The following is a 72,089-nucleotide window of genomic DNA, read 5'->3' as shown; positions in this document are numbered from 1 at the left end:
GCACTGTGTAATATATATATATATATATATATATATATATATATATATATATATATATATATATATATATATATATATATATATATATATACACACACTAATTTTGATGGCTGTAGGTGAAAATGGGGGTGCTACAGAGCCCATATACATGCCCATTTTCAACGGGGTGCTACAGAGCCCCCCCAAAACCCCCTGCCGCAACTTTGCCCAGCCCTAATGGCTGACGACTCTGATGTGTGTGCATAATTTCAAGAGTATTCACGCATGCTAAGTACACCAAAAGTACTGAACCTTGAAAAGAATAATAATAATAATAATAGTCCTTCAGAACAATAGGGCCTCTGCACTTTCAGTGCTTGGGCCCTTATAATAATTAATAATAATAAATATAGCCGCAAGCAGCGATGATGGGCCCAAGCACCATGGGTCCATTTCCACCTGGTGGCTTTCAGAAAACAATGCAAGATGGACACATGCATTTGGCATTTTACATTATACTAAACAATTTTTAAGCACTTTGGGTACATAAAAGAGGAATATTTTAAAGTCTGTTGTAAGAGCCACACTTCCTGCTGCCAGGTGGTGGCGCTATGACCGTGATCCAAAATAGTCACATCCATGTGATTAGGCCCCCAAGACTATACATAAATCTAAATCACACATTGCACACAGAAGATATGAGACACTTCCTCTTTCCCATTTTTTGCCATTAATTTAATGCATCGCCATGGCAACACCATTCGATATATCAAAAATCTGTTCACAATTAGCATCTTCATGTCTTGGCATAATGTTGTGACAGTCTCATGATTCCCTTAGGAGGAGAATGTAAAAGTTCAGAGACTGCAATATAAAAAAATCCAAATTGGCCAACTTCCTGTTGGGCGGAGCTAATACTATCATTATGAAAGTTGTCTGGCTTGATGAGAACAATATATGTACCAATTTTGGTGATTGTAGGTGAAAATGGGGGTGCTACAGAGGCCGTCTTACACACCCATTTTTAAGGGGGCGCTACAGAGCTACTGTGTTTTTGAGACTGCTCCTTGCAATTAATCCTCCACACAAAGATTCTACAGTTACTGTATATGTCAAACTTTCAAGGAAAATTTTATTTCTCATAATATGAACACTTTAAAAAAACCATAAGCATTTCTGTTTGAATCTGGCTCTTGAGTGTTATTTTACTGTAATTTGCTTGATCTGTTATTCTAATAAAAGGTGTTGAAATAATATAGTGTATACACAGTGGCATTTTATTTACAGTATTTAATAATTGAACATATACTCTACATTTGTATACTGGTTCATTTTTTATTAAAACAAATAATTAAACATGAAGCTTACATATGTTCATAAAGTCAAAAAGTTACAGCATTTCTTTTTTCGGTTTGCATTCTGAAAGTAGATAATGTACAGTGAGGCAAAATCATGTATAAAGATTACTGAGGGGGTTGTACTTGCTTGTTTTGATTATTGTGGGGGGGGGGGGGGTACCCCCATCCCACTGGAATCGATGCCCCTGCCTACACCCTTCCACCCTCTGAAGCTTGCACTCAGGAGGGTGAACCCTTCAAATGGATTAGGGCTGGTACAAGATTTCTTTCTCAAGTTACTTCAGAATTTAATGTAGTCAACACAGCTATCTGTGCTTTAGCGCCACCAGTTGCACTGGTTTTGGTAACTACAGCAGCTTCTGATAAAAAATAAGAAAAAGAGGGAAAAAAAATCGACACACATGGTATGTGTCCACTGGAGTGGAAAAAATCTGCATAACACTGCTCATAATTCTAGAGAGCTGTCACTTTGGGGCTTGTTTGTAATATGTAAAGTGAATGTGTATTATCTATCATTGCTTTCAGTACACAAGCAATAATTTCATTTTATATATATATATGCACGATTAAAGTTGGAAAGATGCCAGCTTAATTTCCGAATACCCAAAATACGTTGTATATGAGCAGTGTTGATTTATTATATTTTTGCATACTCAGCCACAGTATTGCCACAGTGAATGCATGCAGTCTTTATTAATTTGAAGTCTGTCTGAAGAAATAATCATAATAATATCGTTAAAGCACTGAATCCAGCAGAACATCAGCATTAGGTTGTAGATTGTCAAGCGCTTATGACAGATGTCACTGCTTTAAGCTAACAGTGATTGGCTGGCACCCTCTTCTCATTTGCATAACGTTGAGCATTTCTCGACTTTTGACGCTCTCAGTTACTTTTAACGCATTCTCCGCACCACTGTCCACCCTACAATCCCTCTCACAAGTGTGGCTCTCGACTCGCATAGGAATTCATTGAAAACGGCCACTCAGCTCTGCTTAAAACACAGTGGACACCTGCTCACGAAAAAATTCATAAATAATAATCATTTAAAAAAAAAAAAAAAAAAAAAAAACTTGCTTTGAATGGCTTCATAAGGTATTCATTGTTTCTATTCAAAATAATCATTGCAGCAAGAAATCCCAGCAAAAATTTGCATTTGGTGTGAAAATGCCTTTACATTAAAGTAATTGTGGCAGACTGCGAATAGTGAATTTCTACAAATGGCATCTGTAACTACAACTATTGATTTTGAATGATGATGCCCCCATGCTCCTAGCTGTCAGTGTAAATCCGCCTTTTACACCTTTAAAATTTAATTAATGAACCCTCTGGTTTCTCCAGGCTTCAGTTATTGTCGGGATACTCTTCAAGCTGGCAGCATTATCAAATTATATATTGTGATAAATATTTATATTGATCAGTATGGAAAGAAATATTGTGATTATATTTTTTGCCATATCGCACAGCCCTAATAAGAAAAATATATTTTTTCAGTGCAACATATTTACATGGTCTGTAATCAAAGTCCCATAGAGGTTTCTTGCTGGTGCACTACTAAAACTTGATAATAAATTTAATTAATATTCTTTTTATTACTAGTATAATGGGTAAGACATAATACTTTAACTAATAAATACATAAACTTATACGTAATAAACTGTTAAGTAGGGCTGAAACGATTAGTCGACGTTATCGACAACGTCAACAATAAAAAAATCTGCATTGTCCAATAGTTGTTTGATCTCATTTAACGAAACATGAGATCACATTAAAATCTAATGATGACGCGCGAGAGCATCACTGCAGCTCGCGCCTGACTGAGGAGAGAAAGAATTACACCGCTCACAGTCCAGATGCACTCTAAACTTCCCAAACAGCTTTAGGTGATGTAGACTGCAAAGTATTAAGGAATTATAATGCAAAAATACCAAATAAGTAAATAAAGAAGCACTCTCTTTGTGGAATAAGCAGAGACGGAGATCTTTAAAGGAAACATCCCGGCGTTACATCTTTAATGCAGTTATATTTAATGTGTTATAGCTTTATTAAAGTTCAAATAATAAGAAAGCAGATCATGTAAATAACTACGAACTCTGAAACTGGCATTTCTCTGTGCGGTCAGCGCCTCTTCTAGGAGTTCGATCTAAGGGGGGGAGATTGAAACTGCACCCGGCTGAGGCACACTCTGTCATGGGGACGCTAATCCCTCGAGCACGCACACTTAATGCAGCTGGAGTATAATGTGATGGCTCGCGACTTATTGAATCATTATATGTCACTGTGCATTTCTTATCATGAAGAAAATTGGCAGTATGAAGCTTTAAAAAAACTTATCTGAGAATGTTGAATATAATATTATAAATACAAATATTTTAAAATATCTCAAAATCATAAATAAAAAAAAAGATGCATTCATCTGAGAAGCAGCATATAAGATATTTAGACTTGCTTTTAGAGAATAGATCTTAAATACAAGTATATTTTGTCCTTACTGCAATTGCAGAAGTATAACCAAGTGAAAAAATATACTCATTTACAAAATGCACTTATATTCAAGATACATTCTCCGAAAGCAATTCTTAACATCTTATATGTTGCTTCTCAAGTAAATGTATCTTGCTTTAAGGATTTTTAGACCATTTTAAATGGAAAACAAGACAAAAACACTTGATAACAGTAGGATGTTTTGCAGTGAATTTCTTTACTGAATTAAACTTAATAAAAAGTATTTTTTTCCCTTTAAGTGAATGTCATTTATAGCTATATTTAAAAGATAAGTTTGTCCTTTTTATTGTTAGTAAGCACATTTAACACAACCTTTTAATTCGGGACACAAGCTGAATAATCGGTTAAGAGCTAATGATTAATCGTTGCAATAATAGCCGAATAATCATTCTAATAATTGTTAGATTAATCGATTATCAAAATAATCGTTAGTTGCAGCCCTACTGTTAAGCACTGTATAGCTAATATGAGTGTGGTAAAGTTCACGTTAACACATTGTCTTATATTATGATATACATAATTATGTTTGTTTGTTTCTTTCATTTTTTACGTCATGCCAGCTTCTATGGCTATATTCATGGCGGGAACCAGATTTAGTTATTTAAAATAGTTAAATAAGTTAAATGAGGTGTTTAAGATTCATTTTTCCAAAAACCTTAAAACTACATTTGGATTCACTTGATTAAAAACCTTTTCAAAAGAATCAACTGAATAATACAGGTTCCTCAGATGTGTAGAGGTATGACAAACCAGTAAAATATGTTTAATGGATAGTGGGTTCTGACAAGATGAGCACTTTGGTGAATTTTCTCCTGATAGTAAAAACTGGTGTGTGAGTCTTGTATGTCCTATCCAGCATCACGTATAAATGACTTGATCCCAGTGATTATTAAAAGGGAACACATATCTTGTTCCAACAAGATTTATTTCTCGTAATTTGTTGTTTAAACATTGATCCCACTCCGACTGCCATTTGTTTTTGATATATACATTCAGAGTTGGTTTCAGATTTGTGGAAGGTATAGGGCATTTTACTGGTTTAGTAGATCGTGCTTCTCTGGCAGCTCTGTCTGCTTGTTCATTACCGGAGATTCCTGAGTGTCCAGGTACCCAGCAGAAAATAATATTAAAACTCTTTGCTTCAAGAGATGACAGTTTGATTAAGATCTTCACGATTGTTGGGCGATCAGTTTTAGTACCTTCCAATGCTTCAAGACATGATTTTGAATCAGTTATTATAAAAATAAAAAAAAGTTGTGGAGCAGTCTCAATAAACTTCAGTGCCAGTAGTAGAGCGTTTGCCTCTGCAGTGAAAACCGAACTTTGGTCAGGGATGCGGATACCCTGACACAGTTGGTTTGTTGCAAAAGCTGCTGGCACTTTATTTCCAGATTTAGATCCATCTGTATATATTGGGATATGTTGTGGGTATACTGCTCTTATGTCCAGAAATTGTTGATGGAAATCGTTCGAATGCGTTTTGGATTTTTGGTTCCTTGTTAAATCCAGATGGCTTTTTGAGATCCCATGGAGGAATTTAGCAGAAATGTGTCTGTTCCACACTGTTTAGATCCACTTTCAGATTCTCCAGATGGGTTTTTATACGTAGGCCAAATGGACGAATGAAACTTTTTTTTTCATATATTGTTGAATGCTTAAGTAGGAAAACGGCTGAATAGGCTGGGTTTTCTTTATTTGTTTTAAGATTGGTTGCATATTGTAAGGCCAACTTTAGGCATCTGATTTCCAAGGAAGTTTCATTGGCTTCCGCATAAAGACTTTGGATTGGTGATGTTCTGTAGGCTCCCAAAGCTAGTCGTATACCTTGGTGGTGTACAGTGTCAAAAAGTTGTATGTATGACTTCCTAGCTAATCCATAAATGATACTTCCATAGTCCAGCTTTGAGCGTACCATGGTTCTGTACAAGTTCATGAGAGTTGTGCTGTCTGCTCCCCATTTGGTTTTGGATAAAACCTTTAAAACATTCATAGCTTTAAAACATTTATTTTTTAGTGATTTAATGTGAAGAATAAAAGACAGTTTGTTGTCAAAAGTGATACCAAGAAACCTGTTCTCTTTAACAACTTTAATGGATACTCCATCCATAAACAGCTCTGGTTCATTGTGTAGCGAACGAAGCTGACAGAAAGGCATACAGATGGTTTTTGTTTGTGAGAACTTGAAATCGTTCTGTGTTGACCAGGAGTGAATTTTGTTTATCTTTAATTGGATTTTTCGCTTGATAGTATTCATGTACTTGCTCTAGTAGCAAAAAAAAAAAAAAAAAATTTCTCTACATATAAACTACAGAGGACATCAGATCCAATGACTTTTGCAATGCTATTTATTTTAATACTGAATAGGGTTACTGATAGAATACTTCCTTGAGGTACTCCAAGTCCTAGTTTATGTAGGTTAGACAAGGTGTATGCTATTTTAACTCTTAAAAAGTCTGTTCGATAAAAAACTTTCAATGAAGATTGACAGTCGACCTCTAAAATTCATTTGGCACAAATCCTTTAAAATTCCATGTTTCCATGTCGTGTCATAGGCTCTCTCCAAATCAAAGAAGACAGCTACAACGTGTTCTTTTCTGGTAAAGGCGTCACGAATATAGCTTTCAAGACAAATAAGGTGATCTGTAGTGCTTCGACCTTTCCTGAAACCACATTGGGCATTACTTATGTGGTGTATAGATTCCAGTATCCAGACCAGGCGATCATTGACCATCCTCTCCATTGTTTTGCATAAATAACTGGTTAAAGCTATAGGGCGGTTGTTTATGGGGTCGTTATGGTCTTTTCCTGGCTTTGGAATAGGTATTATTTCTGCTTCATGCCAGGCAGATGGGATTTTTCCTGATATCCAGATGGAGTTAAAAATTCTAAGGAGCATTTTCAGGGAAAGGTGGGGTAAATTCTTTAAAAATTTATAGTGGATTTTATCCGGTCCAACAGCTGTGTTGTGGGATTTTTAATGGCTCACTGTAGTTCTTCCATAGAAAAAGGTTGGTTGTATGGCTCTGTGTTACTGGAGCCGACGTTAATCTTTTCTTTTTCTTACTGAGCAAGAAAAGTTCGAAAAGCAGGAAGGCTCAATAGATGAATTGTTTTCGAAATTTTTGGCTAGAATGTTTGCAATTTCTTGTTTTGAAGTCAAGAGTGTGCCGTGCTGATGTGACCGTTGTTTTTTCCATTCATTTTCTGTATCAGGTTCCATATTTTGTATGATGGAGTACTTGTTGTCATGTTGGAAACTAATCTTCTCCAGGTTTCCTTTTTTACTTCATTTATAATTCGTCTTTCTCGTGCTCTACTCATCTTGAGTTTGATAAGATTTTCAGTTGATGGATGTCTGAAGAACAGTCTTTCAGTTTTTTCCCCCTCTTTTATAGCTTCCTTACATGTATCATCAAACCATGGAAGTTGTCTATGTTTTATGTTTAAAGATGTTCTTGGGACTGTATCATTAGCTATAGATATGAGCGTATCAGTGAAATTTTGTATAGCATCTGGGCTGTCTTCTGGAAACCATGTCAGTTTCTCATGACAGAGGGTTTGAAATTGATACCAATTTTCTTTTTTAATTTGCCATCTTTGTACATTTGTTTCTTCCTCTCTGCCTTTGATGATTACAATGATTGGGAAATGAACACTTCCACAGAGGTCATGCCAAACTTTCCATGAGAGGTCTAAAAATAATTCAGGCTGACAAATTGTTAGGTCGATTGCAGAGTACGTTCCATGTCCTGGATGTAAACAGGTATTCAATCCATTATTTAAAAGACATAAGGTGTGGTTATCTATAAAATCTTCAGTCTTCTTTCCTTTTGTGTTAGTGATTACTGCCCCACAAAGTGTTATGACTATTAAAATCTCCCATAAGAATAAAAGGAGATGGGAGCTGAGCGATAAAGTGATCTAAGTCCATGTGTGTCAGTTTGGAGGAATGTAGATAGAGACGACTGTAATGGTTTTCTGCAAAGTCAGGCGTACTGCTGTTACCTGTAGGTTGCTATTAATATTTATATGACTATAGATCACATCTTTTCTAATTAAAATGGTTGTACCACCGGAAGCCCGCTTATCACTGGGACCGAAAGTGTTAAAACTTGTAAAATTTTTAAAAGAGAGAGTACCGTCTGGTGGTAATTGTGTTTCTTGAAGACATATGGCTAGAGGGTTAATAATTGCAGTTAAATGCTGCAGCTCCATAAAATTTGCCCTGATACCACGACAGTTCCATTGGATGATATAATTTTCCATTACCTATTAGGGAGAATAGGGACAGTTTTTTTGGTTCTGCTTTTAGGGGATGGACTTCTACTATGGTATTCATTCTCTTTCATTTCCACATCTTTTGTTTGTTTTGTCTTTGAGGCTTCACCTTGGGATACTTTTGATTGTGAAAAACTTGCCTTACCGTTGTTTTTATTTGCCTTTTAGTTTCCTGTTATTGAGCTCTGACTGGAGTGAATGTCATTTAGAAGAATTTCACTCTGGGTTCCTGTGTTCTTCATCTTTGGGGGAATATTACTATTGAATATAACAGTTTGGGGTTTGTCTTTATGCATCCAGGTGATATCTGTCTGGCAGTCTATTGTTCTCACAGCTTTTTTTTTGCAACAGAGGCAAAGGTTTTATTCAGCATAAAAACAGGGACGACATCCACCATCTTCTTTGCTTCGAGGTAACTGATTCAATTAGTACACCTGATCTTCTATATTTTCTTTTCTTTGATCCACATGGGACACTGTTTTGATGCAGCTGAATGGTCACCTGAGCAATTACAACATTTTGATGGTTTTTCACAGCTCCCTTTGTCGTGGCCTACCTCCCCACAGTTACAACAGGTATGTTTGTTGTTGCAGCCATTAGATCCATGGCCGTATTTTTGACAGTTGAAACACGCAGAGGGTTGGGTACAAATAAGTCCACTGGAACACTTTCTAAGTTTATCTGGGATTAGTGGTTTATTAAAGGTGAGGATGTATGTACCAGTTTTAATCGTTCGCTCTTCTCTCTTGATTATTATTCTTGTGACGTTCATTACTCCTTGGGTCTTGAGCTCATGCTTTATTCCTAGGGATGTGCGAGACTAGTCGACTAAACGGTTCTGATGCTGCTAGTCGACACTGGAATTACTAGTCGGTTAATATTTCCCCCCATTAAACTGATCATAATTTTTACACATTTACGTTTGGCTTTATATTTTTACAGAGGCTGCACTTAAATTACTGTAATATTAATGATACATATTTTAAATAGAATTAATAATACAAATATTATTTTAAAAAGAGTATTTCTGGAGCAGATACAGAGTTTAATTTCACCTCAGGCTGCGCGTGCTTCTTCCCTCCGTCTCGCGGCGTGCGCAGGAAAATGTCCTCTCGCTAGACAAGCAAACTCAGCAAAGTAGTTATGAAATCACTTTGGTGGTGCGGGAATCGGCTTTCCAAACGTCTGAAAGTCCCTATGGATGTTTTCACATTTGAGTCTTCTTTAAATCTGTGCATGCTTGTACGTTATTTTTCCACTGAGCGGGCTTTTTCAAGCGCAGGATAGACGCCTCAAGTGAGTCAAGTCCCGTCTTTCACTGGACTATGTCGACGGGTTAATTTTGCTCATCCAAAAAATTATGCTTTTGAGTAAGTAGCCTAGAAAATAACTGTTTTAGGCTAGGTATGCCATTTTTTATCTGCTGATTAAGAAGGCTATTTTAAACAAGATGCCGACTGCTGAATGGGTTAAACTATCTTTTATTTTGTGTGCACGTCATGTTTAGAATACATTAGGTTTATTGTAGGCTACATCACAGGCCTATTTTTTTCTATTTAGCTACTTTTTTTTTTTTTTTACATCGTAACTGTTATTTGTTGACATTCTTTACCGAACAGCTGTCATATTAGATCAATGGCTAATGCACGACTGCACGTCGTGAAATACGCGCAACGTTTCAGAGCATTTTTTTCTTTCTCATAGATTTGGCTTAGTCTACCTGTTGATTATTTTCTACAATGTCCTGAGTGTTTTAATATGTTAAGTAACTTTTACTTGGTGATTTCCATTTAGACAGGCTTTTAATGGTTGTTCCATTGATCCTGCACTATTCATTCAGTTGTTTTCAATAAATATGTGTTAAATATTCGCTAACCTTGTTTCAGTGAATGCGTGTCATGTTCTATATTTAATGTACAATGATCATAATTCAAGGCGAGCGCGTCGCAGATAAATGCCCCTTTTCAGTGGAATTTAGCATCGGATTTGGAATAGATTAAGTATTTTAAATGTGTCGCAAAAACACACTTTTTTAAACTGTTTTATGAAGGTTGGTTTCTCTTTAGGATAGTCGACTAGTCAGTTACAAAACTTCCGTTTAAACGAGTCAAATTAGTCGTAGCGCACATCCCTAGTTATTTCTTCTTCATCCACATCATCCAAATCTCTAGTTCGGATTACTCCTTTACTGTAGTTCAAAGTTGGATGAGGAGATGTCTTTATTTGAACTCCAGCTAACATGTAGTAGATTTTCAGCACTGGCCTTTTTACTGCATTCCACAAGAATCTGTCCAGATCGTAGTTTTTTCACTTCCTTTACTGTTCCCGCTATTCCTGCAATAACTATTTGTATAGTGAAAGGGGAAAGCTTAATGATTGGAGAATCTGGAGCAACAGCTTCAATGATGATGAATTTTGGCCAGTCATCATTACTCTGCACAAGAGCACGTCTATTTTCTGAGGTATTGTCGGTATCCAGGTCCAAGAATTATTTTTTTGAGGTGTGTTTTGTAGCCATGTTTTGGGGTTTTTTGGGGGGCTTGAGGGTTGTTCTCTCTTGCCCAAGGAGACGACCCTAGCACTACGGGAGGAAGGAGCGTGCCACTGTTCCTTTCACGGGCTACCATCATAAAGATGGGTCCCGAGCCTTACCCGGTACACATAATTAATGGTTAGAATTTTTTTTATATTTGTGTAGTATAATGTGCTTTTCTATGAATAGTGAAATTGTTTTCGTACTTAGAAATATACATTTAAATGATTTCATATCAAGCGAAAAAAAAGGCACCACTGACAGCAGTAAAAGGCAGAAAAACGGCATTTGATACAATTATGGGACAACTCAGTTAATTTGTCTAGCATCTGCGAAGAACATCAAAAACTAGCAGGGGTGCAGTGACAGTTTTTTCACAAAGTTTAATAGCATATTTTTACATACATAAATATTTTAATACATTTAAATGCATAAGATTAAAGATTGAAAAAAAATACAGGTCAAAATCCTACTCATTGTATGCTACTTCTCATAAATCATTTTAGGTGAGCATTTACAATATCCTTAGAAAGATAGTTGGGCAAACGATGCAAGCTTTCTGTATGCGATAAACTAAACTACTGTGATTACCGGGTCTGCTGCATGTTGCAGAACTTTAAAAGCAACATGTTAATACTCAAATAATCATTATTATTATTCACAATGTTGAAGTGCCATTCTTTACTGTGAAATTGTTTATTATTACAGAGCGAGGAGCAAAATTATTTAAGAAAAATGTCAAACCAGTGGATTTCTGTTCTCCACTCCAACTGTTCTCTCCATCACCTATAAAAATAGCCAACATAATTTGAATAAACTCTTGTGTAACAACAAACTACCATAGAATATTAGTTGACATTCTTGATTGAATGCTGCTGCTTCTTCAGTGGATTACTGGTGGGTTACAAACCAGCTATTTACAGCTGAAGTCAGTTTACATACACCTAAGCCAAATATATTTATACTCAGTTTTTCACAATTTCTTACATTTCTAAAAAATCCCTGTTTTAGGTCAGTTAGGATCACTATTTTAAGAATGTGAAATGTCAGAATAATAGTAGAGAGTATGATTTATTTCAGCTTTTATTTCTTTCATCACATTCCCAGTGGGTCAGAAGTTTACATACAATTTGTTAGTATTTGGTAGCATTGCCTTTAAATTGTTTAACTTGGGTCAAACTTTTTGGGTAGCCCTCCACATGCTTTTCACAATAAGTTGCTGGAATTTTGGCCCATTCATCCACACAGAACTGGTGTAACTGAGTCAGGTTTGTAGGCCTCCTTGCTCGCACATACTTTTTCAGTTCTGCCCTCAAATTTTCTATCAGATTGAGGTCAGGGCTTTGTGATGGCCACTCCAATACCTTGACTTTGTTGCCATTTTGCCACAACTTTGGAGGTATGCTTGGGGTCATTGTCCATTTGGAAGACCCATTTGCGACCGAGCTTTAACTTCCTGGCTGATGTCTTGAGATGTTGCTTCAATATATCCACATAATTTTCCTTCCTTACGATGCCATCTATTTTGTGAAATGCACCAGTCCCTCCTGCAGCAAAGCACCCCCACAACATGATGCTGCCACCCCCATTTTTCACGGTTGGGATGGTGTTCTTCGGCTTGCAAGCCTCACCATTTTTCCTCCAAACATAATGATGGTAATTATGCCAAAAAAGTTCCTTTTTTGTTTCATCAGACCAGAGGACATTTCTCCAAAAAGTAATATCTTTGTCCCCATGTGCACTTGCAAACTGTTGTCTGGCTTTTTTATGGTGATTTTTGAGCATTGGCTTCTTCCTTGCTGAACAGCCTTTTAGTTTATGTCAATATAGGACTTGTTTTACTCTGGATATAGATACTTGTCTACCTGTTTCCTCCAGCATCTTCACAAGGTCCTCTGCTGTTGTTCTGGGATTGATTTGCACTTTTCGCACTAAACTACGTTAATCTCTAGGAGACAGAATTGTTCCTGAGCGGTATGATGGCTGCGTGGTCCCATGCTGTTTATACTTGCGTACTGTTGTTTGTACAGATGAATGTGGTAGCTTCAGGCATTTGGGAATTGATCCCAAATATGAACCAGTCCAAATTTTTTTTTTCTGAGGTCTTGGCTGATTTCTTTAGATTTTCCCATGATGTCAATCAAAGAGGCACCGAGTTTGAAGGTATGCCTTAAAATACATCCACAGGTACACCTCAAATTCAGTACATCTCCTATCAGAAGCTAATTGGCTACTTGTCTAAAGGCTTGACATCATTTTCTGGAATTTTCCAAGCTGCTTAAAGGTACAGTTAACTTAGTGTACGTTAACTTCTGACCCACTGGAATTGTGATATAGTCAATTACAGAAAGTGAAACAATCTGTCTGTAAACAATTGTTGGAAAAATTACGACTTGCCAAAACTATAGTTTGCTAATATTAAATCTGTGGAGTGTTAAAAAATGAGTTTTAATGACTTCAACCTAAGTGTATGCAAACTTCTGACTTCAACTGTAGGTGCATACCGCCACTTCCTGTGCTGGAGTGTGAAGAGGCTTCAGTCTAGGCATGAACGGATTCTTATTGAATTTTATAATTGCCTTTATAATTTTACCAGTATCTTGTCTTGTATTTAATATGTTGGTAATTGTAAATTCATTACATCCTGTATTCTGCAGTTCTCTATGGAGCTCACTCCTTTCCTTTCTCGGACAAAATATCAGCACATGATCAACCGTCTCCTTTTCCTGACATAATTCACATAAACCTGTACCATGTTTTCCTATGAGGTGAAGTGTAGCATTAAGTTTTGTATGGCCCATCCTTAAGCATGTTAAAATGACCTGTTCTTCTCTACTTATGTTTTGTATGATTTTATTTTGTCTTATGCTGTTTTGCATATTATAATAATGTCATACTGTCTTATAACCATTCCAATATTCCTGCCATTTACAGTTAGAAGCTTCTAAAATTATGCTTTTTCCTTCTGCCCTACTTAATGTAACCGTTATAGATGGATTTTCCAGTTTAAGTGACTCTTTAGCCATTTTATCTGATTTTCTAGTACATTTTATCTGATGTGCTGGAACCCATAAAAAGTGAATTATAGTTCACTTATATGATCATTATTTCTATGAAAATATCATAATGACTGAAGTCTGAAATGTTTGGAGACTGAGAAGTGATGCAATTGAATCTGAACAAATCACAATTTTATTTGGCATCGTTTCTTCTACCCAACCAAGTGCCATTTTAATTGCAACCATTTCTGCAGTATACACTGATGTCCCATCTGTTAATCTCCCATAATTTCCCAGTTTAAATTCTGTAACATAAAATGCTGCTCCTACTCGACCTGACTCTGGAATTTTTGAGCCATCGGTGTACACCGGAAGAAATGCGTAGTGGGCATTTCTAATATATTCTAATGTGTAACTCTTGATATCAATTCCATTCTCCCCTTTTTGGATACTATTGTGTATTTGTAAATTAATTTCAGGTTGACTGAAGAACCAAGGAGGTATTGGGGATATTGTAACTGTTGGTGAAAATGTTTTGTTATCTAGTGACATCCCTGAAGCCCATACCTGTTCCCAATAAGTTTGTTGTCTCCCAACTCTCTTCTGTTACAGATCTTGCAGGGTGGTCTATTTTATGTCCTTGTAAATTGATCTAGTAAGCCATAGATAATTGTTGCCAACTTATATCCAACAGTGACTCTCCTATCTCAACCTGAATTGCTGCAATCAGAGATGTTTTAATGGCACCCTTAATACATCTCAGTGCTCAAGCTTGCATAACATCCAGACTCTTTAGCACCGTGAGAGATGCAGATCCATATACTGTACCTCCATAGTCTATAACAGACCGGAAGAGTGCACAGTATATTGTTATCATTGATTGTTTGTCTGTCCCCCATTCTCGTCCTGCTATACACCTCATTAAGTTTAGTACTTATTATAGCATTTCTGTTCGATATACAGTAGTTGACATGAACTTTCCATGTTAGTTTAGTATCAAACCATAGCCCCAAATATTTAAATTTGGTTACCCTTTCTAATGGTTGTTTATACATTTATAGTGGTATATAAAGCCCGACCGATATGGGAGTTTTGAGGCCGATACTGATTTTAGAGGAGGAAAATTCACAGATTACCGATATGGTGGCCGATATAGTTAATTTTTGAGCTGGAATAAAAACAGACCTTTTCTATGTGGATTGTTCACCAACTTTGCACCGATATGACTATGCAAAGGTACTCAGAAGACTGCTTTCTTAAACAAATATTTTTATCAAAGAATATTTGATATTATTTTTATACATTGTCAACAATTTCTAGAAATGAACACTGAGAAAATAAAGAATAAATAAAAATACAATAAATAGCTTAAAAAATATCAGTACTGTATGTTCAGTATCAGTCAGTTGCTGACCATTAAAATAAAGAATAAATTAAAATAAAATAAATAGCTAAATAAACATCAGTACTGTTTAGTATCAGTCAAATGCTTACCATTAAAATAAAGAATAAATACAAATAAAATGAATAGCTAAATAAACATCAGTACTGTATGTTTAATATCAGTCAAATGCTGACTATTTTAATACTGCCAGTCAGTTAGGGGCAGATTGTAAAACAAGAAGCATTTATACCTGCCGAGACAAGAGAAAAACAGCGGCAACGGTGTTACAACGTATTCTGCTAAACAAGTTCAGGGGAAACTTTCAACGGTGGAAAACCAGACTTTTAAATATTATGTTTTATAAATGCAACGACTGGAATTGTTCGGTTAAAGACAGTACCAAACTGTGAATCCTGAACAAAACAGTTTGATGAATACATGTTTACACATTAGCTTCCACTCAGCTGACAAGCAATGAAAGTAGCTACGTGGTTAGCTAGTTAGCTATAAGCTCGTTGTCACGGAGAGTGAAAGATGGACCAGCATTGCGTCTCACCAACTAGGTAACAGCGTAGCGTGAAATCAACACTCAACAGACACAATCCACAACTGCACCGTTATCTGCTGAGCTGCAAAAAGATGCTCTGATGTTTACCTTTCAATCTGCTACATTACTTAATGCACTGACAAAATATAGCTGGCTAAAAGCAAACAGACATGAGTGGCATGTTTGTCAGGGACAGGGTTAATGTTATATTAGTTATATTGAGAAGGGAAAATGATGGGGTCATTATTTATTAACTTTCCAGTATGTATATCACAAACTAGTTAGCAACTTAACGCGAAGACACCGCTCAACTCTGCACCGCTTAACACCGCCCTGTCTGCAGAGCAACTCAAAACTCACTTATAAAGTCTTCCCTCAATCCCTATCCTCTGCAATTTTAAAAACAGTCCTTCTCTCCACATCATATCATAGGCTTTTTCAGTATTGAAGTACACTGCTACCAGCACCTCTTTCATTGCTAAAGCCTTCTTTACATCTGTCTCTAGGCTTATAGGTGCATCCAGAGTTGACCGACCAGGGCGAAAACCATACTGATAGGGTGCTGTTAAGCCTCTGCATTCTAATAGATAGTATAGATGATTAATAATCATTTTTTCCATCAGTTTGCAGAGGTTAGAGATTAGGGCAATCAGTCTATAATTCCCTGCTATTGAAGGCTCTTACCCTGGTTTGGCAATAGGAATTATAACAGCTTGTTTCCAGGCCTTAGGCAACTGTCCTTCCTCCCAAACTTTATTAAAAAGATCCAATACTGCTTTAAGCACTTCTTCATCCACATGTATAAGCATAATATAACAAATTCTATCTTTTCCTGGAGCAGTATGCCCAATTTCAAAAGTGGCATCCAAAGCTGTCTGACTACCTGGTTTTTGGTGAAATATGTCTTGATGTTGTTCTAAAATGTATTTTCTACTTTTCCTATAGTTTTCATCAAAATTATTTGTGCTGTGTGCCTTTTGAAATGTGTAGGCTAACAATTCTGCTTTTTCCTCTTCTGTCACTGCTGTTCTTCCTTCTGTTAATACTGGAATACTGATGGATCTGTAAAGTCAAATCATCTGAGCTCTTTCAAAAATTCCACACTTCACCCAGCTGTGCTTCCCTTCCTATTGTAGAGCAAAATGTTTGCCAGTACTTCTTTTTAGCTTGTTTAATGACCTTCCTTGTCTGTGCTCTTTTCCTCTGATATAATAGTAAGGTTGCTGGTACTAATGTTCTTCTTAACACCCTAAATGCCTCATTCCTGTTTTTAACTGCTTTAGCACATTCATCATTCTACCAAAGAACAACCTTCCTTCTACCCTTGCCTATCGATTTAGGTATGGTTTCTTCAGATGCACTTATAATAACTGAATTTAATCTATCAGAACAAATGTCTATATCATCCTCAACATTAAAATTCAACATTCCCTCATATTTTGTTAAATTTGACCCAATCCACTTAATCAAATCTCCATTTAGACAGTATTGTTGAGATCTTTTTACATTTCCATTCCTATATAGCATATTATTGGGAAGTGATCACTCCCTATCGTTGAGTGATCTAGAACTTCCCATTGACATTTTAATGCTATAGATCCAGGAACTAATGTGAGATCTAAGCAAGACATTGATGAATCCCTCATATTAAATCTGGTTCCCTTCCAATCATTTATACACACCAAAGTATGTTCTTCCATAAAATTGTCTAGTACGATTCCATTCCCATCCATGCATAAGCTTCCCCAAAGAATGTTTTGTGCATTAAAATCCCCACACCATATCATACTACTTCCATAATTGATCCCTATTGTATTCAATTCATCTAGTGTTAACTGGTTGCAAGGATTATAAAAATTAACTCCTCTCACTTTCCCCACCTCTTCCACGACACACTCATTCTGTGCTTCTACTACTATCTCTCTAAAAGCTACACCATCTTTCACAAAGGTTCCACATCCCCCACCATTTGTTTCAATCCTATCCTTTCTCACCAACGAGCACCCAGGAATGACGAAATTCAATTGCGGATGAATCCTCTTGAACAATATAATATCAGGTAATACTGTTAACTCATATATAAAACATTTTTTAATTCTTGACCATTTGCAATTAAACTTCGAGCATTCAATTGTAGTATCATGAATTTCATTTCATAGTTTTACTTCTCTGACTTCCTGAAGGAACATACGATACGACTGACCCTTCAGATTGTCCAAGTAGCATCTGATTTTGTTCGACTTAAATTTCAGTAATATCCAGATGTCGAGCAGCGGCAGATATTATGATTTTCAGCCTTTCCGTTCTTTTAGATGTTTGAGCTGAAAATTAAAGAGAACACGATTGTTTGACAGACATCTTGCTGATTTAATATTGCCAAGTGATTTGTTTTGATTATTTTCGTAAACCCCAATGGATTACTGATGTTTTCAATTATCACAGAAAATGTTATCATAACCTTGTATTCAACTTATGAATTACCACCTGCTTCTGTTATGTTTTCATCCGAATCAGATTCCCTATTTTTCCGTTTGTTTGAGGTGCTGAAGACCTAAGACCACTCCTCACTATCTATTAATGAAGACTCATCTTCTCCATCCAAACTACCTGCATCCATCCTCTCCGGTCACAGCCCAGATGTCGCTAACCCACCAAAATCCCGCCAACATCCACATCCACATCCACGTCCACGTCCACGTCCCCGCCGGTCAGACTCACTGCTCCGAAAACTTCCACTCTCTACTGAACGCTGATAGTCGTCTGTAGTACTTGAGCGAGCTGACAAGTAAGTTTCTGAGCCTAGTCATGAAAGGACTTAAACCAAAGAATCATATTGGCTGAAGGGAAAGCGACTCGTTTTCTGATTGGCTTATTGCCTGCTCTGCGTTGACCCTGTGTCTTCCGTTCATCATGTTTGGTTGAGATGTGTGAGAGTTCATGACAGACTTGAAGAAGCGTGAAAAACTCGCGCCTTCACAGATTATGAGTGGTAAGTTACTTTAAACGTAATGTAATTTCAAATAACTCATTGTGTTTATCGGATATATGATTATTATGAAGATAAACTGCTGTCTTCCCAGCTGTATTTGATGGGTTTTAACGTGACATTAATCTTGTCAAACAACGTCATAGATTTTCTGCAGACTTGTTGTTCATGTTCTCCTGATGGCGATCATATATAACAATAATTCTTTTATAATCGCTCCATAAGTTATTTGGCTAAGATCTTAGTGAATTTAACTAATTTTTCTTAAGGAGATGAGAGAAAGCTTGATTTTGTTTGCTGAGTTGTGGAAGTTGTGTTGTTCTTTCCAACGACCTACATCGAGTCATATCACACAGCGATCATAGACAGCGCTTGTAAGCTCATAAAAGTCAAGCGAATTAGTGTTGGACATTATTATATTAATGAATATTAAAGCTTGTGAGTCGAAAAAAATATATAGCCACTGAACATGTGTTAGGACACTTCAGCCAATGTTTTTCAGCTGCTAAATTCATTTCATATGTGAACACACCAGATAAACACACATGCAAAAATAACACTTATTGAACGAGTTTATAGTAAGTTATGATACGTTAATGGGTTGTTTATTTTGATTGTATGTTAAGTTAAGTGTGTTTGTGTGTCAGATACACAGCAGTGTGAAATGGCCGCGCTGGTGGAAAACGACACGAACTTTATTCAGAAGAGAAACACCAGCACAACTCAAGTGAGTCTTTACTCTCTTATTTCACTCCATTTACAACTTAAATTGAACAAAACTTAAGTTAACTTTAGAGTTTGTGTTGTATTTGTGCATCACAAACTCGAGTGAATGAGACTACGTATGAGTGGTATCGTTCTTCAAATTTATCAATGTAACTATAGATGAGTTAAGGGTGTTTTTAAAACTAAAAAAAAAAAATCATATAGTTTGAGTTTTTGCACATGCAACTTTGGTTTGATTATAAAGAGCTCGAGTCACTGTGACTGTGTGTGTAACTTCCTGCTTTGAGCAGGTCCACAGTGGATTGTGGGAGGGAAATGGGTGGGTCAGCTATTAAAACCTATACTGTAAATAAAACACAACTAAAGGCCTTTGCACACCAAATGCGAATTTTCACAGTGATTTCTCTCCGCAATGAGGTATTTGAATAAAAACTATGGATTCTTATAAAGACATTTACATGCAGACAAAGCAAGGTTTTTATTTGTTATAATTTTTTTACATTTTTTTTGGTGAGCCTGTTTTATTTTTTATTTTTTTGCCCAGCAATGAAATTCCCTGACCATTTTAATGAGTTGTGTTGGACTTGAACTGTGCTTCGCCTTGCCTTGCTCTGAATTACCTCGCCTTGCCTTGCTTTAAAGGGTTAGTTCACCCAAAAATGAAAATTCTCTCATCATTTACATCCCCAATTCCGAAAAAGTTGGGACAGTTGAGTGTTTACCACTGTGAAACATCCCAATTTCTTCTAATAACACTTAAGTATTTAGGCACTGAAGACACAAGTTTAAGTTTAAAAAGTGGAATTTTCCCCCATTCATCCATTATGCAGGTCTTCAGCTGCACAATTATATGGGGTCTTCGTTGCCGTATTGTGCACTTCATATTGCACCACACATTCTCAATGGGAGATGGTCAGGACTGCAGGCAGGCCAATCTAGCACCCGCACCCTCTGCTTATTCGGCCAGTGTGTGGTTTGAAGCTGTCCTGCTGAAAATGCCATGACGTGTCTGGAAAAGACAGTGCTGGATGGCAGTATATGCTGCTCCAAAATTTTTACATATCTGTCTGCATTAATGGTGCCTTCACAGATGTGAGTTAATCATGCCATGGACACTGACACACCCCTGGCCCACACAGACATTGGCTTTTGGACGTGACGCTGATAACAGCTTGGATGGTCCTTTTCCTCTTTGGCCCGGAGAACACAACGGCTCTATTTTTAAAAAACTATTTGAAATGTAGACTCATCAGGCCAAAAAAAAAAAAAAAAAACGGTTCCACTGGTCTAATTTCCATCTAAGATGAGACCGAGCCAGGAGAAGTTGGGAGCGCTTCTGGACAGTGTTGATGTAGGGCTTCTGCTTTTCATAGTAAAGTCTTAACTTGCATCTGTGGATGCAGTGGCGAATGGTGTTGACAAAGGTTTACTAAAGTAATCCCAAGCTCATGTTCATGATATCCATTACAGATGAATGATGTTTTTTTTAAGACAGTGATGTCTGAGGGATCAGAGATCATGCACATTCAGGAGTGGTTTTTGTCTTGACCTTTATGCACTGAGATTTGAGCAGATTCCTTGAATCTTTTAACTATATTGTGCACTGTAGAGGGTGAAATGCCCAAAATCGTTCCAAATTGTCTTTGGGGAACATTGTCCTCAAAGTGCTGGATTATTTGGAACGTGTTGCAATCATCTGATGTGAAGTTACTGTGCATTTTAAAAAACAAACAATGAAATTCACAAGGTAAAACATAATATAATGTGTAGTTGTAGTGTTTTCAAGTTAGCAAAGGGTGAATATAATTCACAAATCACATTTTTCATACTGTTCCAACTTTTTTGGAATGGGGGTTGTGATATCACGTTATCCCAGGTGTGGATGACTTTCTTTCTTCAGCAGAACACATTTGAAGAAAAATATCTTAGATCAGTAGGTCCTTAAAATGCAAATGGATGGTGATCCCACTTTTGAAGCTCCAAAAAGAACAGATAGTCAGCATAAACGTCATCCATATGACTCCAGTGGTTAAATTAATGTGTTCTAAAGTGACAAGATTGCTTTTGGTGCGAAAAAGATCATTATTTAAGTACCTTTTAACTCTGAATCATTGCTTCCGGTCAGCAGCAGTATGAGCGTGTGACGTAATCGTGTTGGCACGTGAGACACACGAACTGACGCACATGCGACACACCCAGAAGAGCAGAACAGTTTACAACTGAGTAGGAGGAATGCTGTATAGTAGCTTGGTTGGTTTTGTTTAGATCTGTATTTGTATCTGTTTCTTTACTCACAGTGGTGCGTTTGTGTTCTTATCCTGGATGTCTCAACTGAGAGAAGAATGTGAAATGGCGTCCAGAACATGCCTATGCAAATACGTCACACGAGAGACCATGTCAACTCCACTCTCTCGTGAAGCTTACCGGAAGTGATGGTTTACAATTAAAAAGTACTTAAATATTGATCTTTTTCACACCAAAAGCAATCGTATCACTTTGGAAGACGTTAATTTAACCGCTGGAGTCGTATGGATGACGTTTATGCTGACTGTCTGTGATTTTTGGAGCTTCAAAAGTCTGATCACCAACCACTTGCATTTTAAGGACTTACTGAGCTAAGATATATTTTTATTTATTTTTCTTCATATGTGTTGTCCTGAAGAAAGTCATACACATCTGGGATATAATGAGGGTGAGTAAATGTGAGAATTTTCATTTTTGGGTGAACTATCCCTTCAAAAAATGTCTGTTATTAGCCACTGGCTAGTAAATATTCAGATTTGTAGAGTTGTGTAGTGGCGAAGAAGAACTTTAACACCAAAATCCTTTCACTGCATGTTGTGTCTCATGAGTGCACACTCTGAAGGAAAGAAAAATTGGCTGCAGTGGGTCCAGAGTTTAGTCTTGGATCACGGTGTAAGTTGAGCCATGATATGACATAGTTACATTTACATTGCATTTAATGACATCAACTCTGATTTTGCTTGCGTTTTCATGGACAGTTTTTACAACATCTCCGTTTTACAGCGTGGCTTCAGACCAGTGTAATGTGCATGTTGGACGTCTGTTGGAAGGTAAAAAATGTTGCAGTATAAAACCTCACCTACTATAGCGCGTGAAGTCATATCTATGAACACTGTTTATAAGGGATGCACGATATATCTGCGGCCGATATATTACTGGCCAATAACAGTGACAAACAAAATATTATCGCGGCGATATTTTTTTCAGATTAATTTGTTACGGTTTATTTACTTATTGCTGAAATTCTCTGACTGCCTGCGGCGTCTTTCCTTCAGGCAGAGACTTGGGCAGTCTCAAGCAACAGTGCACATGCGCATACACGTGTAAGTGAGAGCCAAGCTTATGTTGCTCTTTTGAGGATTATTTCAACATCTCTGCACCTTATGTTGTTTTGGGGCAGGTTTTAGTCATCTGCTGTACTAACGATGACATTTCCTATATTCTTTTTGTTTCATGAGGCAATAAATGAAAATGCAACAAAAACATGTATGTATGTTACATGGGGGCTATCGTTTTCGCTTATTACTTCATGAAATGTAAACAGAATGTGGGAAATAGCACATCGTTACTTCCATCGCAGCATTGTGATTAAAACAAGTCAAGCACAACACATTTGATAAGTTATGCAGTGTAACTGTCACAGATGAGCGCTGTAGCAAGCATCTGTGAATGACACCTGCATAAGCACAAGCACGCACATTCATAACACACACACAAACCACCGCTGCACTCGCAGTCCAGCTGCCGGTGTTCTGACAATCCATGCTACCTTCTCAGGATGTGCTACCAGCAGTAAAAACAGTGATATGTAAAGCTAAAACATGGATAGCACAAGTCGGGAGGCATGGGAGAACCTGTCGGTATGTACTACAACAGGAAAATTCACCAATTACCGATATGGTGGCCGATATATTAAATTTTTGAGCTGGAATGAAAACAGACCTTTTCTATGTGGATTTTTCACCGATTTTGCACCAATATGACTATGCAAAGGTACTCAGAAGGCTGCTTTCTTAAATATTTTTATCAAAGAATATTTTACATTATTATTATACATTGTCAACAAATTCTAGAAATGAACACTGAGAAAATAAAGAATAAATACAAATACAATAAATAGCTAAATAAACATCAGTACTGTATGTTTAGTATCAGTCAATTGCTGACCATTAAAGAGCACCTATTATGGTTTTTCAAATATTACCTTTCATGTAGTGTCTTATATAGCTGTTTGTGAATGTAAAAAAAGTCTGCAAAGTTTCAAAAATCAAAGTGCACGAAATATTGGGTTATTGACAACCAAAAGAGAGAACCGATTCTGAACACCTGAAACAAGTCGTTAGTAATTCCAGACTTACTTCTTGTACTAACCTACGTAATTTGGTAACAAAAAACCCGCCTCTGGTCTGTTTATATGTACAGCCGGTGCACACTGTTAGCCTGTTAGCTGTTAGCCTCTGTTAACTGGCTAACTCGAGTTATTGTCAAACTACATATAAACTTACCACTGAGAAAGTTCTGTTCTCGTCGTGCTTGCGATGGTGGTTCGGGTTGATCTTCCGATGTATCACTATCGGTTTCGGGCTGAAATTGGTAAGGTAAAACAGACATTCTTTCAGACGGAGCTGAAACTCGGATATGGTAGTGGTCATTTCCTTTCCGACACGCTGTAAGCGGTAGACCAATCACTACAGACTGGGACATCTGACCAATCAGAGCAGAGTAGGCTCTCTGAAAGGAGGATTTTAGAATGAATCCTTTCGAACGGATCATTGAAGGAGTCGTTTTTGACACTGGGAAAACAAGGTAATGCTGCAATTTAAATTGAGCAAATTAAAGTGTTTTTTGACCTTGGATGCATGTAAATCTATTGTATGAGACCTTTAAAACAAAATTAGGCACGTTTAAAAATCATAATAGGTGCACTTTAAAATAAAGAATAAATACAAAAAATAAATAGCTAAATAAACATCAGTACTCTATGTTTAGTATCGGTCAAATGCTGACCCTTAAAAATAAAACAAATAGCTAAATAAACATCAGTATTACTGTTTAGTATCAGTCAAATGCTGACCATTTAAATAAAGAATAAATACAAATAAAATAAATAGCTAAATAAACATCAGTACTGTTTAGTATCACTCAAATGCTGACTATATTAATACTACCGAGTCAAGATAAACGGCAGCAGCAGTGTTATGCTGTATTCTGCTATACGTGTTCAGGGAAAACTTTCAACATTTAAAAGTCTGGTTTTCCACTATTACATTTTATAAATGCAACGACTGGAATTGTTCAGTTGAAGGGGGTTCCAAACTGTGAATCCTGAACAAAACAGTTTGGTGAATACATGTTTACACATTAGCTTCCACTCAGCTGACAACAATGAAAGTAGCTACGTGATTAGCTAGTTAGCTATAAGCTCGTTGTCTCAGAGTTTAAAAGACGTTACTTTCCAGCATTTTGTCTCACCAACTAGGTAATAACATAGCGTGAAATCAACATTCAGCAGAAACAATCCACCACTGCACCGTTGTCTGCTGAGCTGCAAAAAGATGCTCTGATATTTACCTTTCAATCTGCTACATTACTGACTGCACTGACAAACTATAGCTGGCTAACAGCAAACAGACATGGTTGTCAGGGACAAGGTTAACGTTATATTAGTTATATTGAAAAGGGAATATGATGGGGTCATTGTTTAAGTTTCCAGTATGTATTTCGCAAACTAGTTAACAGCTTACCGTGATGACACCGCTGAACTCCGCCCTGTCTGCAGAGCCACCGTCAGATCAGAGCCAGCTCTGTAAACAATGGAGTCGGAGCGCACTCTGCTGGACAAACTACGCTATGACACCAATTCTAAAGCATTGTTTTCTGCATTATATGTTCTGAAAAAAAGTTTCATTATCAGCGCATATCGGTAAAATATACGCCAATACAGATATATTGGTGAAAGGCTAATATTGGCCGATATATCGGTCAGGCACTAATACAGAGATTAAGGTTTGTTTTGTGTCTTTAATATTCGTTATATGCAGTTTATCGCCTCATTTTTGTTTAATGCATTATTACAGCTGTTAGAAGTTTATTATTCTCTCTCTGTGAGTGAGTCACCAGGATTACCGTAAACACCTATATAAATGGGCACCATAATTTATGCAAGTGCATTATTTATTTCTCACTTAAATCAGCATGTATCTGTAATATAGGCACATTTATGGTTCATGTTACATCCGTCAAACCTTAAATAGTAGTCCAAATTCCAAGCTTTTAAATGACACCTATTTTAAAATGAAAAGCTTTTAATGAATTAGCAAGCAGTTCCAGGTTGAAGGATGAAAAATGTAAACCTTTTTATTTATTTTTTATATATCAGTATCGGCCACAGTAAGCTGTGAGTTATCTGTATCGGCCCAGAAATTCCATATCAGTGCGTCCCTACTTTTTATATGTGAAGATGCACCTTCCTGGTTTGCTAAACATCCTTTTTAGTAACATTACGCTTATATGTTGACAAAAGTCTGGAGAGTAAAAAAAAAGTATTAGCCAATGGTGATTCTTTCTCCAATGTGTCCATAGAGGGTTAATCCTATGTGAGTTCTTTTATATCTCTAAAATAATATAGTGTGTATTGCAGCATCTTTGTCTTTTGTATCACTTTTTTTTTAATAAACAATTTGGTGTTTTTCTTAATATTAAGAATTTTAATACTTTTGCTGTGACTTGCTGTGCACTCTGTTTATATTATAAGTGCCTTTGTATACCAAAAACGTGGTGGTGGCTCCACAAAATTATGTAATCATTATTGCTGTGCTATCATTTACAGTCGTTAACAGTGGTTGTTGACCGATATGTTTTTTTTTTTTTTTAATGGCCGATGCCGATATCCAGAGAGCAGGGTGGCTGATGAGCTGATACAATGCCGATATATCACACTATTTAATATAGTAAATAACATAAACATAAAATTGCTGAAAACAAAACACACAAAAAACTCTTATTTAGCACTATATTTACTCAATTTCACACACAACTTTAACTCAGAATCTAAAAATTGTTAATATATTAGGAAGAAGGAAAGTTTACATTAGTTTCACTCTCATGTTAACATTGGCTGTAGATGAAATTACTCTGTCACACCGCAGGAAACCCAGTTTCCGGGTTCTTGCGAACAGCAGATTTCAATGGTGGAAATGGGCAGCACTGCAGTTTAAATAATCTTTTAAGCTTAATAGACTGTAAAAATGTATTTTAATGTTAATAAAAGTTATTATAAAGAAATTACTGCTTAAATTATTAACCCATATACAATAAATAATAATATTCTTACTTCAGAATGAACATATTCCATATCAAAGCTTAATAACGGCCATTTCGATTTTAATTACTGCATTCAAAATAAATGCAAAGACATAATTTTCAGAGTATGACAATATTTTTATTCACTTATCCTTTCACAAACAGTAGTCCATGCGCTGCGGTGGTGGAGAAGGGATCTGTTCCTCCCGTTATATCGTATATGGTGATATTGATCAGATAATATCATTGTTAGATCATATTTGACCTCATATCTGTCACAGCGACAGCACTTTGGAAATTAAAAACAGCTGAAAAACTGTTTTTCCTGATGCAACGATTTGGTGGAAAATGAAAGAAACCCTAATCTCCTATAATCTGTTGAAAACAGGGTTTTTCAACCCACAAAACAGCCCTTTGTGGGCAGTTTCAGCACAGTTTGAGTGAAGTTCCCGTAGACAGCAGTTTTTTTCTGGGCTACCAAAAGAACCAGGAAAGGGCAGGGCGGAGCATTTGTTTGTAAACAGTAACTTCATCTATAGGAAGAGTGGAACCAAAGTTTTCTAAAATCACACCTTTCATGTAAATTTGGATAGTGCCTCATAAAGGGCAAAGGGCATATATCAGTGCTGTACAGAAATGTTTCCCAGAGCGTTCTCGTGACTCGGTAGCAACTCTTCCATGGCCCGCTACTAGGTCGCGACCCGGGGGTTGGGGACCTCTGCTTTAGAGGAAGATATACGAGTGCTCCACAGGATGCTGGATCTGCTCAAGTTTTGTGAGGTTTGTTTATTACATCTGTTTAAACAAGATATGGGCATATTTGCAGATGGTATATGATATTAGTTTTATTGATATTTGCCTTTTTATCATTAGACAAGACCGTTAAAAGTTACAGGGAACTGTTGAGGGGAGAGGGAGAATGAAACAGGCGAGCATCTGCCGCAGTGAGCTCAAATGCATCTGCCGCAGCTCTGATATGCAGACTGTTTAAATGAGACTGTGTTGCACACCAATCTAATATTGTAGAAACACGATGGCATGTAACAACAAAACAAACCGTGACTGGTCGTTTACATGTCTCAGTGGCTTCACATGCAAACAGGTGATTTTCGGCGCCCTCAAGATACAAATCGGCCTAATGGGAAAATTTATTGGACAATAATTTAAAAAGTCAGAATATCGGCCGATTTATTGGCCTCGCCGATATATCGGTTGACCACTAATTAACAGCTGCGCTGTCATTAAAGGGATATTTCACCCAAAATGTAAAGTTCTCATCATTTACTCACCCTCGTGCCATCCCAGATGTCTATGACTGTCAGCAGAACACAAATTAAGATTTTTATATGAATATCTCAGCTCAGTAGGTCCATACAATGCAAGTGGATGGTGATCCGCACTTTAAAGCTCCAAAAAGCACAGACAATCATAGTAAAAGTAATCCATTTAACTTCAGTGGTTAAATTAATGTCATAAGCGATATGATCGCTTTGGGTGAGAAACAGATCAATACTCAAGTCCTTTTCACTATACTTGTTTACTTTACTCTCCAATGCGCATCCATGAGGGGGAATCGGTTAACATTGCCTCTCGAGAGATGTAAGTGTGCAGGTCATTTTCAAATTCAAGCAAAACCAATGAGGTTTGTGAACAGTGTTCTTTTGTAAACACATCGAGCTGCACTTCTGGTTGTGTTGCTTCAGTTCTAGCGTCAGCATGCCAACTCACTTCCAACAAGTGAGAGGCTGTGTGAACCAGTGTTTCCTACAGAATTCAGCTTTTGCAGCTAGGGGACACCCCCCCACCATGCCCACCCTATAGGTACAGTATAATTACTACATTAAGAAATTACAGAAATATATTATTATTGTATTATAATTATTATTATGCATGTAATATTGCTGTTATAATTTCTTAAACGGCATTGCTATGGGGTCTCTCAAACCTTTACTTTGGCAATTTCTACAGGAAGATGAACGTGTGTGAAGTTACATTAACATAGGGCTGTATGCTTGCTTTTTTGTGTGATACCACTGGTGCAAGTGGGCTATAATTTTATTAGCCCAAATTGAAATTTATTAGCACAAGTGTAGTGAATTTTCTTTTTTCTTTATTTTATTATTTAGTGTGGTTTGGCATGCAACAAAGTGGTAGCTCATTCAAATCATCAATTAATCTTTTTTTTTATCAATTTAAAATTTATCTGCTTCAAACTGTACCCTTTAATTTCTTTTAAAGATCCAGTGCCATAAACTGCAAGCTTTGGCAAATGTAATAAAAAAATCTAGTAGTTTTTGACTAGTTCTTCCCCACTTCCCAGAGGTGCTCATTGTAGTAGCCTGAAATTTTAAACAAAACTTCGTTACCGGATTAAATGATCAATGCATGTACACCCATCTCACAAGAGTTGCACATAGCAGCTTGCCAATAAGAATGGATTTTCAGCCAGCTCTTGCCATTTTTGCAGCAAAACACATCAGGCATGCTGTGAATGGTCTGTGGGTTTTCTATGGGTATAGTGTCTGAGACTGAGAATAACTTTTAGCATTGAACAAAATGTAAATGTCATTGAAACGTCCGTTTTAATTACGTTGTTTTTTTGTTTTTTTTAGAACAGCAACTAAATAAGGGAGTGCAAAATAATCAATCACCTTTTTAGTCAACCCATATCTATATTCCATTTTGACATTACAGATTTTTACTATTAATATTCATGTGAAGAAAATGATAGCCATTTCCTAAAAGTCAAACACACCGCAGAACACGTTTTCTTATTTCCTGCTTTGTAATTAATACTCTTACAATACTTTATGCATATACAAAAATTTGAATACAGTTAATTGTTTCATTAACATTCATTGTACTGGTTTAATAATGATGCGAGGATAGGATCGGATGGTGTTTCTCTTGGAAAATTTTGAATTCAGTGTTTCTGAGTAAAAAGCTCACAATATTTAAGCTTGTTCTCTTTAAGTCATGTATTGATAAAGACTTGCAGGCAGGGACTAAAAACAAAATGTTTTTAATTTCGGTTCCTTCTGAGCAAACACTGTTTTTTCATTCCGGTTCAGAAGTTCCACAGCCTCCTTTCCAAATGGTAACCAGTTGGAACAATATAAAAGAACAGTTAATAACATTCTTTTAAAATGACAGTACTCTGTGCTAAGGGGCGGGTGAAATACCAGTTGCAGTGTTGTCAGATCTCGCAAGTGAATCAAGCAACCTGGTCTGGAAAAACAAGCCCAAAGAAGCCACTTGCCTCACCAAAATAAGTGAAAATAATCCATTATATTTTTTACGGTGTGGTGAATTTTTCAGCATAGAATTTAAGTTAAATAAAGCATAATTTTTATTACAGATCTGCTTCTCAGTCAAAACCCAGCAGCATCAAATCTGTATGAATGCATAATATCTAACAATAATTCAGTGAAGTATTGGAAACTACTGAGAGATTTTAAATTTTTGGGTGAACAAAACTTTTATAAAATTCTCATAATTTGCTCACCCTCATGCCTTCCAAGATGTGTATGAATTTCTTTCTTTTGCTGAACAAAAATGAAGATTTTTAGAAGAATATTGTTGGGCCTCATGTATTCAGATAGAAGACAAAGGCAGGCCTAACACAGTCTTAAAACCTAACTTAGGCCCCCCACATACCAAGTCGTAAATCTTACTGATAAAAACCACGCCAAAATCAAACAAAGGGAGTCCAAAACAGACTACAAATCCCATGAAGCCTTGCTCACTAAAGGATCGAACTCTCAACTCCTATTGGATGAGGCACACGACAGAACGCACCTCAACCATGACATCATCAGGAGTAGAAATACCTCTGAAATGCTTCCGGGATTTGCTTCCAGCAATTTTGCTTGCCGGGTGTTAGCGCAGCTCATCGCTGCTCTCAGGTGCAGCTTCGTGGCACAAGAAAGTAACGTCCGACTTGAAACTGTGGCCATACAATCTCCATCTCGCTGGACGAGTTGAGATTACTCTGTGTTCAACCGAACACTCTTAACGGATCCGAAGTAGACCGCCGAGCAATCCACATCTTCATCCGTTTGCCTGCAGAAGTGAAGAGATTAAAGATTTCTCTTCCATCTTCAATCAAGTCGACATTTCTGAGTTCTCCGCCAGCCCGCCGAGAATCAGCAGCCATGCCCGCAAACAGAGCGAGGAAACGGCCTCCCATCATCACCCGAGCCTCAAGGAACCGGTTCGGAGTTAAAGGGCGGATGAACACACATTCTACGTCCTCATACGATTCAAGTAAGAGGTTTACATCTGGGCAGAGATAGAATATTATAGTGTGTTATTCTTGTGTTTCAAGGTTTTTACTTGTACAGTTTACGGACCGCCATGTCCGCTCATTATTAATACTCAGGGTATTAATTATCACGAATGAGATTTGTTGTATTGTGGTCCAACCACTGTGGGCTGTTGTGCATTTCCACCATCGCGGGTGAGACCGGCAAACTGAGTTTATCCATTAAAGAATCAAAGAACGCGGGACTGTTTACGAGCCGTCAATGCGTCTGAGTGATAAACTAACAGCTGCTTTCTCTCCCATGATAACGAAATCAGCTTTGGGGCCGTCACTTAATTCTCTCTCTCTCTCTCTCTCTCTCTCTCGTACTAACCACACACACACACACACACACACACACACACACACACGTGCGAACATTCTGGCACACATTTTTGGCTCGTTGATAGCTTCGTGCTAAAGCTCAGCTTTGTCCCTAAGCTATCGTACAAGCGGATACACGCGGTAACTGGTAGACGCCATTGACTGGTTTCACTCCACCCACATTCGTGGCCATATTCCCTGGCCGGAAGTCTCGCATGACATACTCTCCACGAGAGTCACGTCCGCCATTTTGTGCGTGTCCCTCCTTACACACACACTCGCTCTCACACATACACACACCCTCGTGTTATAGGATTATTTTGATTTCCATATCTAATCATATCACTGTTTAGTTTGTAGTTGTAAGTCGCAAGTTTATTGACTGCATTGTATTAATTATTAATTGATATTACTGCATAAATAAACTTTGTTTATATTACAAAGAGAAGTGTTTTGGTTTGTTTTGCATACACCTGTGTCATGCTGACGGGATGTCAGTGCTCGGATTCAAGCCTTCATTCATTGTTTTTTTTTTCCCGAAAATCGATATTCTTCGGATGCCGATTTTCCTAAGAAAACAATCTAATATTGAGACTGTTTTACTATCTGGTTGTTAGTCCCTGATTCCAGGGTGGTGCCCCGTCAATGTTAATCCTTATTAATATTCTGTTGATTTTTGATAATTGATAATTATCTTTGATGATTGTTTAATTTGAATGATCAATAAGCTAGTGTTAATTTTAATGAACGTTTCATCGATGTTAACCATTAACGATTATCTTTTGATAATTGTTGATTTAAAGGATTAAAAAAAGCTAACATTGATTCTCATCAATGTTCTATTGATTTTAATAATTAATAATTATCTTTGATGATTATTAATTATTGCTAATAACCAAACCCGCTCCTAAACGTAGCGCACTACATTTACTGGAGCCCCATATGAGGTTTTAATGAGTTAGATTCAATTAATTAAAATATTAATTAATAACTAAAGAAATAATTATTATTTCTGATAGTAACACTGATCTAAACAACCAGTAAAGCCCTACAATATTTCAGCTCTGTAGGTTCATACAATGCAAGTGAATGGGTGCCAAAATCTTGAAGCTCCAAAAAGCACACATTGCCATTAGAGATGATCACGTTTACCATTTTTAACATTCAGTTAACCACGATGTTTCACAAACGGTTAATTGTTTTGTTTTGTCATTATGCGGGAATAAAGAATGTTTATTGCAATGGAATTTCCTCAAACACTACTCAAAACAGCAGCAAATAAAGTGCACAGTGAGCTATGAACCTAAATAGCACAATACATAATCTTATAATGATAAAATATCACAAACTCAAACAAATATAATCAAACTACCTGTTTACGTGCTCTGCCCGGACAGCTTGATATTTCCGTGAGGGTGCGAACGTAAGTATTGTCGTGTGTGGAGATGCATTGCTGCGGTTAAATAGCCTCTTTGGGGTGCTTTGATATTTAAATGGTTTAAAATAAAATGCCATTGAACTTGTCTAATTATTGTATGAAAATTTGCACACCAGAGCAAAAGGGAACTTTCCTTAGTGAAAAACAACCTGGAATCATGTTTAATGGTGTAAGTTACATGAAGTCCTCTTTGCAACCTGAACTTCTTCAGAATGCAGCACAATGAATGAAACAACGCAGTTGTTTTGTGATACGTTTATAAAAATGCACGTTTTTTTTTTTTTTTACTTGGTGTCTAATAATGTGGCAATCTTGCACGAGATGCTAAAAGCACAAACCGTGAGATTCAGCACAACAGTCAAAGACGCCCGTCCAGCGCGTTTTAACAGTAAATAGTACAAATGTGCAGACGCATGTTTGAACTGCCCCTAATTCGCCCTATACTTGAAAAACTGACCCAAAACCCAACAGGGTTTGTCAGAACTGGTCGAGTTCGAAGGTTGAAGACATGTAGAGGAACCCAATTGTGATTTTGATATTTGAGTAGTGGCGCGTCGTGTAGTAAACCGAATGTCGAGTAACCGTGCACATTCCTAATTGCCATGATAAAAGTAATCCATGCTGACTCCAGTGGATTAATTGATGTCTTCTGAAGCAAAAGGCTAGTTGTAAGAAATAGATCAATATTTAAAAAAAAAAGTATTTTACCATAAATGTTCACTTCTAGCCAGCTGTGGTATGAATGGCCACAAGGGTGGCGTTCTAACAGCCTCTCAAGTGACGCAAGCGCATTGGCATGTGATATCATCAGATCCCTCAGTTGGTCTGAAATCGGCAGGGGAAAATTTTTCACTGCACACCCTTAATATTTTGAGTGATTCGATGTTGCTTTGATATCCCAGTGAACAGCAAGCTCCATCTTGGAAAAAAAAACATTCAAATACAAATCTATAGAAAAAAACAATTCAGCTTCTGTATAACATTCCTCCTCCTCTGTTGTAACCAGCACTGCGATTTCGTATTTTACATATTTCACGCATCAGTTCTCACTTGAACTTGCCAACGCACTTGCGTCATGAGAGGCTGCGTGTATTTAACCCTTGTGACAGAGCTGGACGGAAGCTACGTTTTTATATTTATTATTTTATATGTTATATATATATATATATATATATTATTTTTTTTACACAAACCTACCGTTTTGCTTCAGAAGACATTATTTAATCCACTGGAGTCATATGGATTACTTTAATGATGGCTATATGTGCTTTTTGGAGCTTCAAGATTTTGGCACCCATTCACTTGCATTTTATGACCTACAGAGCTGAAATATTCTTATAAAAATGTTTATTTGTGTTCTGAAGAAAGTAAGTCATACACATCTGGATGGTATGAGGGTGAGTAAATTAGAAAATTTTCATTTTTGGGTGAACTAATAGCCCTCTACATTGCGCGTAAATTTCACGCTATGCAACTAAAATATGTCTGTTATTAGTCACTGGACTTGAATAAATATTGAGCAAATATTAACATTTCACTCGCCAGTGATTGAGTTGTGTAGTGTCGAAGCAACGAGATCCTTTTACTGAATAAAAAGCAGGCGATGCTGGATTTAGAGATGCACCGATCTGATACCTGGATCAGTATCGTCTCCGATACTGAAGCTTTTAGATGGATCGGGTATCAGTCCAACGAGCCCGATCCAAATCCGTTACTGTGTGTTAGTCATGTTTGTTACTGTCAAGCTCCAAAAATGACATAAAAGAACCATAAAAACACCATTAATGCAGTTCATATGACTCGTGCATTTTATTCAAAGCCACTTGAAGACGTGCGATAGCTCTGTAAATCACAAAAGGCTGTGTTTAATAAGTAAATATATAGTATGCGCAGCGCCAGCGCATTAGTGAATGCAGGGTATCTGTGGGTCCTTAAAGTCTTAAATTTACTTTTTAAGCCTGGATAGCTCAGTGGTAAAATACGCTGGCTACCACCCCTGGAGTTCGCTAGTTCGAATTCCAGGGCATGCTGAGTGACTCTAGCCAGGTCTCCTAAGCAACCAAATTGGCCCGGTTGCTAGGGAGGGTAGAGTCACATGGGGTAACCTCCTCGTGGTCGCTATAATGTGGTTTGTTCTCGGTGGGGCGCATGGTGAATTGAGCGTGGTTGCCGCGGTGGATGGTGTGAAGCCTCCACACGCGCTATGTCTCCGTGGCAATGCGCTCAACAAGCCACGTGATAAGATGCGCGGGTTGACTGTCTCAGACGCGGAGGCAACTGGGATTCGTCCTCCGCCACCCGGACTGCGGCGAATCACTATGCGACCACAAGGACTTAGAGCACATTGGGAATTGGGCATTCCAAATTGGGAGAAAAAGGGGAAAAATCCCCCCCCAAAAAAAAAAAATTTACTTTTTAAAATTTAAGGCCATAAAAAGTCTTAAATATCTTAAATTACAAGAAGTCTTAAATTCCGTTTGCTGAGGTCTTAAATTTTGCAGCGTGAATAGAGGAGATGCTTAAAACAGCAGAATCTGCACGAGTAAAAATCATCTCTCTCTCTCTCTCTCTCTCTCTCTCTCTCTCGTGCATCCGTCATATAGGAGCTGACGCTTGAGTGTAGTGTGAGCACGCACAGGGAAGCGCATTTTTACTGAACTTATGATGTTACACGTATAAACCTTCATAAACCCGTTAATCGGAAATGCAAATGGAGTTTTTTTGTATCTAACACTGTTGCTCCTGCTTATAATTGACAAAGCTGTCAACGTTACAATTTGCAAGCGCGCAAGGCTGGAGCGGTCTTTTGACGCCTTTCAAATCCTTATTTTACACTATAACTTTGACAATAATTGTAAAGCTAACAGAACTACTCAGCTGCAGAGTTACACCTGTTATATCTCTCATCTCCATCTCTCTAGATCTAGGGCTGCCAAAGTAATTGACAATCTTCTCACGCTCTTACGCCACACGTCCCTTTTCTAACGCAGTGATAACGTCGTGGAGCAAAGAGGACACTGACAGCGCACGGACAGACAAGACAGAGCAAGCTGCATGATGCTGCAAGTTATTCAGACCAATCAGGGGGAAAGCAGCAGCACAGCGTCTCTCCCTCTCTTTCTCTTTCATAATTTAATCTGTTAACATTTTCAATACATCTTGTCAACTTTAAACGGCAATTTTTAAGGTAACTGATACTTGAAATATTTCACTCAAAAATTGTAATTGTCATCACTTACCTTCATGCTGTTGCAAACCTGAATGACTTCATTTCAGTAGATATCAAAAGGAGATATTAGGGTTTTTCAGTCACCATTCACTTACATTGAATGAAAAACAAGATGCAGTGACAGTGAATGGTGACTGAGACTAAACGTTTTGCTTAACATCTCCTTTTTTGTTCCATGGCAGAGAAAAATTAATTCAGACTTAAGGGTGAGCAGTGATGACAGAAATAAAAATTTTAAATGAACTGCCTTTTAACTACCTGTTAAAGTATTTGTTAAAGTTATCTGCCAAGAAAAAAAATATAAATGTTATTCAGCACATGCTAGACCTTATTCACAGCAGCGGTATCTTTGATGTTTAATGACAATGACAACAAGGCTGTGCGGGATAGACGTACAGTCTCTTCTTTGAGATGTACTGCAGTTTAAAGTGTTTTTGGATCATTCTGTGTACAAAACATTGAAAAAATATATTTTCAAGGACACTCAGTAGACAGAAAACTCCAGACAACATGAGTTGTGGAAAATCAGATGGGATATTGGAGCTTTTTACAGATTTATACCGTGCATGCCTTTGAAGAAATGGTAAGTCTATCCCTCACAGCCTCGTTTCCATTCCCATTAAAAATCAAACATGGTGCTGCTGTGAATAAGGTAATTATAAGTCTAATAAGGTAGACTAATCCTCTTATTTACAAAAATGTCAGCGCATGCGCAGTAAGTGGTGGCAGAAAGATTGTTGTGTTAGATTTGACAAATTACAGGATTAAATGAAAGTATGACACAAAACCATCATATATACAAACATGTTCTTAGCGATACAATTACTATAATGATATGAGTTAATAAGAAATGTGTAATCATGTTCGCTATAAATTTATGCTGCAAAGTTGTGAGTTGAAATGATCTCCTCAGTCCAGTCAGATCTGTTGATGGTCTTGAAGCCACAGTAGTCAACGAGAGCCCTCGGAATAATTTTTAAACAACGTAATCCAATAAAAGTTTATTTTTTGCGCATGGTTTTTGCCACCACTTCCGTGTTTGACATAAATGGTGACATTTCCAAAGCATTGGTCTAATGCGTCATGTCTTGCTAGAAAGCAAGTGACTACAATATAGGCTACATGTATTCTTAATGATTTCATTTAGAGTTTTAATGTTGTATTAACTTATTAACACACAAATGCACAATAAAATATATATGTATAAAAAAAAAAAAAAAAAACATGTCCAGATACATTCAAGTAGCCTCAGTGGTTTTGTATTTACCAGCTAATGAAATAATGTTTTTTTAATTTTTTTTATTTTTTATTTTTTTTTATTGCGGAAGTGGTCTTAAATTTTTCTTAAAGTTGGCCTTAAAAGTCTAAAGTCTTAAATTTAATTCCTTCGAATCCGCAGATACCCTGTGAATGGTGCTGCTCTGTTGACACAACTCACGCACAGGCTGGTGATGCACTTCTGGCTATTTTTAGCCTTCACAGCGGTGCGCAATATTTGAGCGCTACTCAAGAAACGCATCTCAGATGTAGATGCTCAATAGTTCGGTTCACTTATAATATGCATTTAGAACGGCACCGGAGGTGCATTTTACCAGAATTTGAATAAGAAGCGAATTAAACTACTGTGAACTTTAAAAAGTGCACAATTTAAGTATATTACTGTTGTATTTAAAATTAAGTAAATAATAATATTAATAACAATTTATTATTATTATTATTATTATTATTATTATTGTCATCATTAGTATTTGTTTACAATTAATAACAATATTTAAGTTGAATGGGTTCCAAAAAATAACTGTGAATGAAAAGTGAACTGATGTTTTACAACTAAATTGAACAAAAAAGAGATCTGAATCCTTTAAAGTCCAGATTATTTATTTGTATCTGTTGACACGAACCAGCCAGTCAGGATGCTCTCTACAGTGCTGGTGTAGAACCGTGTGAGGATGTAGTGGTTCATTCCAAACTTCCTCAGCCGTCTCGGCAAGAAGAGGTGCTGGTGAGCCTTCTTCACAACAGCCTCAGTGTGGACAGACCATGTGAGTTCTTCAGTGATGTGGACACCAAGGAGCTTGAAGCTGCTGACTCTCTCCACCGGTGCTCCACTGATGGTGATAGGGCTGTGTTCTCTGTCTTTTTTCCTGAAGTCCACCACAAGCTCCTTGGTCTTACTGATGTTGAGGGATAGGTCTTGCTCCTGGCACCAGCAAGTCAGAGTGTGCACCTCCTCTCTGTAGGCTGTTTCATCATTGTCAGTGATCAGACCTACCACTGTCGTATAATCAGCAAACTTGATGATGGCAGTGGAGCTATGTGTTGCCACACAGTCGTGTGTACAGGGAATACAGGAGTGGGCTGAGAACACAGCCCTGAGGGGCTCCAGTGTTGAGGGTCAGTGGTGAGATGTTACTGCCCATTCTGACCACCTGGCGTCTGCCTGACAGGAAGTAAAGGATCCAGCTGCACAGCGAGCTGTTTAAGCCCAAAGCCCGGAGTTTCACGTCAAGCTTGGAGGGCACTATGGTGTTGAATGCTGAGCTGTAGTCTACAAACAGCATTCTCGCATATGTTCCTTTTTTCCAGTTGGGAAAGAGCAGTGTGTATTGGGACTGCAACTGCATCATCAGTGGAGCGGCTGCTTCTGTAAGCAAACCATAGTGGGTCCAGTGAGGCAGGCAGCACAGAGCAGATGTGGTCTCTGATAAGCTTTTCAAAGCACTTGCTGATGATGGGAGTTAGGGCAACAGGACGCCAGTCATTTAGACAAGTTATCTTTGACTATTTTGTTATGGGCACAATGGTGGATGTCTTAAAGCATGTAGGAACCACAGACAGGGAGAGGGAGAGATTGAAAATGTCCGTTAAAACACCCACTAGTTGATCTGCGCATGCTCTGAAAGCGCGGCCCGGAATACCTTCTGGACCCACAGCTTTGCGAATATCCGTCTGAGAGATCGGGTTACATCCGCAACAGAGACAGTAAGTGAACTAACCTCTGCTTTTTCGGGCACGGGAGTTCTCTCTGTGGCGATGATGTTTTCCTCATAACAAGCATAAAATGTGTTTAGCTCTGGTGGTGGTGTTCACAGCGGAGTGATTAGTTGCTTTGAAGTCTGTGATTATGTTAATCCCCTACCACATACTTCTCGCATTGGTGGTGTTGAACTGTGCTTCCACTTTGTTTTTGTATTGTTGTTTGGCTGCTTTGATTGTTTTGCGGAGAGTATAACTGGCATGTTTATACTCCTCAGTGTTCTCGGAATTAAAAGCGGAGCTCCGTGCATAAAGTGCCGCACAAACATTGCTATTAATCCACGGTTTCTGGTTCAGGAAGATCCGTATTGTTTTGGTCGGCACAACATCATCTATGCTCCCAATTTCCTGATGAAACGTGTTACGGTATCAGCGTAGACCTCGATGTCCAGAGGCGGACCGGAACATCTCCCAGTCCACGTGATTGAAACTGTCCTGTAGCACAGAATCCGATTGGTCTGACCAGCTCTGGATCGTTCTGAGGGCGGGAGCTTCCTGTTTCTGTTTCTGCCTGTAAGCGGGCAGAAGCATAATGGAAGAGTGGTCTGATTTGCCGAAAGGTGGGCGGAGGAGGGATTTGTAAGCAGTGATCTAAAACCCGGTCCCCTTGTGTGTTGCATCTGATGTGTTGGTAGTATTTAGGCAAGATTGTCCTGAGATTGGCCCCTGTAAAAATGAATGCGGCCTCAGGGTGCGCGGTTTCCTGCTCACTTATACTCCCATACAGTTCCCTTCGCACTTGCTCTGTGTCGGTTTGTGGCGGGATGTACACGGCTGTGATGATGACCGCCGTGAATTCCCTCGGTAGCCAGAATGGTCGACACAGTAGCGTGAGGTATTCCAGATCAGAGGAGCAAATAGACTTGATAGAGTGTACGTTCCTTCGATCACACCATGAATCGTTGATCATAAAACATATGCCCACTCCTCTGCTTTTCCCCGAGAGATCTTTAGTTCTTCCGCACGATGCACTGAGAACCTCGTAGGGTCTGGTACCTCAGTAGACATCCATGTTTCTGTATGGCAGATAATGCAGCAGTCTCGTGTCTCTCGTTGGTAGGAGATTCGTGCCCTAAGTTCGCAGAGCTTGTTGTCCAGAGACTGGACATTCGCCAGAAGAATGCTGGGTAGTGGAGGTCGGTTGGTGTGGCGTCTGACCCTGATGAGGATGCCAGCTCTCCTTCCCCTTTTTTGGCTGCACTTTCGTGGTTGCGGCCGCACGTTCCAAATAAAGGGCTCCGCTGCTGTTTGTAAACAGAGCATCATCGGCATTGTGGGACTCAAAGCTTGGTTTCTGATGTTTTAATGAAAATCCAGTGTCTATCATATACAATAACACTGACATCTAACACAAAAATAACATGAACTAAGAACATTAAAAACAAGAAACTTCTAAGTTGTGTTGGAGCTCGCAACATGGCTGCCATCCTCAGTGCCATCTTAGTCTTCAACTTGGTCTTCAACTACATTATCCAGTAGACTAGTTAACAATACAGTTTTTCTTAAGCTATCCATTTATATTGAAATAATGTGTAGTTAGAGGTTTGTGTTTCTTTACATATAAAAGAGTATCCCCAATTAGTTCTACACAATAATGTAAAGCTATATTCTAAACTGATTATGCAAAAAAAACAACACTTGTATCAGATATCGGGATCGGAAGAGAAAAAGTGGTATCGGTGCATCCCTACTGCAGTCTATATACCAGTGTTCCCCTCAAGGACAATAAAGATTAAAAGGAAAAGTTGAAAATTGGAAAGATGTGAGCTAAGAATTTTTTTTATAATTGCGTTCTTCAAATAAGAATAACAGTGATCTTTAAAATGTTTCTCTCTCTCTAGGACTCGCAGCAGCCATCACCGTTAGCCTTGCTGGCAGCCACCTGCAGTCGCATAGACGAAAACGATTCCATGGAGCAGCAGCCGCGACAAAACCAACATGGCACTAACGGCTGGAACATCATCCCCGCCAGCACGCAGGTCGTGACCAGCTCCAGCAGCACAGCCTCTCCTACGATGGGCTCAGAAGAAAAAAGCAGACAGGCAACGAGTGCTGCTGTACAACAGCAGTTTGTGATGACGTCCTCACAAAACCTACAAGGTCAACAGGTGCTCACCACCCTCTCTGGTTTGATGCCAAATATCCATTATCAGGTGATCCCACAGTTTCAGACTGTAGACGGACAGCAGCTCCAGTTTAATCCTGCACCTCAGGATGTGTCAGCTGCAGCAACAGGGCAGTTTCAGCTTGTGTCCTCTCCCAATGGCAGCCAGCAGTTCATTGCAGCCTCCTCCAACCGAGCTGCTGGCACTGGAAACATCTTAACCGTCCCGGGCCTGTTTCAACAAGCTATACCGCTACAAAACATCAGTCTGGGTAATACTGTGTTGCCCAGTCAGACGCAGTTCCTCGCCAACATGCCTGTTCCACTGAATGCCAATATTGCCCTGCTGCCAGTGGGATCTGGTGCTCCTGCTGGAGCTGTAAGTGATGCAACTGCTGGAGGAATGTTAGGAACATCTCAACAGCTGCTCCAGAATGTCTCATCTTCAGCTTCAGCAGACTACAGTACCACCTCCACCATCACACAGACGGCTGCTGGCGTTGCAACCCCGAGCAGCAAAGGTGAGGCAGGAAAACCTTTCCAGAATGTGTCCGATACCAGAGATGGACAGAAACCAGGTCAAGCTCAGATCCTCATCCAGCCGCAGCAGGTCCTGCAGACCGTTCAGCCCAGTACAGTCTCAGCCGGCGGTCAGGTGTTCGCAACGCAGACCCTGTCACAGGACGGATTGCAGAACGTTCAGATCCAGACCATCGCGAACGGCAGTCCCATCCTGATCCGCACCATTGGTCCGAACGGGCAGGTGAGCTGGCAGACGCTTCAGCTGCAGAGTCCCACTAACACGCAAATCACGCTGGCACCACTGCCACAGCTCACACAGACTGGGGCTGCAGGAACCGTGCAACTGTCTGGTCTTCAAACCATCAATCTAAACACGCTGGGCAACACAGGTCTGCAGATGCATCAGCTGCAGGGTGTTCCCATCACCATCGCCAATGCTACAGGTTAGTCTGCTTTTCTTGCACTAAGAACATCCATTTTCCTCTTGTTGTCTTAAAGGAATATTCCAGGTTCAAATGAATGAACAATGTTCATTAATAAAAATAGAAAACAAAAAGATTTAAAAATAGCATCAAAAATGTTTGCTCTCACCCAGAGCTTAAATAGAAACCTGTACTGTTGGCATTAGGGTAATGCACATATATAAACAAATTTTTATCATTTCATATGTTATTACTCAGAAAAACAAGTGGTGAAAGTTGACTTTTTGTAAATGCACTCTGCCTGTGTTAAGAGATTTCACGTTCATACACATGGGTCTGATAAGCTCAGAGTTCTTCGTATCTTACCCCTATAAAAGCAGATCCTTGTACCTTGGTTTGCATGACTCCAACAAGAACAGAATGCAAATAGAGTAGAATTTAATAAGTTTAAAAATATTACAGGTATTGCCTTGTAATATAACTTTGCTTCACTTTAGAAGTACAGTCACCATCATATCATCTCTTATCCAACACCTCTATGACACACTTCCACAGTGCCCCCCCCCCCCCCCAGGTTGACTCAGTTTTAACTGCATGATTTGGTAAGAGATTCAGAGGGGAAAAGCAGCGTAATTCAGTGGTGCTCAAAGCAGGCAAATGTACAAAGGAAATGAATTTGTGGTATTCGAGTAGTGTTTTTAATACTCGAGTAACTGGTGCAGAACGGGTACTCGACTACTCAATTACTTGTGCACATCCCTAGTTTAAAGGAAGAAATGTGAAGCTTATCATTTCATAAAATCACTTACATTAAAGCTACATTACGTAACTTTTTTTTTTTTGTTGTTAAATAACAAAATATTATTAATGAGAGAGTGCAACAAAAAATTCATCTTCCAAACCATGTCTTTACCCAATTAGACTTTGATAAACCTATAATAATGATATTACATTACAAATATTTTAGAGCTGTCGGGATGGAAATTGCATACATAAGTCATTTGTCTGTGCATGTTGACATCATATCCATACATAGAAAATAAGATCCGGCTACTGTAGTGCATGTGTGGGAGTAGCTGAAGCTGAAAGTTTGTTGTCACAACGAACGAGAAAAATTGACCATGGATCATTCAAAACGGCAAACCTTCAGGGAATCACTTTATAAAAACAAAGAAACCCCGAACAGAGCAGAGTCTACAAGCAAAAGTGAAAGCGACAGAGTCCCCGAATCAACATTGGCTTGGCTTTTCAGAGGCGACAATTCCGAGATCTGAAAGGATTTAAAAGCGAAAAAAAATTTAAAAGCGAAAGGATTTAAAGGCTTTTTTCTTACTCAACAGGAAAGATATTTTATTGATATGGTTTATGTATAATTGTGTAATCACATACACACACATCTGTGTGTGTAGTAAAATACAATAATTATACTGTAATCGGTGCAGAACTTTGCATTTGCTAGCACACGTGGGTATTTTCTTTATAACGGCAATAATTTATATAGGCTTGCCAAGGATATGTGAGTCTTGAAATGATGTTGCCCACTGGTTGGTAACAATGACAATCTATATATTAGTTACTACCATGGTGTATTTGGCCAGAATATCCTGCAGTTATAAAAACTTTACAACGTTTGACCTTATCAGACTATCAGTTGTTATGTCTAATGTTAACAAACGTTGCCTAACTTTTGTAATGTCATTCATTTCAAAACATCAATGTTTCCAATAAGTCAAAACAACAGCATAAGTTATGGCACTTACCTGCTCAGATGACATGTTTTCAGATATCCGTCTTTTCCTTTCTTTCATTATTTATTTGTCCATTTGCTCTAAGATCGAACCACATTCATCCGCGCAGAGGAGCAGAGCCGAACCACAACTAAAACAATGTTCTTCTGCAAGACACATGCAGTTGTGTTTTTTTAACCACTAGAGGGCCAAAAGTTACATAGTCTAGCTTTAATTCTTCTGTTAAAACTTGTGTATTTGAACTGTAAAGTTGTTTAAATTGTCATTTTATGGTCGTTTTAGGGTTCATGGTATTGTCGTCAATTCATCGTAATTGTTTATAGCGCTTTTCACAATACACATCGTTTCAAAGAAGTTTTATTAAAAAAATATAGCTGCAAGCATCAGTTACTGGGCCAAGCACACCAAAAGCATGTTAGGACGTATGATTGGACATCACTGACTATGATTTTACGAGAGAAAAAACCTATAAAACTAAAAAAAATTACGTGCATCATCAAGATGTCCTGTTATCCATGTATACCAGGTTTAGTTTCGTTTAGACTTTTAAGTAGATATTGGTAAATGTATCAATTTATGTACCAACAATATAATTAATTTGTTTATGTCTTTGAAGCGATTTTCATATATCAATTCTTTTGGTAACTTTTTGTCAGAAGGGTCTGTAGTTGATGTATACCAAATTTCATGCAAATCAGACAGATAGACTAGGAGTTAGAAAAAGCAGGTTTCTCAAACTCAAAATGGTGGAAAAATTGTGTAGGCAGAAATGAAATCCGAGATATACATTTTGTTTGGCTTAACTTGAGGAATCGGAGGGAATTTATATATATATATATATATATATATATATATATATATATATATATATATATATATATATATATACACTATATTGCCAAAAGTATTCGCTCATCTGCCTTTAGACGCATATGAACTTAAGTGACATCCCATTCTTAATCCATAGGGTTTAATATGACGTCGGCCCACCCTTTGCAGCTATAACAGCTTCAACTCTTCTGGGAAGGCTTTCCACAAGGTTTTGGAGTGTGTTTATGGGAATTTTTGACCATTCTTCCAGAAGCGCATTTGTGAGGTCAGACACTGATGTTGGACAAGAAGGCCTGGCTCGCAGTCTTCGCTCTAATTCATCCCAAAGGTGCTCTATCGGGTTGAGGTCAGGACTCTGTGCAGGCCAGTCAAGTTCTTCCACACCAAACTCGCTCATCCATGTCTTTATGGACCTTGCTTTGTGCACTGGTGCGCAGTCATGTTGGAACATGAAGGGGCCATCCCCAAACTGTTCCCACAAAGTTGGGAGCATGGAATTATCCAAAATCTCTTGGTATGCTGAAGCATTCAGAGTTCCTTTCACTGGAACTAAGGGGCCAAGCCCAGCTCCTGAAAAACAACCCCACACCATAATCCCCCCTCCACCAAACTTCACAGTTGGCACAATGCAGTCAGACAAGTACTGTTCTCCTGGCAACCGCCAAACCCAGACTCATCCATCAGATTGCCAGATGGAGAAGCGTGATTCGTCACTCCAGAGAACGCGTCTCCACTGCTCTAGAGTCCAGTGGCGGCGTGCTTTACACCATTGCATCCGACGCTTTGTATTGCACTTGGTGATGTATGGCTTGGATGCAGCTGCTCGGCCATGGAAACCCATTCCATGAAGCTCTCTACGCACTGTTCTTGAGCTAATCTGAAGGCCACATGAACTTTGGAGGTCTGTAGCGATTGACTCTGCAGAAAGTTGGCGACCTCTGCGCACTATGCGCCTCAGCATCCGCTGACCCCGCTCTGTCATTTTATGTGGCTGTCATTAAGTTGCTGTCATTCCCAATCGCTTCCACTTTGTTATAATACCACTGACAGTTGACTGTGGAATATTTAGTAGCGAGGAAATTTCACGACTGGACTTGTTGCACAGGTGGCATCCTATCACAGTACCACGCTGGAATTCACTGAGCTCCTGAGAGCGGCCCATTCTTTCACAAATGTTTGTAGAAGCAGTCTGCATGCCTAGGTGCTTCATTTTATACACCTGTGGCCATGGAAGTGATTGGAACACCTGAATTCAATTATTTGGATGGGTGAGCGAATACTTTTGGCAATATAGTGTGTATATATATATATATAAAATTGTTTTGTTTTTTTAATAAATAAATATCACATCATTTTGCGGTTTAATAATCACACCAGGACATATCTTGAAATTTGTAAAGCCACTGTAAAATTTTACCGACTGTATACTAGTTATGAATGCATGGTTGAAAATGGTGTAATTTAATAAGTCCTAAGGTAATGTGCCCAGTGCAGTCACCTTGTATGATGACCATGTTTTCAGTAAAACAGGCACAGGTAGGAAATCTAATGGCATCAGTTACAGTAAATAAGGTGAACGGAGCTTAGCGGAGGGTCAGTGATAGAGCTTTCATTTAACAAGCTCTTCCTCTGTAAATAAGAAATGCACATTCCCTACCATGTGTGAGTTTTTTTTTACTAAGATTACCATCTGAGAAAAAACGCACTTAACCGGTTTTATGATTATTTGCACTTTTCTTTTTTATTATGCAAAAAAAGTCATATCACAATTGAATGTGTCAGTGGATACGTTTCTGTATATAGATGTAAGATCTAAGCGCAGCCATACGACAGGAAAAGTGATAAACACACAAAATATAAATGGGAGGTAAAGAAAGAGATGCTCCAACACACTTAGCAGAACACCGCTTATCTACATCCTGGGCGCAGAATTATTCACTTCGAGTGCTTGCGTCGCTTCAGAACTGCATAACTGTAAGATATGATACAGTTTTTTCTTCTGCAACAGGTTAATAAAGCAATCTGTTGTCTGTCAAGACACCCCACCATAAAGAATCAACAACACGCTCCATAAAAAAAACTGTCGTTTTAATCAGTTCACAACACCTAACAAATAAGCCTGTGATGGTAGTCCTTTGATTTTGAAGATGACGCATTTTGTCTGTGATAGTAGAATAGCTGCTTGGGGGATCCGATCATCTTTCATTTGTATGACGTGACCTGACCAGCGTAGCTGAGGCTTCAGCAGCAGGGCTTCGATGGAGGATGTGTTGGCTCGCTCAAGGACCTCAAGATTCTTGCCACTGGTTGCCCATGATGGATCGAAGGGCCCTCATGTGGAATTTCTTCAGCTGCTTGATGTGGCAACGGTAGAGAGTCCAGGACTTGCAGCCATACAGCCATGATGTGAGAACAACTGCTCTAAAGATTTTGAACTTCATGGCCAGGGAAACATTGTGATGTCTTCCAAAGGGCTTGGCTGGTTTTATTAATCCTCAAGAAGATTTCTTTGTCACTGTCCATCGTTTGAGATTATGCTGCTAAGGTACTTGAAGCTTTCAGTAGTCTTCAACTCTGTGCCATCAATGCTGATGGAAGGTTGGGTGATGGTTTTGTTTGGCGCAGGCCGGCCTAGGACCTCTGTCTTGCCAAGGCCAAATGGTTTTGTAGCTTCTGAGAAGCTATTTAGCATTGCCTGCAGGTCAGAGGCAGTGTGGGCCATGAGGGCGCAGTCATCAACAAACACTTCCCGGATGAGTGTGTTTTGGTCTTTTCAGAGAGTCTGCGCCAGTTAAAGACAGAGCCATCAAGGCAGAAGCAGATTGCAAATTCACAAAAGAGTGTTTTTAGCCATCTTGAGTCACTATTATTTTTGGATAAATGTACCATTTAAGGTTGTGTTTGGGCTTGTTTTATTCATAATGCTGTTCTATAAGTAACGATGTGCTATTTCCCACATTCTCTTTGTTTCATGAAGTAATAAGTGAAAATGATTGCCCTCAAGTAACAATTTTTTTTTTGTCGCATTTTCATTTATTGCCTCATGAAACAAACAGAATATGGGAAATGGCATGTTGTTACTTATAGCAGATGACTAAAACCAGCCTCAAAACAATATAACAAGGTGCAGAGATTTTGAAATAATCCTCACAGAGCAACATGAGCTTGGCTCTCACTCACACAGACACGTTATGTGTTTGCACGCGCACTGTCGCTTGCAGCTGCCCGAGTCCCTGTCTGAAGGAAAGAAGCCGTAGGCAGTCAGAGAATTTCAGCCGCAAGCAAATAAACTGTAATAAATTATAGGCAGTAATTCCATTATCGCAGCAATAATAATGTTTTGATTTTCCCGGTTGTCGGCCGCCGATATATCGTGCATCCCTATAAAAAATATGTGTAATGTATAATGACTGTTCTGCAGGTGATGTGGATGGTACAGCTCCAGACAGTCTGGAAGACAGCAGCATGCTGGATGAGAATATGGAGAGCAGCCCGACACCTACCAGCAGACGTACAAGGAGGGAAGCCTGCACCTGCCCATACTGCAAAGACGGAGAGGGACGGTACGATATAAACATCAGCATATGACACTCATGCATGTACACGACTGCTGCATATACAGCACAGCTGCCAAAACAACACTGCTGCAAATATAACACCGCTATTTAAACAACAATTCCACATATTGAACATTGCTACATATGGGTCAATTACTTTTTTTTCTGTATCTGTAGTTATTCCTTATTAAAAGCTCCAATTCTTTAAAACATTTTTAGCATAGGTAGTTTGGGAAGTTTTTTTTATTATTATTTCTTAAAACAAATGAAACAGTAATTTCTTAAAGCAGTGAAAGAATTTTGTTTTAAAAAATATATATATATATATATATATATATATATATATCACAACATTTGAGGTCAATTTGCATAAATGTCCACGTTCTCCATTTCAAAATAAATTGGCCTACTTATTTTGCTTGGATTGTTTGGAAATATTACACTGCCAAGGAGGTCTCCGAGAGGAAGCAATATAGCTGCAAAATTAAAATTTTAATTCAAGCAGTATGAAGGTTATTTGTAGACATAACCATTTTTTATAGCTTTTGACCACTAGGCGGCACCATTCTGAAACTTCACATGGCAACTCGGGACATCATAATGAAGTGATCATGAGGAACTTTTTGTAGTGTGTGTCCTCCAGATGATACATTTCAAATTTTGTGCGAAACATACGGCCTAGGAGGAATTATTTAAGTGCATGCATTAAAAGATTAGTATTAAATATAGCTGTAAGCAGCAATTATGGGGCCAAGCTTAGGCCAAATTATTCAAATGTTATAAGCATTTTTACTCATTTCATGACTTTTTTTTGCCCCAAACCTTATATGAAACATGCAAAATTTCAAGTTGGACAGATGTAGTTGGCCGGAAATTGATCTACGGTATGCATTTGACTGCATGAGACAACGAATCAAAGGAAAAATTATTTGACGGATATTTTGAAGGCCTTACACTGCTAGGTTACAAAATTACAAAGTGCGCATGAGATATAATACACCCACTAGACATAACCTCAGGACTTCATTGCACCACCTGACACATATTGTGAGATGTGTGACAAATATATTTTAATTCTAAGAAGCCCGTCTGTATGCTGTGCAATTTCACGTGATGGTTCGTGTGCAATTTTTTTTATTTATTTATTTTTTTATATAAAGGCTGTGTCTGTATAGTTGACTCTGAACATTAAGTTGAGATATGAGGAATCTCTTGAGCATCAAAAGTTTTAAACTGCAGTTGAACCATATAGGTCCATTTGTAACCATGTTCTCCAACTGCTTTGATTACACAGTGACCCCAGTAAAAAGAAGCAGCATATTTGTCATATCCCCGGCTGTGGGAAGGTCTATGGGAAGACATCTCACTTACGAGCACACTTACGCTGGCACACTGGAGAGAGACCCTTCGTTTGCTCTTGGTCGTTTTGTGGGAAACGTTTCACGCGCTCGGATGAGCTGCAGCGACACAAAAGAACACACACAGGTGAGACACTCTAGTGTCATACATTGATTTTATATATATTTTTGATTGTAGTTTGATATTTTTATTTTGTATGTTTCTGATTAAGTTCCCTAGGAGCTTTAACAATGAGTTTCCTTTGTAGTCTTTGAGAATAATTTAAAAAAATTAATGTTTAACTGCATTAGTGCATAAAATACTGGTATTTTACACTGCCTATAGGCCTAGCAGCAATTCTCAGGTGTTTGTTTGTTTTAGTAAAGGATCCTGCTGGCATTCATCAGTGGTGCTAGCCAAGCATCACTATTACTATTCCTCAATAGATTTGAATAAATCCCTTTAGTATTACACTTGGGCTGGCACAGTCAAAAATTTAGGGGCACAGTCAGTGGTCAGTTTTCTTAAGGAATTACGGAATTCAGAAACAAGATTTGCCAGTAACAAACATGATATTGGTAATTCTGAACAGATTATTAGTTCATCAACACTCAAAATATTAAGTCAAACTTTCTTGAAATTCATAACTATATATTTTTTTTTTTTTTTTTTTCAGAATAATTATCTCTAAGGGTGGGTTGCACCAAAAAGGATTAAATTAAGCAGAGTTTACACTAATCCAGGGTTTTTTGATCAAAGTTTTATTTTAATTTGAGTTGTGTTGCACCACTTCATTTTAAATACGGTTTAACAAATCAGAGATTAAACTTTTAACCCGTGATTAAAACGGTCACCTGCAATTAATTTTATCCACCATGATGGATTCTGAACTTAGCTGTAGATCGTTAGTACACATTTACATTTATTCATTTGGCAGACACTTTTATCCAAAGCGGCTTACAAAATAGGAAAAACATAAGCGAATCATCTTAAGGAGACAGTGGTACGAAAAGTGCCATATTACAAAGTTTCACTAGCATCAGAATAGTAGCAAAACAGATTAAAACGGATTAAATTGCAAAAAGATATTTGCTCATGGAAAAGATGTGTTTTAGCAGTTTTTTGAAGACAGAAAGTGAGTCAGCTTCACGGATGGAGTTGGGAAGGTCATTCCACTAACGTGGTATGATGAAGCCGAAAGTCCGGGAAAGTGTTTTGGTGCCTCTGTGTTGGTACAACAAGGTGACGTTCCTTAGCTGACCGCAGGCTTCTAGTATCGAATCAAATCAAATCAAATCACTTTATTGTCACACAGCCATATACACAAGTGCAATGGTGTGTGAAATTCTTAGGTGCAGTTCCGATCAACATAGCAGTCGTGACAGTGATGAGACATATACCAATTTACAATAACATCAAATTAACACAACACAATTTAAACATCTGTTATACACATAATTACACTCAACAATATACAAATAATAACATACACTGTACAGTATACAATACGCTGTTTTTTTTTTTGTTTTTTTTACTATATAGATACACATTATTCAATAAAAATTAAATACAAATATATAAAAAAACTGTGTGTATATATACAGGTGCTGGTCATATAATTAGAATATCATCAAAAAGTTGATTTATTTCACTAATTCCATTCAAAAAGTGAAACTTGTATATTATATTCATTCATTACACACAGACTGATATATTTCAAATGTTTATTTCTTTTAATTTTGATGATTATAACTGACAACTAAGGAAAATCCCAAATTCAGTATCTCAGAAAATTAGAATATTACTTAAGACCAATACAAAGAAAGGATTTTTAGAAATCTTGGCCAACTGAAAAGTATGAACATGAAAAGTATGAGCATGTACAGCACTCAATACTTAGTTGGGGCTCCTTTTGCCCGAATTACTGCAGCAATGCGGCGTGGCATGGAGTCGATCAGTCTGTGGCACTGCTCAGGTGTTATGAGAGCCCAGTTTGCTCTGATAGTGGCCTTCAGCTCTTCTGCATTGTTGGGTCTGGCATATCGCATCTTCCTCTTCACAATACCCCATAGATTTTCTATGGGGTTAAGGTCAGGCGTGTTTGCTGGCCAATTAAGAACAGGGATACCATGGTCCTTAAACCAGATACTGGTTGCTTTGGCACTGTGTGCAGGTGCCAAGTCCTGTTGGAAAATGAAATCTGCATCTCCATAAAGTTGGTCAGCAGCAGGAAGCATGAAGTGCTCTAAAACTTCCTGGTATACGGCTGCGTTGACCTTGGACCTCAGAAAACACAGTGGACCAACACCAGCAGATGACATGGCACCCCAAACCATCACTGACTGTGGAAACTTTACACTGGACCTCAAGCAACGTGGATTGTGTGCCTCTCCTCTCTTCCTCCAGACTCTGGGACCCTGATTTCCAAAGGAAATGCAAAATTTACTTTCATCAGAGAACATAACTTTGGACCACTCAGCAGCAGTCCAGTCCTTTTTGTCTTTAGCCCAGGCGAGATGCTTCAGACGCTGTCTGTTGTTCAAGAGTGGCTTGACACAAGGAATGCGACAGCTGAAACCCATGTCTTGCATACGTCTGTGCGTAGTGGTTCTTGAAGCACTGACTCCAGCTGCAGTCCACTCTTTGTGAATCTCCCCCACATTTTTGAATGGGTTTTATTTCACAATCCTCTCCAGGGTGCGGTTATCCCTATTGCTTGTACACTTTTTTCTACCACATCTTTTCCTTCCCTTCGCCTCTCTATTAATGTGCTTGGACACAGAGCTCTGTGAACAGCCAGCCTCTTTTGCAATGACCTTTTGTGTCTTGCCCTCCTTGTGCAACGTGTCAATGGTCGTCTTTTGGACAACTGTCAAATCAGCAGTCTTCCCCATGATTGTGTAGCATACAGAACTAGACTGAGAGACCATTTAAAGGCCTTTGCAGGTGTTTTGAGTTAATTAGCTGATTAGAGTGTGGCACCAGGTGTCTTCAATATTGAACCTTTTCACAATATTCTAATTTTCTGAGATACTGAATTTGGAATTTTCCTTAGTTGTCAGTTATAATCATCAAAATTAAAAGAAATAAACATTTGAAATATATCAGTCTGTGTGTAATGAATGAATATAATATACAAGTTTCACTTTTTGAATGGAATTAGTGAAATAAATCAACTTTTTGATGATATTCTAATTATATGACCAGCACCTGTATATATATAGAATGTACAGTATTGTACTGTATTGATATTCAGGCTGTCGGTTGATAGTAAGTTGTTAAGAGAGAATATATATAATAATAATATAATTTATGACAGTCCGGTGTGAGATATAAGAGTAAGGGTAATAAAGTGCAGTGCTGATGTATATTGATTGTGAGAGATCAAGAGTTCAAAAGTCTGATTGCTTGGGGGAAGAAGCTGTCATGGAGTCGGCTGGTGCGGGTCCTGATGCTGCGATACCGCCTACCTGATGGTAGCAGTGAGAACAGCCCATGGCTCGGGTGGCTGGAGTCTCTGATGATCCTCTGAGCTTTTTTCACACACCGCCTTGTATATATTTCCTGGAGGGAGGGAAGCTCACCTCCGATGATGTGTCTGGCAGTTCGCACCACACTTTGCAGTGCTTTGCGGTTGTGGGCGGTGCTATTGCCGTACCAGGCGGAGATACAGCCAGTCAGGATGCTCTCCACAGTGCAGGTGTAGAACCGTGTGAGGATGTGGCGGTTCATTCCAAACTTCCTCAGCCGTCTCAGGAAGAAGAGGCGCTGTTGAGCCTTCTTCACAACGACTTCAGTGTGGACGGACCATGTGAGTTCCTCAGTGATGTGGACACCCAGGAATTTGAAGCTGCTGACTCTCTTCACTGGTGCTCCATTGATGGTGATGGGACTGTGTTCTCTGTCTTTTCTTCTGAAGTCCACCACAAGCTCCTTTGTCTTACTGACGTTGAGGGAGAGGTTGTGCTCCTGACACCAGTGTGTCAGGGTGTGCACCTCCTCTCTGTAGGCTGTTTCATCATTGTCAGTGATCAGACCTACCACCGTCGTGTCATCAGCAAACTTAATGATGGCATCGGAGCTATGTGTTGCCACACAGTCATGTGTGTACAGGGAATACAAGAGTGGGCTGAGAACACAGCCCTGCGGGGCTCCAGTGTTGAGGGTTAGTTAGTAGCTCTGCAGAAATTATTTTAGGTATGCTGGAGCAGACCTACTTGACTGTTCTGTATGCCAAGGCACTGATGCTGGCAACCAGTGAAGAGAGACAAGGAGTGGTGTAATATGCGCTCTCTTTGGTTCATTAAAGACCAGACGTGCTGCTGCATTCTGGATCATTTGCAGGGGTCTAATTGCACATGCAGGGAGGCCTGCAATGAGAGCGTTACAGTAGTCCAGTCTAGTTATGACAAGTGACTGAACAAGAAGTTGTGTGGCATGTTCAGAGAGGAAGGGTCTTCTCTTCCTGATATTGTAGAGTGTAAATCTACATGATCTTGTGGTCTTTGAGATGTGGTCTGTGAAATTTAGTTTATCGATAGTTACCCCTAGATTTCCGACTGTTTTGAAAGGCATTACTGTAGTTGCACCCAGCTGCACGGTGATGTTGTGTTCAACAGCAGGGTTGGCTGGAAAGACAAGGAGTTCGGTCTTGGCTGGGTTAAGTTGCAGGTGGTGTTCCTTCATCCAGGCCCGAGATGTCTGCCAGGCAGGCAGAGATTCAAGCAGTCACTGTGGTGTCGTTGGGCTGGAAAGACAAGTAGAGTTGCATGTCATCAGTGTAGCAGTGGTAAGAGAAACCATGCGCCTGAATGATGGGTCCCAGTGATGTTGTGTATATAGAGAAGAGAAGTGGCCCAAGCACTGAACCCTGAGGTACCCCAGTAAGTAGCTTATGTGGCTTGGAAACCTCACCTCTCCAGGCTTCCTTGAAGGACCTACCTGAGAGATAGGAATTAAACCAGTCAAGCACAGTTCCTTTGATGCCCAGCGAAGAGAGGGTGGAGAGTAAAATCTGATGGTTGACTGTTTCAAAGGCTGCAGAAAGGTCCAACAGAATCAGGACGGATGATCTGGATTCAGCTTTCACCTGTCTCAGCGACTCGGTGACAGACAGCAGGGCAGTCTCGGTGGAGTGTCCACTTTTGAAGCCTGACTGATTGTCATCCAGCAGCTTGTTCTATCAGAGATTTGATTGAAAACTGCCCTTTCAAGTGTGTTTGCCATTAATGGGATGAGAGAGACTGGTTTGTAGTACACACAGCTGATCAAGGTGGTTAAGAAATTGTTGCAGCAAGCTTTAAAATATGGCATCATAATTTAGGAAAAAAGGACCACATGTGTCTCGGATCGACCGCATCCCCTTGCTGCACTATTGTGGCCAGAAATTAACAGCCTATGCTGCCGACTGAAACAAGTATAAGAGAGGAGGGGAGCGATAACGATCACCTGTTGCTTATAACCGCTCTCGTTAAATGCCGAAATTATGCTTTACTCTCGCTTCTCCTCTAGAGACCCGTCTCTGTCCGTAAAGTATTTTGAAAGTTTATTTTGAATTGTGGCTAACGGCCCAACATTTCTGATCATAATAAACATAAATAATAAGATAAACATCTCTCAGAGGGCTGATGGCACGTCCATTGTTTACCTAGTTATTCATGTTTAATTGATACTTAACATGTTTTAATAAACCACCTCAGCTGCAAGTTTGAAGTTAATCCCTAACTGAGGTTTAAATAAGAGTTCAAAGTGTTGGAGCAACAGGATTAAAGTTAATTCAGATTTACTGCCAAATTTAAATCAGGATCAAATCGATATTTAAAATGTAACCCTGATTATTTTTAAACAATAGACATTTTGATGAATCCTTGTTGGTGCAACCCACCCTAAGTGTTGTATAATGCAATAATGCTTAATGTTAATGTTGTTCATGAAAGTTGTAAAATGTTTACCATATATTTTTTATGATGCACACATATGCTACCTCAACATTTTATTGAAGATGAGCATTTTATTGAAGAATCTGTGTATGCTGTTTTTAATAGTTTTTCTATGAAAACCTGCATCAGAAAGGGTCTTTGACCATTGCGCCACATCTCGCGGTTTTCTCAGAATCTTGCACATAAGACATCCATTAATCCGACATAATTAAAAACTGCATCATTTTAACAAAAAGAAAAAAGGAAATCTGCTTAAACAATTTTTACATGGTGTATCCGCCAGTGTGGCTTCACTCTCTCTCTAGGTCTCCACATGCCTGTGAGGGAGAGAGTATAGCACTTGCAGCCATGTTAGGGTGAGAAAACGGTACTCTTAACGTGAAAAAGCTAACATGCCACTTTTAAACTAGCTTTACAAATGAGGTTAGTTGGGGGTCACATGACGCTATGTGAGAAGCAGACGTGTGAATCACGAGCTCTGTGCACTTTGCTAGTTTTTTATTATTTTCATGTTATAACCGGTGAGATTTGATACACCCAGTTACATATTTGCTCTGAGGCAAACATGGCAAAGAAGTCAAAATCCTCAGACTCTGGAGACATTAAAAAACACATATGTGTTCAAGCTGAGGCCTCTGACGGGCCTGCGAGCCGGGGACTCGATTTGGAAGGCACGTTGGGAGAAGATATCCAGCGTCAACTGTCCAACATCTCGGTGATGCTGTCGAGGGTTGTCGTTGACATGGAGGATCTCGCTGTAATACGTCGATCGATTACGGTGATGGAAGCAAGTTCTCAGAGTTGGTCACGAGTGACAGATGTTGAGAAAAGGATCAATTATCTGGAGTCATCGGAAAGGGAATTATCTGCTAATCCGCCCGCGTCCAAAATAGACTTGGAACACATTTTGGAAAAACTGGAATATCTTGAAAATATGAGCCGAAGGAACAATATACAGATTGTTGAAATTCCTGAGCATGAAGAGGGCAGAGATATGGTGAAATTCCTGGACGAGCTCTTCCCGTGTCTGCTCGACATAACAGGCCATAAGCTGGAAATTGAGCGAGCTCACAGAGTCCCGGCTCGGAGATCTGCTGAGGGAGACAGACCCCAATCAATTCTGGCCAAATTTCTGAGATCATCCGATAAAGATCTCATATTGCGCTAGGCAAGGTGCAAAGGAAAACTTTCTTGGAAGAATCACAATATTTTCTTGTTCCTGGATTTAGCTAATTCGACGAGAGAAACGCGATCGGTTCAAGGAATGTAAGAAACTCTTACATCAACGGACGATCGCTTTTGCACTGATGTTTCCGGCCAAACTGAGAATAGACACCAAGGATGGCAGCAAAGTATTTTTATGCCCCAAAAAGGCACTGGTCTTCATACAAACTATGGGTGAGTAAACCATCAGGCGTTTCTTATGTGAGTGGACTGACTCGCTATTCAGTGACTTGACTGTCTAAGGAAGCTGGGCGCCTTTTTTTGTTTCTTTTTGCGTTGGCTCCGCCTTGCGGCTGGAGTTTGTTTTGTGGCATGACATTCCAAGAAACTTTTGCATTGATGGAAGATCGTTTTTAAACTGAAGTTCCTGGCCAGATTGAGAATGGACACTATGGATGACCGCAAAATATCTACAAGTTAATCTACTTGATTATCCGAGGAACCGGGATGTCTGTTTTGTTTCTTTTCGTGCTGCTTCTGCCTAGCAATTGGAGTTTGTTTTGTGGAATAACACTGCTTCGGGACAGTGTTGTGGATGAATCTGTTTGTTCTTTGTGCTTATGCCTCCTGTTGGCTGGAGTTTGTTTTTGTGGAGTATTTTTAAGGGACATTAGAATGATTACGTCATCTGCTGCACTCATAACAGCTGGCTCACTGAACAATTGTTTGTCTGTCCGAGGAAATTGAATGGCTTTATATTGGCTGGAATTTGTTTTGTGGAGGAACACACCTTCAAGACAGTTCTGTGAATCTACACGTTCTTTGTGTTTATTCTGCCTGTTGGCTGGGGCCTGTTTTACAAAGTATTTTCTGTTATGTAATTTTGCCTCACAATTTGTATAGAAACAATCCGATGGCAAAGTTGTCACGGGGACTCTTGTAGGCGTACATGGACCTTTTGAGTTTAGAGGGATGCACGCCGTTTGGTGCTGTCGTGAGCGGAGTTAATGCGCGCACTTTTCAAAGTTTTGTTTGGGGGAAGTTCAGGGTTTGATTGTTGCATTAATGGGGAATGTGGTCTGTATAATCTTGCTTTTGACACAATTTATTTATTTTATTATATCAATATGTCAGATGTTAATATGAATGGAGTATCTTCTCTCTGCATGGAATGTGAATGGGTTGGGGCACCCCATAAATAGAAGGAAGGTTATTTCTTTTCTTAAGCATAAGAAATATGATATAGTCTTTCTTCAAGAAATGCATCTTATCCCGCAGGAAGCTGAAAAATTTGGGAAGATATGGGGTGGTCATGTTTTCTTTAGTGCTAGCTCAAGTAAGAGTAGGGGAGTCATTACATTGATAAGTAAACATCTACAATTCAAATTTCTCAAACAGATTAATGATAAATTAGGAAGAGTCATTATTGTTTTAGCAGACATTCAGGGGCAAAGGTTGATTTTGGCTAATATTTACATGACTAATGCTGATGATCAGGGCTTTTTTATAGATCTTGAAGGGATGTTGCAAGCCGTTGGCACCCCTCATGATATATTGGGAGGAGACTTTAATCTTTTGATGGACTCAGTCCTTGATCATAGTGAAGCAAAAGTGTGTAAGCCCCCTAGAGCAACATTGACACTTCACAGGATGTGTAAAAATCTTGGTCTTGTAGATATTTGGCGACTTTTGAACCCATCTGGTAGGGACTATACATTTTTTTTCATCAGTCCATAAGATTTATTCTTATATTGGATATACAGAATCATTAAAGAATGGAAAGCTTCCCAACCACGACACAAGCCCGGATCAGTCTGATTCTTAAAAAGGACAAAGATCCAAGTGAGTGTAAGAGTTACCGTCCAATTTCCCTGATCCAGCTAGATGTAAAAATGTTGGCAAAAGTTTTGGCTAACCGATTAAGTTATGACATCTCTTATACATATAGATCAGGTGGGGTTTATTCGGGGCAGCAGCTCTTCTGATAACATTAGGCGTTTAATCAATATCATGTGGTCAGACTCTGATCGCTGCCATCTCACTTGATGCCGAAAAGGCGTTTGATATGGTACAATGGGATTATCTTTTTAAGATTTTGGAAATATACGGGTTCGGGAATACATTTATTGGATGGATTAAGTTACTTTATAGACACCCGGTAGCGGCAGTACAAACAAATGGATTAATTTCAGATTATTTTACTCTGGATAGGGGCACTCAGCAGGGTTGCCCTCTTTCCCCATTATTGTTCTGTCTTGCCCTGGAACCATTAGCAGCCACGATAAGAAAAGAGGATGATTTTCCAGGGGTGATGGCAGGAGGAGTGGCACAAAATTTTGCTTTACGCAGATGATATTTTATTATTAGTCTCCGACCCCACTAGATCTATGCCTTGCCTCCACAGAATTATCAATTCCTTTTCTAAATTTTTGGGATACAGAGTTAATTGGTGTAAATCCAAAGCTTTAGCTCTGACTGCTTACTGCCCAGTAACGGCTTTTCAGCATTAAGTATTTGGGCATTTTATTCCCTGCAAATTTGTCTGATTTAGTCAGTTAATTTTGAGCCTTTAATAAAAAGGTTTTTGAGTGATGTGGGCAGGTGGGCTTCATTACATTTATTGATGATTGCGAAGGTTAATGTTATTAAAATGAACTGCATTCCAAAATTTAACTACCTGCTGCAGTCTCTCCCTGTAGATGTTCCCCACGTCCCAGGTTACATTTCAATAAGTTACATAGGCCGCTTGACAAAGGTGGGCTAGGCCTACCCAAGATTTTGTTTTATTATGCGTTTGGTCTCAGACATTTGGCCCATTGGTCGCTCCCACCTGAGAGAGCCCCTCCCTGGTTCTATATTGAACAGGAAGTTCTTGCCCCTATTTTTCCATTGCAAAGCCTTTCAATCAGACTAATCGGAGAAGTTAAGTCACACCCTGTTATCTCGCATCTGCACCTGGTTTGGACAAAAGTGTCCAGAGTGTTTAATTCGGACATTTATTTAAGTGTTGCCTCAAGCATATGGCTGAACCCAAAATTACACATTAATAAGTCCCCTTTCTGTTGGTCAGAGTGGACTGGGAGGGGGGTTACTACACTCTGTGACCTATATGAGAGTGGAGTACTGAGATCTTTTGATAATTTGTTTTAACATTTCAAGATTCCTAGATCCCAGTTCTTTAGGTATTTACAGCTGCGCCACTTGCTCTGTACTATTTTTGGGAGTAGTGTACACCCTCCTAAAGCAGCAGATACTCTGGAAATGGTGATTACTGCTTTTTGGAAAGGTCATGAAGCATCAGTGTATTTCTCCCTGTTGATTCAGAGTCTGGGGGATGGAGCTTCGTCTTCTCTCAAGAGATTATGTGAGAAGGATTTAAATCTGGTATTGGAGGAGGGAGTGTGGGCATCTAGAGATGCAAGGGTCCGTCTAATGCAATTTAAGGTTTTGTATCGGTTCTACTGGACCCCCTCTAGATTGTATAGCTTGGGTCTTAAAGACACACCCACCTGCTGGCGGTGCCAAATAGAAGACGGGGACACAATACATGTATTTTGGGGATATGTAAAGATCCAAGAATTTTGGTTGAGGTTTCAGACATTTGAGTGAAGTGTTGAACACTGAACTTTCATTTAGCCCCAGACTCTGTATCCTGGGTGATGGGATGACTGGACATTGGGGACAGTTATTTAAAAAGTTGGGTCCTAGTCATGATTGGTAAAAAAAAAAAAATCATCCTCAGGGTATGGAAGTCGGCTGGGGCACCCTCATTTAGGGAATGGTGCAGGGAGATGGGCGAGGTGGCGGCGTTTGAGATGTTTTTTAGAAGGCTGGGGAAATGGGATTTGTTCGTCAGGAAGTGGGGGATTATTTGGCTTTTTTTAATGGTTCTCAGGGAATGGCTGTGGAGAGGGATTTGTAGTTTAGTTGGGTATGTGTTTTATTGACTTTATTTGAATGTTGAATCTTGTTTTTTTTTTTTTATGTATTTTTTTGTATTTATTTAATTTTGATGATCTAATTGTTGGTGACCAAGTACTGCATGTTTGTTGGGGGGGGGGGTTGGGTGATGTGAACAATTGATTCCATTTTTTATTTTGTGTTTTGTATGTTTTATTTTTGGAATCAATAAAATTGTTAATAACAAAAAACAAATGAGGTTAGTTGCATTAGGGAAGTTTTTATTCTGATGGTAGACTACAGTATACTGTAAGTTCATAAGTTCGGACGTTAGATCAGCTGTCACTCGCACCAGTGCGCCCAAATAGTTTTCCACATTAGCATGCAGTAATTTTCACTCGCAAATGTGAGACAAATAATAATTAGAAAATCACCCACAATAATTGATAATATCAGTTGGTGTTTTAGGTCATTTAAAGTTCAAATCTATTTAATGCGGGACACAATACAGTTGAGATGGTGATGAATTGGATTAGAATGATATGATTATTCAAAATATTTAATAGGGGAGAGAGAGATATTACTGACCTTTTAGACTTTCTTTCCACATGTGAATGGATAAGTTTACCATTTAGGCAACTAGTCCTGAATTGCTGATGCATGAAACAGCCATTAAGTTTTTAAGGGACACAGTTCTTAGCTTGTTTTGGATGTGTAGCCTACATAAAGCATATGACATGCAGTTGATCTACCAAAATGTAGTCTTTTAATGTAAATTGTGTTAATCGACACATTACAATATACAATATTTGATGATAATCATCAAATAGGATTTTTGTCAATTTTGCAGCCCTAGCTCACAATACAGTCCACTAGTACACAAGTGGTTTGATATATGTAATTTAGTGTACATATACAGTGCATTCAGAAAGAATTTTAACAGGTCCTAAACTAGCAGCTTTAATGACCAGTACATGCCAAACACTTTTATTGCTGCAAGTAGAGGATCCTTGGATGAACAGTGGGTTTTGAATACAGGAGAAATGGTCATTTAAAACATACAGTTGCAATCAAAATTATTCAACAACGTTTTTAAAACACATTGGAGTGATTTTGAGAACAGAGTTCAGTTTACTCAATTGTCAAATAAAAAACCTATTTCTCTTCACAATTGTCATGTCAATATTATTCAAGCCCTAAAGTCAGCCATTGGTGGAGCATCCTTTACCCTTTATAACATCCAATAAATGTTTCAGGTAAGTGTTCTCAAGCCTCGGATACCGCTCTATTGGAATCTTAGCACATTTCTTAGAAGAAAAAGGTTCCAGCTCATTAACATTTTTGTTTCTGTGCTGCAACTGCTTTCTTCAAATCCCTCCAAATATTTTCAATGGGATTTTAATGTGGGACTGAGAGGGCCATTTAAGTTCATTCCAGGACCCATTCCTGAACCAGGCTTTGGACAACTTGGATGTATCGTTGGCATTATTGTCTTGCTGGAAAGTCTTGTGATTTACCAAGCTTCAATTTACACACTGAAGGCATCACATTCTTTGCCAATATGGCCTGATACCCCAAAGAATCCATGGTGCCAGTCGTACACAGTCAGGGTGGCCAGTTCCTGCAACAGTTAAACACCCCCATAACAGGCCTGACTCACCTCCATGCTTGACCATGGGGAATGGCGATGGTGGTGTTCTTGTCATAAGCCTTGCCTTTCTTACTCCAGACGTACTGCTGACCCATTGGAATAAAACTCCAATTCAGTTTAGTCTCATACGTCTATAAAACCTTCTCCCAGGACTCCACAGGCCAAATTCCTTCTTTAATATTCAAGTCAACAATTCCTGTGAATTTTTGCTTTTTTCCACACCTAGGAAGGTAGCTGTTGTTACAGATGTTTTGTAAATGCACAAATGGTGCTAACAACTTTGTCTATTAGAAATTGAAGTGCCTTGGAAATGTACTTGTAGCCATGGCCTTTCTTGTGTTAGAGAAGATCAGTCAGAAAAGCTTAGTCCTAAATGTCTTGGGGTGGTTGAATAATTTTGATTGCAATTGCAAATGTCTACTCTAATTCTTCATCAATTTAATGCATCATTGTTGAACAGAAGCATCAGTTTCTTTCAAAAACAAAATTTCTAAATGTCTGTGTTAAAAAAAAAAGTTAACTGTTTAACACAGTTTAACTGTAGTATTTAGCCACCTTCAGTATATACTGTATTACGTTCAACTGTTGATGTGAAATATCTAAAGGATATCTGATTTAAGACAAGATTTTTGTAATGAATTTAGTGTCTCTTAAAACTCTTTGCATTACTGTATTGGACACTGATAAGACAGTTATAAAGCTCTTTTTTTATATCTTTAAAAGATATCATTAAGGATTATTTGGAAAAAAGTTTTAACATAGTAAATGCATTTGCTTAAGTTGACACTAAAACTGCTTTTCCTGTTGTTACTTCAAGAAAGGGACTAGATGGCTTAAGACTGAATGCATTATATTTTTAAAGGAAATAAATGTAGGCTATATTAAGAAGCATTTTGGAAAACTCTGAAATTGATATTATCTCCAAAGGACATGATTATAAAGAACCTAAAAGGTTTGTGGAATCGTATCTTGTTAAAGGTATTTAAAAATATATATTATTTGAGACCAATAGTTGCAAGTAATCAATATATCCACTCATGTTTATCAAACAACACTGTTAACATGTTTAACACAGTTAAATTGTACCTTTTAAAACCAAGTTCAGTGTGATAGGTGGTTTAACACACCAGTCAGATGGTCCCTCATATCTGAGTGAACAAATCCTTTCCAGAATAAGATGATGAAATATGCAGAAGATTACAGTATTACAGTTATTGTCTAGTTGGCAGATGTTTTGTGGAGAAGAGTACCTGCCGGCAGTTTATTAAAGCTATTGTGAAAACTGAAAAGCATTGCTCATAATTGTCTGTACGGCACTCCGGTGACAACCGGCACACTGCCAGAACTTAGGCAGTATGAAGGGGGTAATGTGTTTGAAAGCCTTCTATTTTACCTTGGCGTTGTTGTCTCTTTTCTTAATCGGTGCTGTTTACAGTGTTTTAATGAATATTGTCCAATGTCATCTGAAGAATATCCTGTAACGCCTGCAAGTCATATTGACAGTATTTATCAGTGTAGGAAGAAATCGTTTCCGATGCTGCGCTGGATGAAAGTGCACCCCTTGAGGCAAAACATGGAAGTGACCATGCATAGAGTCTACTGATTCATGCAATCCAATAATGCAGTATGTTGGGTATTCCCCCACTTGAGCTGCATGAGCAGAAGGAGCTGGACACCAACGTTTATTTATTTATTTATTTTCTTGATTTATGATCACTTAAACACCCTATTCATACATGGCATTACATAAATGTTGTGGATATAGTAATTCATGTTACAAGTTAAATCTACACAGACAATTAAACAAATGATCTAGTGAATAAGCAAATTAATTTTAACTATGTGGTAGTCAAAATGAGTAACTTGTGTTGTGAATATGCTGTTTCCTTGTAACCTTTATAAGTGTTTTTGTGGTGGCACACTTAATTTTAACGTTTACTATAAATATTAAACTTGCTTGTGTGTGTTTTCAGGTGAAAAGAAGTTCTCATGTCCTGAGTGTCCCAAACGTTTCATGCGTAGCGACCACCTGTCCAAACACATCAAGACCCATTTGAATAAGAAAACTGCTTCCGGTGCCGCAAGCACCAATGACAACACCGGCACCACTGTGGCCGCCACTGACAGCTGCACTGCAGGTGACGCTACAACTGATCAGCAAACTCTTGTAGCCATGGACACGCTGTCATCAGAGGGGTTTGCGCGGTTAGCGCCCAGTGGCATCAGTGTCATGCAAGTCACAGATTTGCATTCCATTAATCTGAACAGCAATGGTTATTAATGAACACTGGAGTGTGTGTTTAGTGTGAATGCACTGCAGATTGTAGGCATTACAACATCTGATAAAGCACAGAGCCACCTGCGAGCAACAGCCATGACGGATGCTTTAAGAGGCGATAGAATGAGATGTGATGCACCTCAAAAATGTTTGTTTACCTCATCCTCGCTGATACTCCTGAATCTTGCTTCTCTTGCTTCCCTTCCTTGTGTATTCTGAATCCTTTCAGCTTTCCTTTTCCCACCATTTACTGATGCCTTGAACTTAAATCATGTTGTGCTCATCTAGGTTTCACTCAGTGGCCCTCTTGAAGTCCAGAAGAGATGATCAATTGGGTTACAACAGGACAATTTGAGAGTTGGAAACTGAAATGTCATAGTCGACTCTTTTAATCTTTAATAGTGTACTCATAAGCCATCATGCTCCCATGTATTGACCACAGTAAAAAAAAAAAAAAAAAAATGAAACAAAGTTTGCTTTGTTTTTGTACTTAAGTTATATTTCCCTAAGTATGGAACAATGCAAATTCTAAAATTGCCTTTGTTTTGTGAATGTGTATATGAATTATGCCTTAATTTTGTCTTAAACTTAAATGTCACAATTTTTATATTATGTAGATGTTCTATAACTTGCTTTATAGTTATTTTTTGTATTGCATTAGTTTTTGTCCTTGAATACAATGCACACAAGTTACAGTAAATACATGCAATTGATTAATGCTAAATGTACTGGTTTTCTTGGTCACTTTGGTCTTAATCAATCAGCAAATTATCGGGAACAATTTACACCAGTTAAAATCGAATGTCTTAAACTCTGCTTTTCAGAAGGATATCTTTTGACTGAATTAAAACCATAGCTTTACACTTTTTATAATATGTTAACTCAGGTGACTCTTGGTCTTAGTCTTTGTGTTAAGCATTTGTTATTATTAAATTAAGAATAACTACATAAAGACCTTTAGCATTTGTTATTTAAAATGTCATTTCTTGACTTCGAAAATGTTTGAAGTGGTATTTCACATATTCATTAACATGTTGCGGTTGTTGTATCAATGTACATGAGTTTGTGTTAGTTTGGTTTTTCCCCCTTTTTAAGATACTTCCAAAATGACTGATGAGGACATGTTTTGCAACTGGTGACCATCACCACTACATGAAAAGATTTTATATTCCCACTGTTCGCATTTACATTGATAAGATTGATAAGGGCAGAAACTAGTAGTGAATGGAGTATAAAATATAAGATATTCCCATGAGGTTATTATGTTGAACCCCTTAAATATGGGCAAAATTTACGTGCAAAGAGGAAAGCCTGCGAAAGCTCCCCCTAGTGCAGGGGTCAGCAACCTATGCTGGCACGCCAGCAATGGCGAGAGAGGAGTAGACCATTTTATTTATATAAATTCTGCACCAGCATTCCAATCTACATCTTGATGTAATCCTTCCTCATGATTACTCAATGTGTTTTCATGAGTTGAATGGGAGGATAAACACTATTAAAGTGTGACGAGACTCACGCTGCGCGTGCAAGCCATTCGCACATCACAAGCCGGCAGCACTTCACTTTTGGTTAATCGCGCGAGGAAACGCGCTCACTTTGCTTCGGTCAGGCTGCGCAGATGACAGCCTACATTCCATGTTTTCATTTGTTTCTTTTTGCTTTCAGAACAACACGTGATGTAATAAGGAAAACACCACTATTAATCCTTGAGATTTCCAACCCATACAGGTACACCGTCTTTAAACCTTGGTCACACTCAAAATTACATTAAACGATTGAAAGAGAAAACAAACCCACACAGTGGGGTTAAAAAATCAGGGTCTATTCAAAATATAAATTAAACCTGGAAATAAAGTGTCATCACACTTTAATAGTGTTTAGCCTCCTATTCAGTTGATAAAAACACTGCGTGATCATGAGGAAGGACTACATCAAGATGTAGATTGGAATGCAGGTGCGAAAAAAAACTTCATATAAATAAAACAGCTTTTGATTACACACAATTTCTTGATCAGTATACAAGCAATTATGTAAAAAATAAAACTCAATTTTGTACAAAAGGGCAGGTTTTCATTAAGCACTTTCACAAGATGCTCTGTGAAAATTCACATGCAGGATCATGATTTACCATAATCATTGGGTTTTGCACAAAATTTTCACTCAAACTGTTGTGCTGATATCATTTGTAATGAAAAATAAATGATTAAAATCAGACAAATGGACACAACAAATCAGTCATTTACTTGACCAACTGATCGCAGATCTACTGGAAACCATGGAAACGGTCTTTGAGATCTTTCAACATTTTTGGATATAAACAATTATAAATGGTTTTAAAACACATTTTAAGAACTATATGAATTTTAAATATTTTAAATGTATCTAAACAGTTAATTTGCATTAATTATGAGTTTCTTCATCAAACACTATGTTGACAGTTCTAAAATCTGAATACATATCAATCTGTCACACACTCCCCTACAAAAATGAATGTTGTCTCGATATTACCCTTATTCACTTTCAAATGCTACAAGTCTTTCAGTCCTTTTTGTGTGATCCACACCAGAAGTAATAGTAAAAAAAAAAAAAAAAAAAAGTAAATTTGGCTCTTCAACAGTTTAACAGACGGGCATTCACGGGGATGTTCGCAGGTGGTGTTCGGCATGCCGTGAATGTCAGTTGGTGAATCCCGTGGCCACACCAAATGCGCCATTGTGCCCCCTCCCATTGATCGAGGTTCCCTTTGAAAGAATTGGCATAGACCTCATCGGGCCATTAGAGTGGATGGCATGCGGGCATCGCTTTGTGTTGTTTCTGGTGGACTACACAATGCGATATCCGGAAAAAGTGCCTCTGCACAACATCTCAGCACGTGGTGTTGCGGAGGCACTCTTCAGAATAATCTCCCGAGTGGGGATTCCGAAAGAAATCCTCACTGATCAGGGTACAACGTTTATGTCACATACACAATGCAAACTGTATGAATTATTGGGGATTATATTGATTCAGACCAGCGTTTACCACCCGCAAATTGACGTCTTTGCCGTGATTCGCCCCGGAGGGTGTATTTAGTTTGCTGTACTTAGATTGTGGTTATTTTTATTGATTAAATAAAAGAAGATATTTAGATTGCTGTATATTAGTCACAAACTCTCACTGAGGCAGACTTAGAACAGCACGATAGAAAAGGAATGTTTGGCCATCAAGTCCACACCCTCTGGTACTGTTGGGGCATGCTTTCACCCTCTGTTCGGACCACACCCCACTCCAGGGGCTCCATCGCATGAAGGATACCAACGTGCGGATCAATTAATATTTATCTCTCCAGCCTTTTAAGTTTGAGGGTGACCGGGGGTGCAGATGGCTGTGGCAGATTTCCACTCTAGAAATGGGGGGTAATTCATAGGCCAGAGTCGGGCGATGGGGGTATGTGGTGATGGGGGCGTGGCCGAGCGACGTCTGTGGAGAGCGAGGCCGGGAGAGACAGAACGGTAAGGATTGACACCTGTGGGAAATTATCTCTAATAGCTGTTTGTGTTTGCAGTGAGAGCTAAGAGGGATAAAAGAGCAGTCCAGACCACTGGAGGAGAGTGAGAGAGGGACACATGAACCTGGCGTGCGTGCTGAAAAGTATAAGGAATAAAGAATCACGCTTAATTGGTTATCCAGCTCCCGCTTCCTCCTCGAAAGAAAGTTAGAGAACTGTCACAGAGTGATACTGTGCAGTCTCTGCCTTTGTGGCCCATTTCATCATGAAGCTCTCAGAGTACTGTTCCTTTATATTTCTCAGGGAGGACCAACTGTGTGCGGGTGGCAGAGGACACCATCATCATTGATGGTAAGTTTTCTCCATTCACGAAACAGGCATTTTGTTTTTGGACTGTATGTTTTGAGCTGTTTTACTGGTGGCTTTGACCCTGACAATTTGCATTCATATATGGGGCAAAGGTCCTGGTCACTCCTTTGTGCCTCTTATCTCACTCGCAGACAACAGAGTGATGGTGAAAGCTGCTGGGAAGCTATCAATGGATGAAGCTGACCTCAACCATGGGTTGCTGGAATCATTCTGAACTTCGACTGCTTGAATGGTTGCACCTATTATGTCTGACAACAGTTCCTCTGAACACTGAATCATCATGGTTTCCATGTCAACAGGCATTCTGAATAGCATATCAGCATCAGTGTTTTCTCAGCCAGGGCGATATTTAATGGTGAAGTGGAAATCTGCCAGTTCAACGATCCATCTACAACCCGTAGCATTCAATTTGGCAGTTGATAGGACATATATGTGAGTGGGTTGTTGTCGCTATAGACAGTGAATGTTGGGGCATAATACAAATAATCACAAAACTTTTCAGTGATTGACCACTTTAAAGCAAGAAATTCAAGCTTGCCTGAGTGTAGATGGTAGTTTTTCTCTGCAGCAGTTAGAGTACTGGACCCATAGGCAGTCACACAAAGTTTTCAATTTTTATTCTGGTACAATACTGCACCCAAGCACTGATTTTGAGCTCACCAACATTTCTGGGTTTTTGTCTTTCAGGGATTGGACAGCTTCTGTGTCAGCTGGATAAACTTTACTTCCCTCTGCAGACACTATTCTACCTAAGTAGCAGACTTCAGGTTTGAAAAAGTCACACTTAATTGTCTTAAGTTTGATTACTCTCTTGTCTGAGTCATTGCAGAACTTTTCTCACATCCTGTACATGATTCTCAAAGGTCTTACTAAACACCAAGGTGTCACTGAGATATGGAATGCAGAATTCATCTCATAAGCCATCTAAACATTCTTCCATGCATCGCTGGAATGTAGCAGGGGCATTCATGAGTCACAAAAGCTGTCAGGTGCTTACTTTTTTTGCCATGAACCTCTGGTGGTAGGCCTTCCCCTGGTCTAATGATGAGAATCACTGTCCATGGCTGTCCATGATGTCCTGCACTCTTGGAATAGGTTGCCGATCTGAGTTAGTCTTTCTATTTAGGTCTCCGTAATCAATGCATAGAGGAGACTGCTGTCTTTCTCACACAAATGATTGGGAATAAATATGAAGAATTTGACTTTTCAACCCAGCCTTGTGCTATAAGGTTGTGCAGGTACTCTTTCATCTCACGATACAGAAACTTTGGCACCGATATGCAAGTACAGTTGACTGGCTCATCATCTTTAAGTGAAATATTCAATTGCAGTTTTTGAATACAGCCAATGTCTTTGTCTGACCGGGAAAATGAATGGCACTCTTAATATTTGCTGTAATATTTGTTTCTGACTCATACTCAGGTGGCTGATGTTGACTGGTGTGTCCCAGACATCAGTATTTGTGGTGGTGTTATTCTCAGCCTGGGTGTGATGCACACCAACAGAAGTAGGGTTTGCTAATATTTCCAACATACTAGCAGGGAAGACATTCTTGTCAAGTTGTACTGTGCCGATTGGGGTCTGTCCCATCAGTGTTATATCATGGTCAGTTGCATTGTACACATCAACAGTCATTAACAGTGACATTTGTTGGAGCCCCTTTACTCAGTCTTACCAGGGTCTCTGTGAATTCAAGTCCATCTGTCTATTGAGGATTCAAATCAGGTTTGCTTTTCTTTAGGCTGGGAATGCTACTTTTACAGTCCTCTCAAGCCTGTCATGACTTGAAGTGTTTGGTTTTGTCTGTTCCATGGAATTCACAATTTGCTCTTTGACGTTGAAGCCTATTATTGGGTGAGAAAGATGTTTACCCCTCACAACGAGTACATGGCTGAGCAGTGCATTGGTTTTGGATGCCTCTGATGCCATTCTAAAAGTTTCAATCCATCCAGTATACGGTATGTCAATGCCATTTGCAGCGACGAGGTTCAAGGTATTGGGTGACATACTGGGGTGGAAACTGAGTAGTCTCTCGCATTTGGCTGGGTGCTGCCAGAACGGTTGTACTTGACGCCGAGTCACTTCTCTTTCACAAACTCTTTGCATGAGAACAGTACATGGTTGTGAAACAAATGCAGGTTGCTTTAATGATTCCTTGATGTGAGCTATTTCAGCACTAAGTGTATTTAATGAGTCCACATCAGTTATCAGTCCTCTGAGTTCTAACAATACATTTGTTGATGCTTTTGGTGCACTTGAGTTTGCAGAGCATTTCTTGTCTGTGGTTTCATCATTGGTCTTAACTGCATAGACAACAGTAGTTGGCTGTTTCACATTGAGTTTCTTTTTCTCTTGTCTTTCTGCCTCATTAGTACATGCAATGTTTAATTTCTCCAAAAAAAGCCTCATTAGTTGTCTTTGTGTCCAAAAGGAGTGGCTACATGTCTACTTTGATGCTGTCATTTTGGAGTCCAGTGAGGACTGGATGTAGGAACATGCTTTGGACTAATGCTGGATCATACTTAAGGCCTGATTCTGCCTCTTGAGATGCAAACAAGATTTTTTTTTTTTTGGCGCAGGTCTAGAACACGCATAAGGAAATTCTGTGGTGTCTCTTTGCTCCCGTGACATTCAGAGGTAAGCTGCTTATACAGTTTTATGGCACTCTTTTCTTGGAAGTGAGAGTGCAAGATTAGACTAAGCATTGGTAGAGTCAGGTTTGGCTTGCTTTGTAGTGGAGAAATGGCACAAATTACTGCATTCACAATCTCCTACTCTGGGTAACCTCTGCGCAGTCTGTTCTCAATCTTTTTGGCCTGGGTCACCGATTTGTCCAGAAATTTTGAAATCTTTGCACTAATGTGGGCTTGTGTTCACTGTATTTTGGGGCTGTGATGCACTTTGTAGCTGTGGCTGAACAGTGCTTTGTTTTGTGTTCACTTCATCCAATTGTATTTCAGTTTCTGTTTCATTGCACTTTTTAACTCATCCAATTCCTTCTTCTGCAATTTCTCTTTCAGTTATTTAACTTAGCTCTGTCGTTTCAGTTTTGATAACTGATTTTAACACTGCGATTTGTGTATTTCAGGCTTAAAAGTTCTGAAATGCCACCATCTTCTGACTCTGATAACTCTTCGCTTTTAAGATGCTGAATGATATGAGATTTTAGATACATGCAGGATTTACTTATTACACTCTCTCGATTGGCTATGCCCAAGAACTCACACACTTTAAGAAGCTTGTCTTTTGTTAGCTGAATTAGCATTGAGATCACCTCAACTTGCAACTCCTCAAGTGGTGCCGTCTCCATCCTTATCAGAAAGTAGGTCTTTTTACTGTGCGTGGGTCGGCTTAATTCAGACTGGTTGAACTTTATTGCACCTGATGATCTCTTTGGCCTCAGGTCATGCACTGTTCCCTTGTCTATTTCTTGCCATCACTACAGTACCTTTTCCCACTCTGCTGTCTGTCTGGGTTTAATTAGGGTATGAGCTGCATCAGAGGTTGTCTTACAGTTAAGTGATATCCACCCTCAGAAGAGCCGTACCAGCAGTGCCTCAAATGTTGTACCCCAAAAAAGTGGAGAAGATTAATAATAGAAAAACTCCAATGTTTCCCCACTGCAAACTTAATGAGGAAAACCTGCAGGGCTCCCCCTAGTGTATAATCAGGCAAAACTAATCACAAACTGCTTTTTACTTGATCAATTGATTGCAGATCTACTGGAAACCATCTTTGAGATCTTTCAACATTTTTGGATATAAACACTTTTTAAACAATTTATGAATTATGTGGATTTAAAATATTTTAAATGTATCTAAACAGTTAAT

The 72,089-nt window shown here is 38.7% G+C and overlaps 1 protein-coding gene across 1 annotated transcript; it reads left to right on the top strand.

The window, feature by feature from the left end:
• Window positions 1-18,473: 18,473 nt before the first annotated feature.
• On the top strand, window positions 18,474-66,634 carry LOC127428316 (transcription factor Sp1-like). Its single transcript, XM_051676621.1, has 6 exons — window positions 18,474-18,570; window positions 19,215-19,294; window positions 40,791-42,018; window positions 47,998-48,139; window positions 49,428-49,618; window positions 64,099-66,634. The coding sequence occupies exons 1-6, from the start codon at window positions 18,519-18,521 to the stop codon at window positions 64,404-64,406; spliced, it is 2,001 nt and encodes a 666-aa protein (XP_051532581.1). The 5' UTR covers window positions 18,474-18,518; the 3' UTR covers window positions 64,407-66,634.
• Window positions 66,635-72,089: the final 5,455 nt, after the last annotated feature.

Source organism: Myxocyprinus asiaticus, chromosome 37, assembly GCF_019703515.2.
Source record: "Myxocyprinus asiaticus isolate MX2 ecotype Aquarium Trade chromosome 37, UBuf_Myxa_2, whole genome shotgun sequence".
NCBI lineage: Eukaryota > Metazoa > Chordata > Actinopteri > Cypriniformes > Catostomidae > Myxocyprinus > Myxocyprinus asiaticus.
The sequence above is the reverse complement of the archived record's forward strand: the minus strand, read 5'-3'. Positions and strand labels throughout refer to the sequence as shown.

Coding starts and splice junctions, on each gene's coding strand:
- LOC127428316 (XM_051676621.1), top strand. CDS start 18,519: ATGACAGACTTGAAGAAGCGTGAAAAACTCGCGCCTTCACAGATTATG. Junction 18,571..19,214: donor GCCTTCACAGATTATGAGTG/GTAAGTTACTTT, acceptor TTTGTGTGTCAG/ATACACAGCAGTGTGAAATG. Junction 19,295..40,790: donor GAAACACCAGCACAACTCAA/GTGAGTCTTTAC, acceptor CTCTCTCTCTAG/GACTCGCAGCAGCCATCACC.